Below are 54,464 nucleotides of genomic sequence, written 5' to 3'. Positions count from 1 at the left end.
CACCAACTTCTTAAGAAGACGGTGAACTTGTGGGAGTTCATCCAAGGGTCGCCCCTTTAAGAAAGGGAAAAAGAAAAATAAAATCCAAAAGAAACAAGTGCACCATGCTCAGCCTAGTCAGAAAAAAATAAAAAGGCTGATCAGAGCAAGGCGGAGTGCTTCTTCTGCAAGAAGCAAGGACATTGGAAGAGGAACTGTCCTCTTTACATGCATCTCTCGATCCGAACCGGCTTAAGAAAAGTGGGCAATCAGTTGCCAATCAAGGTACTTATATGATAACACCTTGCAATTTTCTATTTGTGATAATTCGACCTGGGTATTGGATACCGGTAGTCCTTTAATATTTGCAATTCGTTGCAGGGGCTACAAGTCAGTGAGAGATTTGAAGAAGGAGAAAGGTTCCTAATGTTGGAGATGGAAGATCAGTTCCAGTTCTAGCTTTAGGAAATTCTTAAACTTGAATTTAACTCTCATATAAATGTCCTTAGTGATTGTCACTATTGTCCAAGTTTTTTATTGAATGTCATTTCTGTAGGCCTTTTGGCCAAAAATGGTTATGAAATATCAATAAAAAAGAATTATTGCAATATCATTTGGAATGGGCTGCTGTAATGAATGGAACTCTGAGTAATGGCATTTACATTTTGTCACAGCCTGTTCATGTAATGTACAAGTCCAATAAGCGCCCTAAAATAGATAATGTCACGGATGTCTACCTTTGGCATCACAGGCTAGGACATATTAACAAGAACAGGATGAACAGGTTAAGTAAAGAGGGAATCCTCGATGTTAATGATTATGAATCATTGACAACCTGTGAATCATGCCTTCCTGGTAAAATGACCAAATCACCTTTTACCGGAAAAGGTGAACGAGCCAGTGACTTATTGACCCTTGTACATTCTGATGTATGTGGGCCAATGAGCACAAATGCTAGAGGTGGGTATTTATATTTCATTACGTTTACAGACGACCTTTCAAGGTATGGTTATGTCTATTTAATGAGACATAAATCTGAATCATTTGAAATGTTCAAATTATATCGTAATGAAGTAGAAAAACAAACTGGACAGAGTATTAAAACTTTTCGATCAGATCGAGGAGGTGAATACCTCACCAGTGAGTTTTTGACATATCTAGGAGAAAATGGGATTCTCTCTCAATGGATTCCTCCTGGTACACCACAGTATAACGGTGTATCAGAAAGGAGAAATCGAACTCTGTTAGACATGGTTCGATCCATGATGGGGTTTGCTGATCTGCCCATATCCTTTTGGGGATATGCTCTTGAGTCAGCCTGCTACATTCTAAATAAGGTTCCAAGTAAGTCTGTAAATAAAACACCACATGAGATGTGGACTGGACGTAAGCCGATGCTCTCTCACCTTAGGGTTTGGGAGTGTCCAGCGTACGTCAAACGTTTGAAGACAGACAAACTTGAACCCAAGTCTGACAAATGTTTCTTTGTTGGTTATCCTAAAGAAACTAAAGGATATTACTTCTACTTTGCTAAAGAACAAAAGTTATTCGTAAGCAATAAAGCTGTTTTCTTAGAGAAAGAATTCCTTAGTGAAGAAACTAAAAGCTCTAATGTTGAGCTTAGGAAAGTTCAACATGTAGAAGATCCGACACCATCTACTGAACTAGTTGAGTCGGATTTGATTAGATCAGATCCAGAACCCATCTTAGATGCACCATTAAGGCGATCAGGTAGAGTACCACGTCAGCCGGACAGATACTACGGTTTCTTGGTCCAGGACGGGGATCCTGTCAAACTTGATGAAAACGATGAGGATCCGATCACCTATATGGATGCTATGCAGAGGCATGACTCTGATGCATGGCTTGGAGCCATGCAATCCGAAATGGAATCCATGAAGGTCAATGATGTATGGACATTAGTTGACCCACCCGAAGGGATTAAACCCATAGGGTGTAAGTGGATTTTCAAAAGAAAACGGGGCGTAGACGGAAAAGTAGAGACCTATAAAGCCCGTCTGGTTGCCAAGGGATATCGTCAACATTATGGTATTGACTATGACGAGACGTTTTCTCCTGTGGCAATGCTCAAATCCATTCGGATTATGCTTGCGATAGCAGCACACTTAGATTATGAGATCTGGCAGATGGATGTTAAAACCGCTTTTCTAAATAGAGATTTAAAAGAGGAGGTGTATATGATGCAACCTATAGGTTTTATATCTGCAGATGAGTCTAAGGTGTGCAAGCTTCAAAAATCCATTTATGGATTAAAGCAAGCTTCACGGAGTTGGAACATACGATTTGATAAGGTGATCAAATCATATGGCTTCATTAAGAATGAAGAGGAACCTTGTATTTATAAATGGGCTAATAGTTCAGTTATTATATTTCTTGTTTTGTATGTGGATGACATTCTTTTAATCGAGAATGACATTCTTGCATTACAAGGAATAAAGATTTGGCTATCATCTCAATTTGCCATGAAGGATTTGGGAGAAGCATCTTACATCCTAGGGATGAAGATCTATAGAGATAGATCTAGAAGATTGCTTGGATTATCCCAATCCACATACATTGATACTATACTGAAAAGGTTCAGTATGATTAATTCCAAGAAAGGCTATCTTCCAATGGGCCATGGAATTAACCTCTCTAAAAGGGATTGTCCGACAACCTCTCAAGAAAGAGAAAGTATGGATAGAATTCTATATGCTTCGGCAGTGGGATCTATAATGTATGCCATGACATGTACTAGACCAGACGTGGCATACTCACTAGGAGTAGTGAGTAGATACCAGTCTGATCCAGGTAGCAACCACTGTGTTGCCCAGATAGACAACCCAAGAGGGGGGGTGAATTGGGTTTTAAAATAATTTGAATAATTAAAACGATGTGGTTGACTAATTAAAAACTATTGCAAGTTATTTAATTAATGCTAAGTGCTGTGAGTGATATGAGGGGAAGAAGAAGAGAGACAATCCAACACAAACACAAGGTTTTATAGTGGTTCGGAGCTAACCCTTGCTCCTACGTCCACTCCCCAAGTCTCACTTGGGAATTCACTATAACCCCCTTGGATTACAGCCGGTTGTTTTCCAAGCTCACAACCAAACTTGTTGTTTTACGAGCTCACAACGAACTCGGTCGGTTTTCCCAGGCTCACCGACTAGAACCGCCCCGATTGTTTTTCCCGGGATCACAATCAAACCCTTACACACGTTGGTTTTAACTCGGCTCACCAACCAACCTCAATCCCCTTGATTCAATCCCCGATTGAACCAAGTAAATACAAGTTGTAGAAAGAAAACAGAAAATGAGCTTCTCAAAAAGCAGATGAAAACAATATGAACAATAAATGAAGTTAAGAAGCCTCAAACGCTTTTAGATTGGAGATGAGGAATGGCTTCTTAAACTTCTGGTCTCCTCTTGAAAGAGTAGTCGACTTGAATGCAGGAGAAGGAGGCTTTAATTGCTGGGAAGATGTAGTTGGAAGCAGTAAATGCAGATCTTCCTCTTTTTCGTTGAAGAGCACGTTGCAGAGCTTGAATGCTTGATTAGTTGGAGTGGAATGGTTGTTCTCTGCCTTGCTACAGTCCTCTGTGGCTATTTAAGCCAACTCCCACGGAAACTAGCCGTTAGAGTGCTTTTTCTGCCCGTTCTGAACACTCTGCGCAGCCTGACAATATGACCGTTGGTGGGTTGGAGTCGACTCGCGCGATCAGGAGTCGACTCGGCTGTAGCGGGAGTCGACTCAAGCTTTTCCGGAGTCGACTCGGCAACTGTTCCAAATTTGAATTAAAGTTGCCTTCACGACTGGGAGTCGACTCGTCTTGACCTGGAGTCGACTCGTCAACTTCTGGAGCTGACTTGGCAATTTTGGAGTCGGCTCATCCACTGAAGTCCGTGGATCCAATTTTGAATTTTGTCCACTCGAGTCGACTCGACTGTCCTGGGAGTCGACTCGAATCTCAGAGCCCGAACTCCCGATCCTCTGTCTTTTGGCTCGTCCAGTCTTGGAGTCGACTCGAACTTCCTTGGAGTCGACTCGGCTCTCAGTTTCCGAAAGATGGTCTTCTGCCTTTTGACGTGAAGCTGTCTTGGAGTCGACTCGAGCTGTCTGGGAGTCGACTCGAATCTCAGAGGCAGTAACTTGGTTTTCTGTCTGTCTTGGGGTCGCGGTGTCTTGGAGTCGACTCGCGTATTGCGGGAGTCGACTCGAATCTCAGAGTCCATAAAATGCTCTCTGACTTTTTCTTTGTGTACCGCTGAGAGTCGACTCTTGCTTTCTCTGGAGTCGACTTGCCACCTATCGGAGTCGACTCGCGTTCCACTGGAGTCGACTCGAATCTCAGACCCGAAAACTGTTCTCTGACTTTTCTGCCTGTGACTGCTTGGAGTCGACTCTTACTTCCTTGGAGTCGACTCGGTGAACATCGGAGTCGACTCGCGCACTTCAGGAGTCGACTCGCTGACAGGTTCTGAGTTGAAGCTTTCTGTCCTTCTGTCTGTTCTCAGTCGGAGTCGACTCGTACTTATCTGGAGTCGACTCGAGCTCGTGCCAGTGAACTTGATACGCTTGGAGTCGACTCGTGATACTCGGGAGTCGACTCGAGTCTCAGACATTGGTTCAAACAGACTCCTTAACTTATCCAAAAATTATGAACCAAGTCTTGGGACACTTAGACAGGATTTTCACTGAAACACTCAATTGAATTCATTAGTAATCAAAAGATATACTCAAATGCTTTGAGCTCATCAAAATCAAATGAGGTTTTAATCAATCACTCCACAATCTCCCCCTTTTTGATGATGACAAAACTTTGAGTATATGTAAAATGAATTGCTCAATAAATAATGAAATAAAATCCATAAATGAATTCAAATGTCTGGTAATTCAATTTATCCAAGCTTGAAAGGAGTGAAACAATAAATTTCGGAGTTAAAGCTCCCCCTTTCATTTGGAATTATATAAGCCTTCATATTATGCAATCAATTGTTTGGCTTATATGTCATTAATGATTTAGTTTGATTAAAATTCAGATTCTCCTCCTCAACATATGCATTCAACTATGTTTTGATTCTCTGAATTTCCTTTTAATGCTTTGAAGTTTTTGAACTGAATTTTTTGTATTTAGAGGAAAAATCTGTCAATTTGTTCTTGTGTAGGATTCAGCTAATCTCCGAATATCCCTTGAATAGATTCTGAAGATTACTCCATTAGGAGCCCCAAAAGAGAGATAATGAGCCTCGAGGTACCGAATCCACTTAGAACAAATTTGTGTGTTTTTAAGAGTTTTATGTTTTTATTGATTTCCATTGATTTCTTTTACATATTTCGCCCCTTTTACATACTTTATACATATTTCTCCCCTTTTTTTTTTACATATTTTATTTCTCCCTCTTTTTGTCATCATATCAAAAAGAAGGCAATCACACACAATCTATGGCACAACCAATCATCAAATGGCACATAATTGAAGATAAAATGTCTACTCATTGTATTGATATGAATGTGAATACATGTGAGAATACAATAAGTAAAGTAAAACAAGACAAAACACAAAAACATCTATGGCCTCCTCGAGGATGAGGCACCTCCTCTCGAGGATGTGGGTCCTCCTCTCGTGGATGTGGCTCCTCCTCTCAATCGGCTCTGCTCCATGAGGAGGGTGACTGCATCTGTAACATGGCCAAGCTACGTGATAATAGACGTAGTGGCTCTGCTATGTGTAGTGGAGAGCTCAGTCACCGACGTCTGAAGCCCAGTCACCGACGTCTGAAGTGCGTCCAGCTTGTCGATGAGTACATTCGACAAGCGCTCGGCCCCCTCGGTGGTGGTGTGCATGTCACGACCTATGTCCTCTCGCATCTGTCGAGTGGTGCTCGTGACCTCACTCATGCTGTGGAACTGGGCCTGGACCAAACTCCGGATATTGTAGATCTCTTCCCGTACATGAGCCGTCATGTCAGTCACGGCTGTCAAGGAAGGGACCAACTGAGAAGATACGGGTGCAGGAGTGGGAGCAGGCACCGCACCTCGGAGCTCCCGAAGCAGCTCATCCCTCACATCTCTGACTATCTCCTGTCGCAGCTCCCGGAGCTGCTCAGGATCAATCCGGACCTCCATGGATGGTGGAGCCGAGGAGGAAGGTCCGGCGGAGGTGGTAGGAGCAGGAGGAGTGGATGGAAGGTCTGGATGGTCTGGAAGGTCTGGGTAGTCTGAATCGGGCTCAGGACTGGGTGAAGGTCTGGTGGTCTGAGCGGTGAGGGTAGACTTCCTAACCCATACCCCCTCTCTCTTCCGAAACCCCATCCTGTGTAGGGTCCCCGCACGCGTGCGATCAGTCCATCGCAAAGCGCGAAAGGGCTCCCCCTCAGGAATGGGAACCTCGTACTCCCTAAAAAGAAGGGTGAAAATCATGCCGTATGGGAGGGTGAGCCTAGGTCTATCTAGGGGCTCACACATATACCTATAGATGAGCTTAGGGAAGTTGATTGGGGTGTCCTGAAGGATATAGAACATAAGAGCTAGGTCTCTCTCATTTACAAAATCAAATCTCCCTGTCTTAGGGAAGATGGATCTAGACAAAATACTCAAGAGGATCCGCACCTCAATCGGTAGTGAGCTCGCGGATACCTCGTCTAGAGGTGACTGGGGTGGATGTCCTAGAACGGCCGTAAGGGCCTCAACCCTATCCTCAGGGTGTGCGGGAGCCACCCCTGCTAATGGAAGGTGGAGGATGTGGGCAATAAGATCCTCCGTGACACGCAAAGGGACACCGGCTACTGTGCCCTCGATACCTCCATCTCCCCGATGGACGGTACCATAGAACTCTCTAATAAGGCCCGGGTATGTGGGGAGGTCCAGTGTAAGGAAGTACTCTAGGCCCTGGGCCCTAAGTCTATCACCTATGGTGAACCCTTCCCGGGAGAGGAAGTCGAAATCGACATACCTCCCGGTGGAGACGACCTTCTCGGCCAATGGCCTCGCGGGAACCGCCCTAGGCGGGGAACGAGCCAGAGGTGGTTGCCTCGCGGGATCGTGCCGCGCCTTGGAGCGCCGCTCGGGACCGGCCTCGGGTCGGGACCTCTTCCTAACTACGGTCTTACGCGGCATTTTGACCTAAACTGAGAGGAAAAAACTAGAGGACGGTGAAGGACCGACGGAAAAGACTCGGAACCGACCGGGAATGACCTAGGAAGGGAGGAGAACTCAATGTCCGGCGAAGAATCGACGGGAAAATGGCTTGGAGACGATCGGGGACGACCTAGGAGTCGGCTCTAGGGCTTTTTGAACAGTGGCGGCTTGAAAGAAAAGTGTTTTCGAAACGACAAATCTAGGGTTAAAAAGTCGGATCCCGACTGCGAGTCGACTCCACTGAGTCGCGAGTCGACTCGACCTCGAGTCGACTCCAGAATATGCGCGAGTCGACTCTCTTTATGCGCCTGTGGACCTCGAGTCGACTCCCGACAGTATGCGAGTCGACTCCCCCTCTGCTGCCATCTTTGCGAGTCGACTCCCTCCAATGCGCGAGTCGACTCCCTCTTAGGAGCCGGCTCTGAAACTTACTCGAGTCGTCTCTAACTTTGGCACGCACCTAAAACTCATGCTATAATCGTGCCGAATGACGGAAAATCACTTAATTAAGATCTGATTTGAGATCATTGGAAAAAAACTCTATTTTTAACCACATTGTAATCATCAAAATCAATGTATCTAGTGGAACCACTAGGATGGATCAATCACTCCTAATCCCCTCCTAAGCACACTAAACCTCTCTTCACTTAGGGATTTTGTAAAAATATCTGCTAATTGATTATCAGTACAAACAAATTGGAGTGTCACATCACCATTCAATACATGATCTCTTATGAAGTGATGTCTTATCTCAATGTGTTTAGTTCTTGAATGTTGAATTGGATTTTTAGTTAGGTTTATGGCACTTGTATTATCACAATTAATGGGAATTTTATCTTGTTTAATGCCATAATCTTCTAATTGTTGTTTAATCCATAAGATTTGAGCACAACAACTCCCGGCTGCAACATATTCAGCTTCTGCAGTGGATAATGCAACCGAGTTTTGTTTCTTGCTAAACCATGAGATAAGGTTTTCTCCTAGAAATTGACACGACCCGCTGGTACTTTTTCTATCAAGCTTACATCCAGCGAAGTCTGAATCTGTGTACCCTATTAAGTTTAGGCTAGATTCTTTAGAGTACCATAGCCCTATGTTCTTAGTTCCTATTAAGTATTTAAAAATTCTCTTAACTGCAACTAGATGTGATTCTTTAGGATTAGCCTGATATCTAGCACACATGCACACACTAAACATAATATCAGGTCTACTTGCAGTAAGATACAGTAAAGATCCTATCATACCTCTATAAAGTTTTTGATCTACAGATTTACCTGATTCATCTTGGTCTAACTTGCATGATGAGCTCATGGGGGTGCTGATTGACTTGTTTCCCTTCATGTCAAACTTCTTGAGCATCTCCTTGATATATTTGGCTTGATTGATGAAGATGCCTCCTTCAGACTGTTTGATTTGAAGCCCGAGAAAGTAGTTCAGCTCTCCCATCATGCTCATCTCAAACTCACTCTGCATCAAATCAGCAAATTCCTCGCAGAGGCGATTGTTAGTAGCACCGAAAATGATATCATCAACATAAATCTGTACTAATAACATATCCTTATTTTGCTTTTTCAGAAATAGTGTTGTATCTACATTTTCCCTAGAGAATTCATGTTCTAATAGGAATTTGCTAAGCCTCTCATACCATGCTCTAGGTGCTTGTTTTAAACCATAAAGTGCTTTATTTAGCTTATATACATGATTGGGGTATTGATGATTTTCAAAACCAGGAGGTTGTTCTACATATACCTCCTCATTAATATACCCATTTAAAAATGCACTTTTTACATCCATTTGAAATAGTTTGAAGTCCTTAGAGCATGCATATGCTAATAGTAGTCTAATCGCCTCAAGTCTAGCTACGGGAGCAAAGGTTTCATCAAAATCTATACCTTCTTCTTGATTATACCCCTTTGCTACTAGTCTAGCCTTATTCCTTATAACAATTCCATTTTCATCAAGTTTATTTTTATAAATCCATTTAGTACCAATAATTGGATATTCAGAAGGTCTCTCTACTAGATTCCACACTTTGTTTCTAGTAAATTGGTTTAGTTCTTCTAGCATTGCATTTATCCAATTTACATCATTTTCGGCTTCTTCTATATGTTTGGGCTCAAAGTGTGAAACAAAAGCTAGATGGTTATTCAAATTCCTAAGGGATGCTCTAGTCCTAACGGGTTGAGATGGATCATCTAGAATTAGTTCCTTAGGATGCCCATGAGCATACCTCCAAGCTTTAGTTAGCCCATGATCCATAATAGCCTCTTGGCTTGATGATTCTCCTTCAATCAACTTTTGATTATCATCTTGTAATCCCATCTCATCTATCTTTTCTTCAAGTATTTCCATATCATCATCAAAATTAACCTTCTTACTAGACGAGATGTCACTAGAGTCATCAAAAACAACATGTATAGATTCTTCTATAACTAAGGTTCTTTTATTAAAGACTCTATAGGCTTTACTAGTTGTAGAATAACCTAAGAATATTCCTTCATCAGATTTAGGGTCAAATTTCCCTAGATTATCTTTCCCATTATTATGCACAAAACACCTACATCCAAAAACATGAAAATAATTAACCTTTGGTTTTCTGTTTTTCCACAGTTCATAAGGTGTTTTCTTTATAATGGGTCTCAATAGAACTCTATTTAGTATGTGACAAGAGGTATTAATGGCTTCTCCCTAAAAGTACTTAGGGAGGTTACTTTCACATAACATAGTTCTAGCCATTTCCTCTAGTGTTCTATTCTTCCTTTCCACCACTCCATTTTGTTGTGGTGTCCTAGGTGCTGAGAAATTATGGGTTATCCCCTTCTTACTACAAAATTCATTAAATGACTGATTTTCGAATTCGGTATCATGGTCACTTCTAATGGCTATGACTGAAGACTCTCTAGCATTTGTTACTTCCTTATGGAACTTCTTAAACATAGAAAATGCTTGATCCTTATGCACTAGGAACATGACCCATGTGTACCTAGAGTAATCATCTACTATAACTAGACCATATTTATTTCCACCTAGGCTTGTTGTTCTAGTTGGACCAAATAGGTCCATGTGTAATAATTCTAGAGGCCTAGAGGTAGAGACACATTTTATGGATTTAAAAGAGTTCCTAGATTGTTTGCCAAATTGACATGCTTCACATATTTTGTTCTTTTCAAATTTTAATTTTGGCAAACCTATCACGGAGTCTCTTTTAACTAGTTTAGTTATTGTGTCCATGCTTGCATGACCTAACTTACGGTGCCATAACCAACTAGCATTATTATCTTTAGTTTCATTTACAACTAAACATTGGTTATGTTTTGCAAGATCTTCTAGGTCTACAACATATACATTTCCACGTCTAATCCCTTTAAAAACTAAACTATTATCATTAGGGTTTGTTATAATGCATAGTGATGGCTTAAACATAACATCATACCCTTTATCACATAATTGACTAATGCTTAATAAGTTATGCTTAAGACCATCAACATATCTAACATTATCAATAAAAGTAGAAGGGATGATTTGAACTTTACCAATACCAATGATGTGACCTTGGTAGTTGTCTCCAAAAGTCACAGCACCTCCATTCTTAGCTTCAAGGGTAAAAAATTGATCTTTGTCACCCGTCATGTGCCTTGAGCAGCCACTATCCAAGTACCAGCAGTTTTTGTTGACCTTGGCTGCAAGACACTCCTACACAAGCAAATCATGTCATCTTAGGTACCCAAGTTTTCTTGGGTCCTTCATGGTTAGTCAAGTTGGTTCCTTTTGGAACCCATACCCTTTTAATTTTTCCTTTTTGTTTTATTTTTTCTAAAATTACACACATTCGCTTTATGACCTATAGTACCACAGCAAAAGCAAGTTATTTTCTTAGTTTTAGTTTCCCCAGCTTTAACAAAGAAGTTACTAAGAAGTTTTTGTTTATTTCTTGGTTTATACCCTAAACCCGCTTTATTAATATGGCTCGTTGACTATTAAGTATCATGTTTAATTTTTCAGAACTATATGTAAATTTTTCAACTAAGGGTTTGTATTTGTTAAGTTCTTTAGTTAGAGTTTGATTTTCTGCTTTTAGGTCATTAAGTTCTTTTGTGAGATCCTTATTTAAGATTTGTTTATGATTTTTAAGTTCTGAAAGTTCCTTAGTTAGTTTTTCATTATCTTTAGTTAAGGTACTAGTCTTTTGAGTTAAAAGTTGGTTGCTTGTCTTAAGTTCTATATTTTCTTTGATGATTAAATCCTTATCCTTAACTAATTTATCGTATTTATGTAGGTATGATTGATTAGCTATTTTTAGTTCTTTATTCTTAAGATTTATGGCCTTATATTCTACCATTAATTCATTAAATGCATCATAAAGTTCATCAAAAGAAAAATCAGGATGCGTATCGGAAGTTACCTCGTTTTCATTGGCCATGAAGCAGAAATTGGCCTTCTCTTCTTGTTCATCATCTGATGAGGAGGATGATGAGTCGGAGTCGGATAGTGTTGTGACAAGAGCCTTCTTCTTCTTGTACTTACTCCCCTTCTTCAGTAAGGGGCACTCAGCTCTTATGTGACCCGGCTTCTTGCACTCGTAACACCCAATCCCCTCATTTTCCCTTTCCTTACCTTTGTCCTTGCGGTAGGAATTTGAGGGGCCTCTCCTTTGATGATAGGACTTCTTGTGGTTGATGAATTTCTTGAACTTGCGCACAAGAAGAGCCTCACCATCATCTTCCTCATTCTCTTCTTCGTCACTGCTGCTACTGCAAGACAAGTCCTTGTTAGATGAAGTAGACTTAAGAGCTATTACCTTTTTCTTGTGGGAGGACTCCTCTTCGCTGTGTTGCTTCATGGTTAGCTCGTGAGTCATTAGGGATCCAAGGAGCTCTTCAAGTGGAAGCTTGTTCAAGTCTTTAGCTTCTTGGATTGCCGTCACCTTGGCTTCCCATGACCTTGGTAGGCAGCGAAGTATTTTCCTGACAAGATCACTGTTAGTATAGCTCTTGCCAAGGCTTTTTAGGCCATTGACAATGTCAGTAAACCTAGTGAACATGCTAGTGATTGTCTCATTAGAATCCATTTTAAATAGTTCATACTTATGAACCAATATATTAATTTTGGATTCTTTAACTTGATTCGTGCCCTCATGGGTCACTTCAAGTCTATCCCAAATCTCTTTTGCAGAGTTGCAAGTAGAGACCCTATTGAATTCATTTCTATCCAAGGCACAATAAAACACATTCATAGCTTTAGAGTTTAGTTGTGCCTTCCTCATGTCATGTTCATCCCAATCCTTTTCTAGTTTGGGTACCTTGATACCCTCTACATATATGGATGGGATGTATGGGCCATTTACTACAATGGTCCACATCTCATAGTCTTGGGCTTGGATGAATATTCTCATCCTAGCCTTCCAGTATGAGTAGTCGGATCCATTAAAGAAAGGGGGTCTTTGGGTGGACTGACCCTCAATGTGGGAAGATCCAAATGGGGTTGTCATTTTGATCTTTTAACTCTTGGGTGGAAGAGTTTAGGCTCTGATACCACTTGTTGCCCAGATAGACAACCCAAGAGGGGGGGGTGAATTGGGTTTTAAAATAATTTGAATAATTAAAACGATGTGGTTGACTAATTAAAAACTATTGCAAGTTATTTAATTAATGCTAAGTGCTGTGAGTGATGTGAGGGGAAGAAGAAGAGAGACAATCCAACACAAACACAAGGTTTTATAGTGGTTCGGAGCTAACCCTTGCTCCTACGTCCACTCCCCAAGTCTCACTTGGGAATTCACTATAACCCCCTTGGATTACAGCCGGTTGTTTTCCAAGCTCACAACCAAACTTGTTGTTTTACGAGCTCACAACGAACTCGGTCGGTTTTCCCAGGCTCACCGACTAGAACCGCCCCGATTGTTTTTCCGGGATCACAATCAAACCCTTACACACGTTGGTTTTAACTCGGCTCACCAACCAACCTCAATCCCCTTGATTCAATCCCCGATTGAACCAAGTAAATACAAGTTGTAGAAAGAAAACAGAAAATGAGCTTCTCAAAAAGCAGATGAAAACAATATGAACAATAAATGAAGTTAAGAAGCCTCAAACGCTTTTAGATTGGAGATGAGGAATGGCTTCTTAAACTTCTGGTCTCCTCTTGAAAGAGTAGTCGACTTGAATGCAGGAGAAGGAGGCTTTAATTGCTGGGAAGATGTAGTTGGAAGCAGTAAATGCAGATCTTCCTCTTTTTCGTTGAAGAGCACGTTGCAGAGCTTGAATGCTTGATTAGTTGGAGTGGAATGGTTGTTCTCTGCCTTGCTACAGTCCTCTGTGGCTATTTAAGCCAACCCCCACGGAAACTAGCCGTTAGAGTGCTTTTTCTGCCCGTTCTGAACACTCTGCGCAGCCTGACAATATGACCGTTGGTGGGTTGGAGTCGACTCGCGCGATCAGGAGTCGACTCGGCTGTAGCGGGAGTCGACTCAAGCTTTTCCGGAGTCGACTCGGCAACTGTTCCAAATTTGAATTAAAGTTGCCTTCACGACTGGGAGTCGACTCGTCTTGACCTGGAGTCGACTCGTCAACTTCTGGAGCTGACTTGGCAATTTTGGAGTCGGCTCATCCACTGAAGTCCGTGGATCCAATTTTGAATTTTGTCCACTCGAGTCGACTCGACTGTCCTGGGAGTCGACTCGAATCTCAGAGCCCGAACTCCCGATCCTCTGTCTTTTGGCTCGTCCAGTCTTGGAGTCGACTCGAACTTCCTTGGAGTCGACTCAGCTCTCAGTTTCCGAAAGATGGTCTTCTGCCTTTTGACGTGAAGCTGTCTTGGAGTCGACTCGAGCTGTCTGGGAGTCGACTCGAATCTCAGAGGCAGTAACTTGGTTTTCTGTCTGTCTTGGGGTCGCGGTGTCTTGGAGTCGACTCGCGTATTGCGGGAGTCGACTCGAATCTCAGAGTCCATAAAATGCTCTCTGACTTTTTCTTTGTGTACCGCTGAGAGTCGACTCTTGCTTTCTCTGGAGTCGACTTGCCACCTATCGGAGTCGACTCGCGTTCCACTGGAGTCGACTCGAATCTCAGACCCGAAAACTGTTCTCTGACTTTTCTGCCTGTGACTGCTTGGAGTCGACTCTTACTTCCTTGGAGTCGACTCGGTGAACATCGGAGTCGACTCGCGCACTTCGGGAGTCGACTCGCTGACAGGTTCTGAGTTGAAGCTTTCTGTCCTTCTGTCTGTTCTCAGTCGGAGTCGACTCGTACTTATCTGGAGTCGACTCGAGCTCGTGCCAGTGAACTTGATACGCTTGGAGTCGACTCGTGATACTCGGGAGTCGACTCGAGTCTCAGACATTGGTTCAAACAGACTCCTTAACTTATCCAAAAATTATGAACCAAGTCTTGGGACACTTAGACAGAATTTTCACTGAAACACTCAATTGAATTCATTAGTAATCAAAAGATATACTCAAATGCTTTGAGCTCATCAAAATCAAATGGGGTTTTAATCAATCACTCCACACACTGGAAGGTTGTAAAAACCATCCTTAAGTATTTGAGAAATACTAAAGATCAGTGGCTTGTCTACGGTGATTCTGACTTAAAACTTGAGGGATATACCGATTCAAGTTTTCAGTCAGATCAAGATGATAGCAAGAGCGTGTCGGGATATATCTTCACTCTTAAGAGTGGGGCCATCTGCTGGAAGAGTTCCAAGCAGCATACAGTGGCAGATTCCACATGTGAAGCAGAATACACTGCAGCATCTGATGCAGCCAAGGAAGCCGTATGGTTGTGCAAGTTCATCACCAAGCTGGGAGTGGCACCTTCCATTGATGGTCCAGTTCCTATATTTTGTGATAACACTGGAGCCATAGCTCAGGCAAAGGAACCTAAAGCACATCAGCGGACCAAGCATATTCTGCGACGCTATCACCTGGTTCGAGAGATTATAGAACGAGGTGATATTGATCTTCAGAAGATTGACACAAAAGAAAATCTGGCTGACCCATTTACTAAAGTCCTCGGCATCAAAGAGTTCAACGAACACAAGTCGAAGATGGGTATTAGATACTGTGCCGACTGGCTTTAGGCTAAGTGGGAGTTGTTGGGAATTGTATCCTAAATGTCAATCGTCAGCATATTAATGATTGAATTTTGTAAATAAATTAACAAATTAATAAAGTATTATTTGGCATTATTCATCATTTCATCTTCAAATGAACTCTTATATGATGAAGTCCTTAGGACTTATGTTATGATAAAGGAGGATTTATCTTTGAGTCCTTAAACTTGTTCGCGACCAAATAATATGTTGTTACTAGGACGACAACATTATCGAGATTAGGTCGTTGTATGACATATACGTTGGTTGTCCTCTTAACCAAGGAGTGTGGAGACACTGGTATGCCATACAGGTGAAGTGTAGGAGTACATTTTACTGAACGTGACCAATTCTGGAACGCTCTACTGTCGAGAGATGTTCCGAGTGGATATGGATATAAGTTTGGCCCTCTGACCTGAGACCGCAACCTGTGACTAGCAAGCAACTCACTGTACTTTGGTACCGGACTACCTGAATTTCTAATTCAGTGACGGAAGGTCACTGGGTGCAGTCAAGTACTTGCGTAGTCAGTTATGAGTCAAGATGGAATTGACCCCTCCTGGAAACAGGAATAATGTCTTGTGATTAATTTAGCAAAACCTTGGCCAGGGTAATCCCAGTGAGGAGTCACGGAATATCTAAAGTTAATCACAAAATAGATGTACTAATTATAGGGTTGACAGTGAGCTCTAAGTCATCCTGGCATTAAGAGTCAAAGGGATTGAATTATACAGTAACCATAGTTCAGGGTTCCAGAATATTTGCTTCGCATATATTCGGCCTATTCAGACGTCGGGTACCATTGCTAGATGGTCACATCGATTAGTGTAGGAAGTCGTTCCTATACTACCGGCTTAGGTTCGAACCTATGAGGTCACACGCATAGAAGATTCCTGATTGATCAAGAAGGCTGATGAATGATTAAGAATCATTCAGGGGTAATTTGGTCAATTTGATTGGCAAATTATCTTATAAAATAATTAAAGTAATTATCGGAGGATTAATTAGTAATTAGATTGCTAATGAACTCAATTGGATTGAGTAATTAGACTAAGGATGAGCCAAATTGAATTAGATTCAATTTTGGGCTCAATCAGGGTTTTTGACCTAATTGGATTAGGTCTGAATCAAGAGGACATAGGTTGACTAAATTAAATTAGATTAAATTTGTGCTTAATTAGGAATTGACCTAATTGGATTAGGTTCAACCCATGGTAATTGGATCATTCTAATTGTTAGGATTTAATTAAATTAAATGGGTTTGATCTGAAACTGTTCGGATCTTGAAATCCACTTGTCACATATCCATGCATGGCGCCATAAATTGATTTTTAATTTGATTAAAAATTAATTTAATTTATTTAATGGTGCCACGGGACACTTGGCAACATCAGGGACCTCTTTCATCATTAGATGGGTCGAAATGGAGAAATAAATTCATGAAAAGAATTGGATAAGATCAAATTCTCTTCATGACATATGTCATCCTTATCTTTATCTCACTTCTAATTAAGGTTGAATTTCGAATTTAATCATCACAAAATCACCACGTGACCCTCTAATCTGTTTGGGGGCATGGAAATTTCGAAATTGAAAGAGAAAAGTGGCAGCATGATGAATGGTTTAGATTAGATCAAGCTTCATCATGTAATGGCACATGAACTTGAATTTTGAATTCAAAATTCAAAACCCCACAAAATCCTCCACAAATATGGGATGGTTGGCATAAAGTTAGGTAGGAGAGCAACATTAAAAGGACCTCCATCATCTGGTGGTCGAATTCAAGGAAAAAAGAGAGAAAAAGAAGAAAAAAAAAGGGAAAAGAAAAGAGAGGAACCCTAGTTCATGCATGGAAAAATTCTGCATTCAATCTAGCTGACTTCTTCCTCCTCTAAGTCCATCGCGCCATTAGTGTTAGGGGTCCCTGATAAGAGTCTTTAGATCAGATCTAAGTCCTCTTCAATCCCTTTAAACCTTTCCTCCAAGTTCTTCCAAGAAGGCGGATCAAAAGTTGATAGCATTTGGAAGATCAAATTTCAGCCTCAAGAAATTCTGCGCAAGCTAGCACTTCCGCAGGATTGGATCTCTTCAGGAACTTCGCGTGGACGTCTCGTAGAGGCCATTCGTGTGCGTGGCTGCGAAGTCGAGGATCAGATCCACAAGTTTCATCCATCATAAAAGGTATTAATCCTACATTAATCTTTTATTATGGTGTCAAGATCTAGGTCTGATTCTCCGAGGTTTTACCCTCTTTTGGGGCTCCTCACGGAGATATCTCCAGAATCCATTCAATGGATATTCGGAGATTAATCGGAATAGAGTTCTTAAGTTTCAGATCTAATAGTTAATCATGCATTAAAGTTTTAGCATAATTGTTTAAATGATTCCGGCATAATCCTATGTGTTCTTAAGGTGCTGATTTCTAGATTTGATCTTGTAAGCATGTATGAATTAAATTGTTTGATTCGATTTTTCCGCTGCGTTTTAAAACTTAAAAAGAACTACGTATGGCTTGATCCCCCTTATGAAGGAGTATGTAGGCAATCCGATCAGGTTCAGCCATGGTTTTTTTTTAAAAAAAAAATCAGCATGCTTAACACCAAAGAACCTAGGATTCACTTTCAATTAGGACTCTTGTCTTTCTTGTGTGAGCTTTGATATTTTTCAAAAGGATGTTTTCTCTGATGAATAGTGTCACTTTAAATAGTTTTCCTCATCCATTGGACACCCCCCATTGGTTAGATTTCAAAAACTAGCTGTTACTTACTGTTGGGAAGACAAAAAGTACTTCTGCAGAACTAGCTGTTATGCTTCTGCCTGTGCTGGGGTCGACCCAAACTTTCCTGGGGTCGACTCAAACCACTGTTCATCAGACTTGGGGTCGACTCAACTTTCACTAGGGTCGACCCAACTTTCACTGGGGTCGACTCCTGCTTCATTGGGGTCGACCCTCTCAGGAAACACAGAACCTTACATTTCAGCCGTTTTTCACTAGGGTCGACTCAAGGTACAGTGGGGTCGACTCAAGTTCCATTGGGGTCGACCCTCTCAGGGATTCCAGAGAGACAGTATTGAATGACACAGCCTTGGGGTCGACTCATGTTCAGTTGGGGTCGACTCAAGCATTCCTGGGGTCGACTCAATCTAGGGTCGACTCAAGGAAGGTTGGGGTCGGCCCTCTCAAGAAATTTCAGAGACTTGTTTTCTTGAGGCTTGAAGATGGGGTCGACTCAAGCAAGCTTGGGGTCGACTCAACTACTGTTCATCCGTGCCATTTTTGCATAAGTATGCCTGATGGTTCCATGATGTGCCGGGGTCGACTCCACCAATCTTGGGGTCGACTCATTCCGCACTTTGCTGCAACTTAAGGTTAGATTCATCCATACAATCAATGAAATATACTTCAAGCAATTTTGAATGTATGCCATGGTAGTGCTACATACTCTTAACAATGAAAATTACTATTGTCCCCTTAAGAGTACGTTTTACTTGAAACTTTGTCGAATTAGAATTTAGAATTTACTATCCCTTTTCTATCGCAAATTTTATCTCATTATTAATCATTGAAATACATCTTGATCTTATTCTTCTATTGTACCGAGAGTGACGAACTCAGTAATGATGTATTATGTTAACTTGTAGTATTTAATTAGATATTCCCTCAATGGTTGTGTTAATCATCAAAATACCACTATCATCCTCAAAGCTCTAATACCACTTGTTGCCCAGCTATGTAACTCAAGAGAGGGAGTGAATTGAGTTTTTTTAAAAATCTTTGATAAACAATATAGTAGAATTAAATGCTTAACAAATGAATAATGATTTCAGTAAGTAGTAAGTAAATATACAAGATATTAAAATAAAAATAATAAATAAAATAAATATAAGATGTTTATAGTAGTTCCACGCCAATCTTGCACTAACATCCACTCTTCAAAACTTGTTGAGAATATTATTATAATCTATAACTAGATTACAGTTTAATTGTTTTCTGAGTTCATAACCAAATCCAGTTGATTTTCTTAGATCAATCAACCGAAACCGTCACCGATTGTTTTCTGGGTTCACAATCAACCTAGTTAATTTTTTCAGACCAATCAATCAAAACCTATCTCGAGCCTTTTCCAAGCTCAATACAATCCAATTTAAGATTTGGACAGACCTTTTCCCCAAGTTTCACTTTCAAAAACTTGTTATAGCAAAAGACAAAAAGAATTAAATGTTATTCCAATAAATATAGCTCCAGGGTAGGAGTCGACTCGTGATCTTCAAGAGTCAGCTCGAACTTGCTTTTATTTCTATTGTGCTCTATCTTTCGTTTGTGGCGCTTGTGGAGTTGGCTCTCTCAATTTAAGGATCGATTTGAGATTTTTAGGAGTCAACTCGTTGATTTCAGAAATTGACTTTTCAACGGACTATCTTTTAATACTTTCTGTCTTTCTATTGTGGCCATTCTGTGGTCGACTCAACTATTTCTAGGATTGACTCTAATTTTATTGGAGTCGGCTCATAAATTTCATGGGTCGACTCATCCATCTAAATCTCCACATCAAGAAGCAAACTCCAAAAAGCAATAAAAATATTTTTTTGGAATCTTACATACAAGCACAGAAAATTTTATTCTGCTAATTAATTGGCTAATGGTACCTTGGGATGGTAACCAAACCTCTAATCTTAAGATGGTACAGATGTTTTGAAAGTGATAGATATGTATAGAGTTCGTAAGGTTCCAAACCTCCAATCTTGTTTTATCTAATAAAAACCCTTTTAGTACTTCAATAATAATCAACTTCTTATGATATTGACTGAAACAGGGTGCATTAGATACCTTATATGTCGACTCAATTAAATCGGCATTAAGAACAGTATTAATATAGATTTTCTATCAAATTAAAGAAAAGGTCTGGATATTTAATATATTAATCAGATAATGACTGTTTTACTCTTTCATGCAATGGATTGATTGGATAATGACTATTCAACTGATTCATGTAAGGGATTTATCAGTTTCACTAGGATTTCTTATCACTGTTTGTAACTATTTCTTTTGGGTTTATCATTTTGGTTGGAACAACATCTTTTAAATAGTGAATTGTTAACTACGAAAGTTTTATTTGAATTTGAACTATTAAATTTATATTAACTAATTACAGTGATTGATTAGATGCAATGACTCATCATAATTTAGTTGTGCACTATAGGAATCAAGATTATTGAATTAATAATGTAGATGAAGATTATTATTCATACTTGGAAATGATGGTTGATTCATATAAACTCATCGGTAAGATGGATGTGACGTTTACTATCTCATGGGGCAGTAGCAGTGGGCTTTTGATTAAGAATGATAAGGATGTGATGTATATATTTAGAACACATGAAGGTATTGGTGACATACACTTGTTTGTTAAACATAATGTTGATAATCCAGTTCCTACTATAGTTAATCTTTCTGGATGGCATGTAAGTATGCTGACGTTGGAGGTTAAGTTGGAGAGAAAGTTGGAGGAAAAGTTGAAAGTCAAGTTAGATGTGAGAGTGGGGGTAGACATAAGGTGATTGTAGGAAGAGTGCACCAGTAGATATGGGTAGGAAAAATGATGTGCCTAAATTATCAGGTGAAGTATGTCCTTTTTCTAACTCAGATAATGGTGATTAGATGATGGAGGAAGAGTCAAATGATTTGAATGTAAATGATTCAATTAATAGGGGTCATGTGAGAGATCTGAGGATGATGGTAGTGATGATCAATTGGATGCTGTGAACTATGTTGAGTCAATTGATTCAGTAAACGATGATGAGTAGTCCCGTGGTAAGGTGAGAAGGAACTTCTCCTCACTGAATATAAAGGGCAAACCTCTTAAGGTTGTAGAGAGGAGGTAAATTGTGTTTGAGAAATAGCAGCTATTTATGCATGTCAATGAGTTCAGAAATGTATTGAGAGATTATGTTGTCTAGGATGGCTATGAACTTAAGAGGGATAAGAATAAACCTAAGAGAATGACCGCCCCATGCTTAGATTAGAGTTGTAATTGGAGAAGTTATGCCTCCAGTACATCTGACAATAGTACATCATGTTAAAAACTTTATAGCCACAGTATACATTAGTAAGGCCTATAAAAAACAAAAATGCAAACTACAAATTATCTAAAGTATTAGAGCCTCACTTAAAGGATGATACACACGGTATGAGCTAATGTACTAGATTTTGGCTGAAAAGTATAATGTTGAGCCTCACATGATGCAGCCATATAGAGCAAAAACAAATGCTCTGCAAGAGTTTAAGGAAAAACATAGTGAGTCCTATTTTAATTTACCTAGGTATATGAACTACTTAGGGTAAAAAATCTTAGTATACTGGCCAAAATTGAGTTGCATAAGAGACATGTGCAATCCAAAGAACTCTCAGTGTTTAAAAGAATCTTTGTATCCTTTGAGGCAATAAAGGGGTATTAGAAGGGTGCATGCCCTATTTAAGGTTGGATGGATGCCATTGGGCACTTTGGTGGTGTACTAGTTAATGCAATTTCTATTGATAAAAACAAGAGACTATTTTCTGTGGCTTATGATGCGGTGGAGTTGAGTGCAAGGATAGCTAAAAGTTTTTTTTAGAGCACCTATATATTTGCATTGGTGATGGCACAATAGGAAGCCCATTAATTATAATATCTGAAAAGCAAAAAGCATGTAGTTCTTTGACATTCTATACTTTGATTTGCTTAGAAGTTTGATTTTGAATGGTTTACTCAAGCTGCCTAATCTGCGTAAAATATGGTCGAGGTTGATATTACTAGATGCTAGTCATAGATTTTATTCTAGGCATCTGCATAGCAATTTTAGATCAAAGTTTCCTAGCTTATTGCTGACTTTTGCCTTTTGGAATACTATCAAAGCATATGATCAGCCGCTGAGACAAGATACCATGAAAAGAATAAAGGAGCATGATGCCAAAGCTTATCAACATGATGAAAATACCTCCATCAATAAAGGCAAGGCATGCTTTTTGTCTAGAAACTTAGAGGGGCTACATCACAAATAAAATGTACGGAGTCTTTTATTCAATAGGTGAGAAAGTTTAGTAACAAACCCATTCTTGACTTGCTTAAGAATATGACGAAGTTGAGTACAAAAGAAGTATACGAAAAGATGTGCTTGGTAGTGCAAACTTATTCCTTTTGCTAGATCTAGATTGGATACAAGCCCCGTAAGCAAGCAAGAATACCCACTTGTTGATTTGTAGCTGTGGTGAATAGAAAATCATTGAATTACCTTATAAACATGCTGTGATATGTATTGGTTATACAAAAAAAAAATTTAAACAAATTTTGTAATGTGTATCATACAGTTGAAGAATACTTAAAAGCATATAGTTGTGTGATCCATTCATTATCTCTTACTAATCTTGGCCCAAAAAATGATGATGAGAATTTACAACCTCGGCCTTTCAAAAAATTGACTGGAAGGCCCAAAAAAATAAATAAAAAAAAAAAGAAAAATACCTGTGTAGATGCTCCTCCCATAAATAAAAGGTACATATTGTTGAAATGTTTAATTTAATTGGATCATATTACTTGCATCATTTTATTGTTTTTGATGTCATATGCGCTGTTTTTTATGCCTGTGACCCGCACAAGGTCATAAGTACTGCTCTCATGCTCAGCCCACTTCTTCATGGGTAGCAACAAGTACTCATTGTTCCCTAAAAACATTCATGGTTCACTAAAACCAGACAAACCAACCCATTAGACTAGCTGTACAGACATAGTTTTACGACCAACTTGAAAAGCGACAAACCTACCATACCTGAAGGGAAGAGAATTACATTTACGAAAGCTAAAGAAGTAAACCATAGTCGCAAAAACTGCAGGAAATTCAATATGCCACAAGAATTGTCAAGAAATGCAACCAGTGTGTAAACTGATCCCGGGGGCCAAGTGCACCCACAGCCACACCATCAGACCACCACAAATGCATTGAAATGAGAGTGGCAGGAATGAAAACAGCCTAACAAATTGAACAAAACCAGCCAGTTTGAAAACCTGGATGATGATCTGGCTAACGATACGCAATGACAGAATGTGCATGCACGTTACCACATTCAAAGAGGCTCTTCGAATTTTGCAAATAGCCCAATTTTAAATCCACTTATTCTAAGCACAAATTACATGAAAATAAAAACAAGCTGAATGGAAAACTTAAAATAGGATCTTACAAAATACCTTGAAGTCCCTTCGCTAAAAGTTAATTCATTTCCATTCTTCTTCACTTATCTGAGCAACAAATTATAAGATAAGATTTACTGTAGAACCCGGACAAAGATGCATTCCCCCTCAAGTTCATCTGAATAAACGATGGTGTGAAACAAATGTTGCTGGAATTTGATCTAAAAATTGTCTAACTACATTAAACAGCTTGCAGGATCAGAAACTACATAATTCAACCTTGAAACATAATTGGAAACTTTGATAAAAAAACTAACTGAACAGCCATTTAGGGGAAATTGGCCAGACAATGTTTCAAAGTTCCACAAAAATGATTATGGAACTTCAGATTCCTTATGATTATACCATATAGAGATTGAAAAACAAAAATGAAACAAATCAAAATACTTGATAAATTAACATCTCAAAACTTATCTAATAACATAAAGTTTCCTTGTATATGACAATTGCGGTTTATAAGATCACCAAGCTACTACTACTTTTCACTCTGTAGGCGGCTTGGCAAGAAATATTGCCATTAAAAAATCACATATTCATCCCGATATCGTACGGATAAAGAGAGGAGCCATAAGGAGAAGGGGGGCGACCACCATAGGTAACTGGCCTATCATAAAGGCTGGAGCCACCAAGGGGCTCCGATGGGTAAAGATATGATCTTGACAAATGGCCTCCACCCAGCCCCCAGAGAGTTCCAGATATGCTTGGGCCTGAATGCAACCCCAAGTGAGTCCCAGATATACTTGGTCTTGAATATTCATAAAAACCTCCAGTGGTAGGAAGGTCATACGACCCAACTGAACCCATGTATGGAGCTTTGTTTGTCAATCCCAACTGGGACTGGTTTTGAACAAGTGGGACAAAAGATTTAGATTCGGCAGCAGGTGATTTAAATGTTGACCGAGGCCGCTTGTTCGACTTCTGCGGCTGCTTCTCAGCTTTCGAACTTGAGTCAGCAGCAGCTGCTACCGTCCTCTTTGTGCCTGCCTTTTGTTGCTCCAACTGAGCAATACGCTTCTTAAGAGTCTCACATGAATATTCTGATTCCAGCTTGTACTCCTTAATAGCTCCGATTACTGCCTTAAGAGCAGCAAGCTCTTTCACAATAGCCTCATTCTGTAGAAGATAACATGCAAAGTGGGACTTTGAGTTCATGGTTGCACATCCTAACTTGAGGTGTGCAAAGGGCAAACCGCCATACCTGTGACTTAATAGAATTATTTCCTTTCTTTCGCACTTCTTGAGCAGCCTTCTTGGATTCTTTTAAGTAGGCTTTCAAGATAGGCACTGGAGGGTATTTATCCATAACATTCAAAGCATGGATAAATTTGACAGCATCAAGTTGTCTGCCCTTGCTGTTCAAGCCCCCAATGAGATCTGCCACAAGCAAAAATGCTTGCAGGTGTCATAATTCCACACTAAACTTCATGGGGGGAGCTAAACCCATCTACAATGACTATCATGAAATGTGCAATAGATAAATTCAGATAAATTATAGCCAGTATCTTACCAAAGCAAGCACCAGTTATGATTACCGTTGAACAACAAACCTTTTAACCTCTTAATCAGAAGGTCAAGGGGTAAAGAAGAAGTGACCAAGAAGAAGAATGAGAAGAAAAAGAGGAGGTGCAAGCAAGTGAACAAGGAAAAAAATCCAGGCCTCTGAATTACAGAATGACAGCATGGTTACAAATACCAATCAGTCCCGAAAGATGGTATTTTTCCAGTTGGTTATCTTCATTGGCCACAGAACTAAAACAAAAGTACGTGGGTTCACCAATGAAAGCACCATAACACAAGATACATCACAGTTTTCTATTGTATAATGTGCTGCTTATCTATTGGAATCCAAGTGTTGAGCTAATTAGATACAACATTCAATATGATATCAGCATTCTGACTAATACAGATTAAGAAAAAAAATTCAAATAAAGCACTGTAAAAAAAGATGAAAAAATAAAAAAGAAAAAGAAAGAAGATATAATCACAACTAAATGATGTTGTAAGTTGCAAAAGAGGAGGATCATATAAAATTATGAGATATAATTCCCTTAATCAGGATAAATCTAGTAAACTTATCTTGGTAAAATACTTCTTAAATGACAAGTAACCTTATGGGATAGAATCAAGGGCCTATGAGGACAGAAAACATATGCCTCAAAATTGCAGAATGGCATCATGGCTACAAATGCCAATCAGTGCCAAAACATGGTGTTTTCGAATGAGGTATCTTCATAGGCAAAAGGACTTTATAAAAATGACTACAAGAAAATACAAAGCATATGCTTTCAATAGACAAATTATTCAATCAAATGACTTCATAAACAGAAGATATGACATCAAACATGTATTCCTCTGAATTGCAGAATTCCAGCAAGAATAAAACACCAATCAGTCCAGAAAGATGACATATTGGTATTAGGTATCTTCCTAGCTAACAAAATATTAATAATAATAAGCAATAATAGACAGACAAGAATAAACATCAAAAGAAGAAAAGATTTTGACCAGAAAAAGTACTTCTAAATGTAACAGCAATGAAAATAAAATAGTGAAATGATGGAAATAAAATGTGCCTCAGATTGCAAAATATCATCCTGGCAAAATACACCAATCAGTCCCGAAAGATGGTATAGTGATATAAGGTATCATCATGGGCAATGGATTGCAAAAAAGAAAGAAATAGATTCCCAAAAATTAGCAGAAAATAGTGCAAATAAAAGCACAAAAAGACACCAAAATGATAATAATCAAAAATTATTTCTTATTCACCTTATTTTTATTCAGAGACTATAGCAGGTAGTGATCTGCTAGCAGCTGTAGTGACATTCTTATTCAAAAGTCCATTACCCAAAAAAATAGAAAATGTTGCAAAATAAAATACATTATTAAAATTCTCGAGTGAACCTATAGGTCCAAGGCAATCCATAAGTGCTAAAGATTTTTGAGAAGAAAAAAATCGTTAAATGAGCCACCTACTTGTTAGTGCATAAAATTTAACTGTTACTACTTGCATAGAAATTCATGAAATCAACTATCAGCAATAAAAAAATTTGGTAGTCAGAGCATAAACCAAACCAGACACTCAAATAGTTAAAATACAAGAGGTTAGTCATGCAAACAAAAATTGCATGCTGTAAAAAATACATGTGATATGCAATAACCAAGAGTTAGGCCCAAAACGGGGAAAAGTAATGTAAAACATGCAAAAGTTCATGCACATAGTGAAAAATTAGTATGCAAGAATTTTATCAGAAAAGGACAATATAAAAGAAAATGTTAAAAAAAAAATAAACATAAATAAATGATGTAAAAAACGTGATGGCACATGTCAACAAGAAACATGTAAATATCATTCTTCCATATTTGATACTTAGAAACAAAGATTACAATCAGGGGCAGAAGCACGATAACCAAAGTGGCAATTGGAAAAGGACTGAAGATCAAGTTTGGTTCATGGACAGGCTAATGACATGATTTTGCAGAAGAAGCTCACTCCTTTACTTTATTCCGTTCTCCCGCTTCTCCTTGACACATTTTATTGTGACCGAATTGGTGCAATAGAAGGATAGAAACAACTTTGCTGGAAAATACTAAACTAAATGCAAATTTAAAATAACATGACAGTAAAAAGGAAATCAAACATGATATCAGAAAAACGAATAAGGAGATGAAATGCACCAGCTATTGAATTGAACAGAATATGCAGAAAAATATCACTTCAACTCCAAATAAACTGGCTACCACCAATGTTCCAATAATCCTAAAAAGCGGAAAACAAGCCCCACCAGAAAATATATAAGCCACAACAATGCCCGAAATGCTGCCGATAAACAAAACGCAATCATTCAAAAGGGGCATTTGAGGTTCTCTAAGATAATTCTCCAAGTCATATACCTCAACATTGCACCCGAGCAGATTGCGTACAGGAGCAACAGCAAAAACAAATACCACAAAGGCATAAGCCTTTCAATTAAAACACGGGAATTTTTTTCAACTAGATGATGGAACAATCTCTTCAGCTATTTGCAAGCAATTCTAACTACTCGAAAACAAAATACATATAATAACCAAAACAAAGCAACAAGGAAACTTTATCGAAATTATAATAATATGAATCATACGGACATAGGTATTTCCAATTCTTACCGGCCATGTTCTCCATGACTCCGAGAATCTTACAGAGATCAAGAGCTTGCTTCCTTCTCGATACGGAAATTAAGAGATCCAAGATCTCATCCCTATCGAATTCTGAAGCCAACCCGTAAGAAGCTACGAGCTGCAAGAAAGCTAGAACATTATCTGCACCATCCGAGATCTTCCCCTTCCATTCCACCGCCAGTTCCCTCGCCCTCTCCCTAACAAATGGCTTGATTTCCGGCGCCACCGCCCGGAGGCGCTCCAAAAGATTGAGGCACGTCCTCCTGATCACCTGGAGATTACCGTCCTTCTCCCCCTCGGATTTCGGACGGTGGAACCCATCCATGGCGTCCAAGACCAGCTTGGCCGGGTCCGGGGCCGACCGTATGGCGGTGTCAAGCTCGTTCTTAATCGCTGGGAGATCCTTCCGGTTCTGGACTACGTACGACCTCAACCCTACTCCGTCCATCTTGACGCAGAAGGATCTGAGCTCTGGCCGGGGGACGCACTCGGCCTCGGCCTCGACCTTCACCACGGCGGCCACCGGAGGGGGCGTGGTGCCGGAGATGGACTTAGATTCGAGCTCCTTGAGGCGGAGTTCGATGGATCTCTCGATGGAGCAGAGGTGGTCCTCGAGGTCCCTCCATTGGAGGGTGAACGAGGCCAGGGCTGGGGAGAAGGATTGGAGGGCTTCGAAAGCCTTCCGGAGTTCCTCCTTCTTCGAGGGAATGACTTTGATGGCCTCTGCAAGCTCCGCCGCGGCCATCTCCGCGGCCATAGAGAAACCCTAACCCTAACCCTAAAGGATCAAGGAAACCCTAACCCTAACCTTAGGCGGACGGGAACGAAACCCTAACACTAGCGCAGCGTGGGGTCGCGACGCGGGCCTGAGGACGGGAGAAAGCGGGGGTGATGGAAGCGGTTACATATAAGATGGAGAGATTTGTTTCCGACGTTAGATCTTCATCGTACGGTTTGAGTTTGTTAAACGATTGCGTTCGATTAGGGTTGCAAGTAGAAGAGGCGGCGGAATGGGTTGTACAAATCTTCTTTGCGATCAAATCCGCCGTCAGCACAAGTGATTACACCATTGAATGACGGACCATATGCGGCTCCTGATACTCAGATTGGATCCTGCTAATAGTAGCCATGGATCTAGACCTGTACGGTTGCAGATCTAAATTTTGTTCCATGCCTAGCAGAATCAAGCTGGGTCAATTTGAATAAGAAAAAAAATGATAAAGATCTTTAATTAGGGATGTGTTACAAGCCATGCCATATTCAAAGTCCATCTAGTTTGGACCCAGACCCATCTCTCAATTTTAATTAGTCTAATTGGCACCGGGTCTGATCCAAATCAGGTACCAAGTTTGCAGGTTGAAGTGACAGTTCCAAAAGATTAACCATAGTCTGCATAAAAAATTCATAGTAAATTCTTGATAATTAACAATATAAACTATACAAAAATTATTATTGTTTTTTGTTTAATAAAATAAGATAATCTAGATTCTACACACATATGCACATACATACGTACGTACATGTATATAATATATTTAAAGTAGATCTATTAAATTTCTGAATAAAAATTATCTTAAAAAAAGGTCTTTTCTCCTACACCTAAAGCATAAGTAGAGCTATTGTAAAGATAAATGGTCTTTCTTATGAAGTAACTAATTATTTTGATACTATCAGTTCATGATCTTAGGACTAACATTGCTTACCTAGTTCAATATGCACTTGACCTAACCTACTTGTTTGAGAGAATATTAAGCCTATTTGAAAAGAGTCCTATTAATGATCGAAGAAGGCTTATAAAAATGTCACACCAAAAGTTCAGGTATTTTGATGTCAACATACTTTACTAAATAACTCTCACGATTATAACATTTGAAAAAGTGAAAAGGTCCTAAAAACTTCAAATAAAGTGACTTGTAATCAAGGAAACAACACGGCATCAATTTCAAGCTTTTCTTTTATTTCAAAATTTCATATGGTGGTAGGGAATGATGTTCTAAATGGGAATTTTTTTAGCTTTTCTATAATTTTTGGTGAATTTTGTAGAGCAATCGGCTTTCTCTCTCCTATCTTCCTAATATGCATAAAAACTAGAGGACATCATACTTTTCTTATATACATGAAATTTTCCTAATAAAAATAAAAATTTTATGAAATACATGACTCTATTTGATTATATTTTGAGAGCCGAAGAAAGAAATTTCAATGATTGACATAAAAATAAAGTTATTTTCGTCAAGCCAAAAATGTCAGATTTGAATTTTCCTCCTACATTTTGTTTATAAACATTCGAGATGAATGTGATATTTTTATCATTATTCATTCAACAAAATTTAGCAAAAAAGGAACCTAGCCTATCAAAAAATACCTTCCTTTTTTTGTAAAAAATAAACAGGATTGCATATTAACCCCTTATCTCTATTTTTCCGATTTTAGTTGCTTAAATCAAACATCCATCCAATTACAAACTAATTAAACTATTGTAAACATCCATCCATCAATTGAATTGTAGTCCTAAGCCACCAATCTAGCTTTGTCATATGCCTAGTGAGCCATCTGCATTCTATTATTTTTTATATATCCATTTCGATCCCACTAGATTTTTAGTTAGATCATATGGCACTAATTTCCAAGTGTTGTTTTCTATTAAGACCTAGAATGCCTCGGACATTACTTCACACCAACATTGGTCTTTATCAGTGAAATGCCTTAAGACGGGTGTAGAGTATCTCTTGTTTTGCTCTACTCCCCCCCAACCCACCCACCCTCTCTTTGTTTTCTTTATCCATTTTTGCTGGATCAGTTGAGGAAGGAAGCCAAGATCTTGCCCACCTCCCATTTCTTCTTTGCTCGGGCTAGCAATGAGGAGGTCGTGGAAACGATACTCTTTTTGCCCCATTCTACTTGTCGCGACCGATACACTTGTGGTAGAGTCTAGGGACTATCAATTGCCATCGATTTGACAAAAGATTCATTCTGGACTCATTCACACTTTGCATGTTCGTTCCCAATATCAGTTGGCAGACATTCTCACCAAGTCACTCAGCTCTGCTTAGTTTCATTCCTCCTGTCCAAGATGAGTATTCTCAACATTCATTGCTCCTCTTGAGGGGGAGTATTGAAATTCAATGGTTATGAAGTGTACATTGAACCAAAACAGCTTATATATATCATTGAAACTTTCACTATTTTCAGTGCTCTGTTCATTGCTTTGTTCCTGATATGGCTGATACGCCACCGTATATGCTAATGCGGATTGCTACAAGAAGTTGGAGCCGAGCTGGAGCTGATGTGGATAAGGAGGAAGCTAACTAACAACTAAATTCAGCTAATTAGTTGGGATAACTGAATTTAGTTGGTAGAGTTGTATCAACTGTGTACAGTAACTAAGTCCTGTTTATAAATAGAGATCCGATGCATGTAAGGTGTAACTTTTGGAGGAATAAAAGTAGTGTTCTTCCTCTCATCATCTTTGTTCTCCTATTCAGAAGTTCTCCTTCTTGATATATCACCTGCCTCCTCCTATCTTCCCTGTTCAGGAGTTCTCTTTTGATAGATACCATGTAGAAGTTTGAGAATGATACTCATTGCCTTTGTGGCTCCAATCTTTTCTTTGGTTAATACACCCTATTACAAGAGTCCAGCTAATTTGGGAGAAGACTCAAATATAGGATGTTTATATAGAATGTTTGCTCGCTAACACTAGCTATTTGTCGAGTCATTCAAATATCTTGAAATTATGCCATACTTTATCAAAAATAGATTTGGACATAATCAGATATTTTTAAAAGTATTTCTCAATATACACTGTATATTATTATTCTTTGACAAAATCACAGAAATACCCCTCTTTGTTGTCAATTAGCGACCAAAATTTCAAATTCATTGCAATATGACCCAATCATCCATCGTCGTTATAAAATAATATCATGTGAGGATCACATAATACCTAAACTTTTGTAAAATTTTAAAATTGCCTTTCCTTTTAATTTAGCAAAGGACTATTATTTTAGCATAAAGTGAAAGAAGGGAAGAAGAATCACTTGGACAGGGCACTTTGAGATCCATACAAACAAATAACTGACAAAGGACTGCATGCTTTGAGATCTATGCAAATAGATAGTTGACAAAGAATGAGTGCTTTGAGATCTGTGTAAGTGGATGAATGATAAAGAATTGAGCGCTCTAAGATCTATGTAGGTGAATGGATGATAGATGATGGAGTGCTTTTAAATATATGCAAGTGGATGCAACACAGAGCATGGAGCACTTTGAGATCTATGTTAATAGATGGATGAGAGAGGATGAAGTACTTTGAGATCGATATAAATGGATAGATGATAGAGGATGGAGCACTTTGAGATTTGTATAGATGAACGGATAATAAAGGATAGAGTGCTTTGAGATCTATGCATGTGGATGGATAATAAAGAATAGAGCGCTTTGAAAACTATGCATGCAGATGAATGATAAAGGATGAAGTGCCTTGAGATCTGTGTAGATGCTTGGATTGCAGAGAATGGAGCATTTTGAGATTTATGCAAGTGGGTGGATGATAGAGAATGGAGCGTTTTGAGATCTATCTAGACAGATAGATAACAGAAGATGGAGTGTTTTTAGATCTATACAGATAGATAGATAAGAGAGGATGGAGCACTTTGAGACTTGTGCAAGTGGATGGATGATAGACAATGAACTGTTTTAAGATATGTGCAAGGGATGAATAATAGATGATGAAGTGCTTTGAGATTTGTGCAGATGATAGATGATAAACGAAGTACTCTAAGATCTATGCAGGTTGATGAATAGTAGAGAATTGAGCGCTTTAAAATCTACGTAAGTGAATGGTGATAGAGGATGAAGCACTTTGAGATCTGTGTGCAGGCGGATGGATGATAGAGGATCGAGTGCTTTGAGATCTATGCAATAGATGAATAATAGAGGATACAATGCTTTAATATATGTGCAAGTGGATTAATCACAAAGGACATAACGCTTTGAGATCATATAAAAACTAAGATCTGATCTCTCTGAATCAAGGATATTTAGGTCATTTTCTCACTCCATCAACGATGTCAAGATCTAGATAGACGGCTAGGCCATATTGCAATGGAAATGATGTTTTGGTGACGAATTGAAACTTTTTAAACTTTTAGAATTTTAAGTGTAACTGGCCCAATCTTGGAGGAAAATCTGTGTAATTTTTTCTCATCCTTTTCTTATTCTCTACACCGTCCATTGGATGAGCTAATAATCGGTATATTCAGTGACACTTAAACGGGTGTGTGCTCAAGGTGCAGCATTGAAGACCGAGTAGGAATTGTGTGGCGGAGGTATCCATAGGGATCCATCCAAGAGACCAAGAATAGAATATATTAGGATAATGATATAACCTAACCATAGCACCTGCATCCATTCAAATTGCAACCAAGGAAACATGCTCCCCAAGTTGGACTTCCCTCTAGAGAACTCGAAGGGATTGGATTAATTAGTCATCTCCGACCTGGAAGCATCCTCTTCCTACCAAGAAAACAGATTTTGATCTCATATAAAATATGAATGAATGTACTCGTTCTGAGGCTTCTTTCACCACCTTGTTGCAGGTACCACCTTCCCCCATGACTAGGCAAAGAACCTAGCTCAAGTAGGAATGTTTAGGCCTAGACAGGTTACCAGTTTAATACTATAAGCTTGGGAATTGTAGCTTGTGACATATTTTGTGGCTTTAATAGCATTTTTGCAGTTGGCTTCTCTACTATCTTTGCAGCTGGGATCTAACTATTTATTTATTATAACGTTTGGATGTAAGGTTGCTCCTCCCTTGAAAGTTACAAGGCATGCATATCAAAAAATAATGGGCTGGCACGTATATGGCCAGGCAAAGTCACGGGATGTTGCTACCCGAGTTAGGGCTTGCAACAGTTCAAGTCAAATCCGCGCACTGGTCATGAATCGTTGGACTCATTTATATAGGCCACTTTATTCTGCATGGTATAACCCTAAGCTAACAAGTTGACCCATTTCATGTGACTCCTCTTTATTACTCTATTCAAGATAAACAGCTAGCAACTGAAAGGGATTAACCACACTTTTCCAAATAATTGGACTCAATCCAACCTGACCTGACCCAATAAAGCTATATTCTCACACCGTCCTATTCCCAACATGTTTAAAATTTAAGCAAAAAAAAATATTTATATTAAGTCAACCTTCATAACTCTTGATCCACAACCTGGCTAGCCCAAAAAGGATTAGGTTGAATCTTTCGTGCAAAAGAAGGGTTCATCTTCGCCATTGGTTCATGCCCTGCAAAGATCTCAAACTACTGAGACATGCATGATCCAACAGTGGATTCATCGCCCCCTAAAAAAAAGGTATACGATCGTCATTCTCTTGGACTGGTCAAATTTTACTGCCGCAAATTATAGAAGCAAGTAGTAGGAAGCTGCGAGTGAAGTAAACTAAAGCAAGATCCTTCATATTTAAGAGGGAGGAAATAAAGGAAAACAAACCAACGGCTTCTAGCTAGACGAGTCACGTAAAGCATCACCCCGTCCATATATGCATTTATGCATGTTCCAAAAGGCATGCATGAAAGTGAAGAGATTCTCAATCAGATCTCCTCAAACTCATTTTTTTTGTGAAAAATTAGTAGTTGGGCCAGATCCATCGGCTCATCAAAAAGGTTAGTTCAACTAAAAAGCAACATGCACAAACATAGATAAAAAGAAAAGAGTCGAAGACATTTGTTTGCCCGTGTTACTTTTTGATTGGATTGGTCCTCCACTTTAGGAACTGACTTCTCTTCCCTTGGCCTCGGGATCGGTTTCCTACTTCTTCTTTGGATTCCTTTCATCTTGGATCACCTTTTTTTTAAAAAACAAATAAATAAAAGATAAGTTGTTGGCACATTTAAAGAATCCAAACCAAATACTAACTTGTGACCACTCCCCAGTGCCTGATACGAAATTGCAAATCACCAAAAGCTTGCATCTAAAGTTTTACCTTTTGCCCTTTGAGAAAGAAATTGGGGCTTCAATTTCGTGTGGTATTAATCCTTGCTTTGATTCTCAATTAGTATAGTCCCAATTCCATGAGCTTTGGCTCGATCTAATGAAGAGTCTAAGCTCTAGCTTAGCGAGATTAGGGGTATAGAGTAGTAGGTGGGATTAGAGCCCCTCCAGCTCTTTAAAAAGGAAAAAAAAATTACTATAGCTTTAGGGTGGATCCTTCCCTCTAGTAAGCTACTGAAGTATGTAAAAATTTGTTTGGTTCTACTCAAACCTTCTCCTTCTACAAGCCCATGCTGTTATGGTTCATACCATCCGTAACTCTGCTTGGTGACCTTGGTTGATATATGTTGCATATGTATTATTATTATTTTTTTTTTGGTACATTGGCTGCTCATATTAATTTTGCATGAGCATAGTCTGAATTGTCAAATATATATGGTTTGATATCCAAATCAGAATATGAAACAACATCTACTACCATTCCTTACATGGCACGAATCTAAAAGACCAATATACCTGCAAATGCCCCACACAAACCCAGGCTCAGATAATATCTCATATCTACTGATTTCTCCACCCACCCAATTGTATCTGACCCCAATTTCTGTTCAAAAATCCTAGTCTCCTTTTCCAACTCTATCACCTCCTACCGATGGACTTCCTGTGACCCCACCTGGTTGCACGTCTGGGATAAAAGACACCCACCTTCCGCGACTTCTATATTCCCGAACTCTCGATCCCGCCAAACACGAAGGGCTCGTTTGATTCGCGGGAAGTATTTTCCCTCCTAAGAATATGATTCCTGAAAAATAAATTCTTAGAAATATGATGCCTAGGAAAGTACTTTTGGCATATTTGGCTGATAATGGAAAAGTGACAAATTTCCAAAGTGCTTATGTTTAGTTGGTGATTCACTTTTCTGAGAAAGTTATGTATAATTCGTATTATGCCCTTAATAAAAATTAGGTCTTTAATGCCTCTTTAATGTTTCTTTAATGCTGAAGGGTCTTTTTGGAAAAAAATAAAAATGGAGTAATTTCCGCCTCATGGAAAAGTAACTTTTCAATGTTTCTCATGGGAATGTAAGAATCATATTCTCATGAGAATACAACTTTTTCATCTCTCTTCTTTGAAAATTCCAATCAAACAAGAGGCATCTTATTACTTTTCCGTTGACCATACTTTTCTCCTTTCTTTTCCCGCGAACCAAACGTGCCGGAAGAGGAATTGGATTCCCGATCTTGCTCCAACAGCTCCAAAAAAACAAAAAAAACACGTAAAAACGTGACATTATCTCCACCATCCATGGATTATCTCCTTCCTGAAGCGGATTACGATGATCTAACGTAGTTGGATCGGAATGCTACACATGTGGGCTTTGAGATTCGATTTTCAAGCTAATCCCTCGCATCTTTTGCCTGGTAGTACTCTGATTGGTTGACTCAACCGGGTTCCGGACCTCCGCGTCAAGGATTCCACATCCCTGGATAGCCGCCACGTCATCCTATCGGAGACGGACGGCTCTCCATCATCTCAGCCATGCGAAGCGACCCCCACTCGCTTAGTATAAATATCGCCTACTCCCTTCTTTTCCCCTTTCGCCGTGCGACCTCTCTCCGTCTCTCTCGTGCTCTCCAGGTTCGCTGGGTTTTGAAGCTTTTCTTCGATCTAGTCTTTTCTGGTAATCTCGTGATCCGGTTTTTTTAACTTTTTTTGATTTTTTCGCAAATCTCGATCAAGATTCGAGAGTTTATTTGCCGCTTCGGATCGTTGGGTCGTGGCTGATGGATTTTCTCTTCTTGGCAGCGGCGATCGTTTTTTTTGTTTTTGCAATTCTTCGCTATTTTTCAGCTTCAATGGCGCCAACGACGCAGCACCTGAAAGAAGAGCGAACTCGGTATTTTCTCGTGATCTGTTCCTCCTCCGTATTTATTTGATCGAGATAAGTTTTCTGCAAGATCTCCGGCCGCCGGATTACGAGGTATTCTTCGCTCGATCTCGCTTCCTCGATCTGAATATCGGCGTTCCAAGCGAGGCTTTCTAATCTGACATTTTTTTTGGGAGCAAGGGTTTTGATTTGATTTGATTTGATTGCATCAACCGAAGCATCGGAGGGATGCCGTGCATGGGGGCGGCGGACGAGGACGCGGCCGCGGCTGCGGCGGACAAGGACGAGGAGCTGTTCGTGGAGGTGGACCCGACGGGGAGGTACGGGCGGTACGCGGACCTGCTGGGGGCCGGCGCGGTGAAGAAGGTGTACCGGGCGTTCGACCAGGAGGAGGGGATCGAGGTGGCGTGGAACCAAGTGCGTCTGCGGAGCTTCAGGGAGGACCGTCCGATGATGGACCGGCTCTTCGCGGAGGTGCGGCTCCTCCGTGAGCTCCGCCACGACAACATCATCGCTCTGTACCGGGTGTGGACGGACGCCGAGCGGAGCACCCTCAACTTCATCACCGAGGTCTGCACCTCCGGCGACCTCCGCGAGTACCGGAAGCGCCACCGCCACGTCTCCCTCAAGGCCCTCAAGAAGTGGTCCCGCCAGATCCTCATCGGCCTCGACTACCTCCACAACCACGACCCCTGCATCATCCACCGCGACCTCAACTGCAGCAACGTCTTCATCAACGGCAACACCGGCCAGGTGCTACCGCGAAACAAACCCTCTTTTTCTTTTTTCTCTTTTTTGGTGAAAAAGGCAGTTCATATAGCAAACAAACGCTCTTCAAACACCGATGTCGGCGCTAATGTTTTGATGGTGGGTTGTTGCAGGTGAAGATAGGGGACTTGGGGCTGGCGGCGATCGTAGGGAAGAGCCACGCGGCGCACTCGATACTGGGGACGCCGGAGTTTATGGCGCCGGAGCTCTACGAGGAGGAGTACACAGAGCTGGTGGACATCTACTCGTTCGGGATGTGCGTGCTGGAGATGGTGACGCTGGAGATCCCCTACAGCGAGTGTGACAGCATCGCCAAGATCTACCGCAAGGTCACGGCCGGGGTGCGCCCGGCGGCCTTGGGCAAGGTCCGCGACCCCGAGGTCTGGGCCTTCATCGAGCGCTGCCTCGCCAAGCCCCGCGCCCGGCCCTCCGCCTCCGAGCTCCTCAAGGACCCTTTCTTCAGTGGCCTGGATGATGACGAAACCCCACCTCCTCCCAGCGTGGTCGCCGTCGAGCACTGCAACCCGCCGTCGGCGGACATCTCCGGCATCCGGCTGGTTTGAAGGGAATGCATGCGTTGGGGTCTGGCTTTGGCTTCTCTTCGTCTCTATACAAGCGTGTTCGTGGCGCTTCACGTCGCAGCAACTCGCAATAGTTGTATTTTTTATATTTTCAATTAATTTGGTCTTCGTATCCATATACATACCAAACTCGTTGGGTTGGAAGGGTCGTATTTTCAGGCTGTTATTTTTATTCTATTTGATTATACTTCAATTTTTTTCTCATCTTCATTTGCGAACGTGTCTCAATGATCAGTAGAAATTGTAATGATGGGTTCGTGCGATGGCAGACAGCTGAAATTATATGGATAACCGGGATATTTTTTTTTAATTTGATTAAAGAGTATCAAGAAAAAAGAGAAACGTTTATGCATGTTTTAATTTGGTAGCTGCAAACCGGTGTCAATTATGAAATGGATGCAACTGCACCAAGGTAAGGATCATACGCCAAAGTTTTTATATGTACGATATTTTCTATTTTGCACTACCCTTGTATAAGGATTATAATGCCTATCTAAAATAATATGGATAACCAGGATGATTTTTTTTTTTTTTTTGATTAAAGAGTATCAAGAAAAAATAGAAAGGTTTATGCATGTCTTCTAATTTGGCAGCTGGATATTGGTGTCAATTATGAAACAGATGCAACTTCCCATGGATGAGGATTATATGCCAAAGTTTTTGTATATATGATATTTTTTATTTTGCACTACCATTGTACAGAGTTTCAAGAACTTTGGCGTATAATCCCTATCCAAAATAATCAATGTCAAAATTTGTAGACTATAATCTATCACCAATCATATTAATTTTATAAATTGCACCAATCCTCTCATGGCGCGTCAATAGCATGGGCTTTTCTTTTTTAAGCTGATTAATTAGTTGGGTATAGATTATCCAAAGTTTATAAAAAGCTCTTCTAATCACTTCTTTGTGATTGCAGTAATAATTGGTGACTAATTTAAATTCTAAACCATTCTCATCAACCTATGTGCTATATATATATATATATATATATATATATATATATATATATATATATATATATATATATATATATATATATATATATATATAATGGGAGAAAGTGATGGTGCAACATGTTTCATACGCTCTTTGTTAGATTTCCACATATCATTGTTATTACTGTGGAAGCTACTAGTAGTATTATTTATCCAGTTAACAAAGTAGCTTCCGGTTATGGTACTCCAGATCTAAAAAACAGAGTGGGTGGGACTTGCCAAGACTTCTAGTTCATGGAGTTAACATATCGTCATTAATGTAAAGGTTCCTAGGAGCATGGAAGATGTTAGTCAAAAGAGTTGCTAGAGTTTTTGGGGCTGTCAAGGGTGCAAGAGAGACATTCATGGAATGAGAGGAGAAAGTAGGAAAAGAGGAGGGAAGGGAGATGAGGCTAGGAAAGGAGAGGGAGGAGAAAAGAGGAGTTGTAGGTAGAAAGGGGAGGGTGAGTCTTGAGGAGTTTGAGAAGAGGGTCTTTTAAATTCCTCTTGTGGTGTTTGTATCACCTATATTAATCTTTTGGGACATTAGGCTAAGATGTTTTGTAAATTTTGTGAGAATTTATTTTATACACATGCACATTATTTGTCTTTAAGTTGTGCTCATCATAGGCCAAGAGAAATAGCTTTTCGTGTCTTTCTTTCTAAAGAAAGTTATAAGTTATTTGATCCAGCACTAACATGAAGACAATTCGCACTGATGGACCTTGAGCTAGCCTAGGTCCATTTCTAACATCTCACTCACCAGGAAATGGATGATAGATAATTAAGTTGGAGGGCTATTGAGAGGCCTTTTGGACTCTTTTGTGAGTTTTAAATACAGTGCTTGATTTTATTCATTTAGCTCCAGCATTCATGTATGTAAGAGGCCATTCTCTAGGTAGTCGCATAGAGTTGTGCAGAGTGAGATGAAGAGGCATGCAATAATAAAAAAGTGACAGTCACTCTTAAGGAGGGAGATGCGACCACTCAATGCTAGCCCCTACCAGTAATGCACATTTATTTTAGGGTTTTATTACAATGCTTTTTCATTATTTTTTTTTTTGAAAAGTTCAAATCCATCCTCACTGTTGATTATGAGTAAACATATTCATGGGTCGGATGGCCTGTCTGCTTGATCAAGTCTAAAATCTTTTGGATAAGAGTAGACATGGATTTTAAGCCTAGCAAGCCAGGCACGACCCCTAAAAAAATAAGCCTGTCAATTAAATAGGTTGGACTCAAATTTAGGCAATGAAGCTCAGTTCGAGCCCAATCCAACCTTAATCATAAATATCCTATTTTTAAATAATCCTGATTCACTTAAGTAGAGGCTAGGGCTATCTGGTTTGCTGCTTATTTTTAAATTGTAAGAAGGAATCCTCTCCTCCCTAGTCTCCTTCTCTTCTTCTTCTTTAGATGCTAATGATGATCCAAGGTTTACTATTTCTTGAGGGTTGTTGCCCTCCATCCCTCCGCTCTGTTGATGCCACCTTCCATAGCTTTCACCACAATGGCTACACGGTTTTTCCAGGCTCCCCCATCCCTCACTCCCCATCCACCACAAGGGAGAACCCTCCTATCTCTTTTTGCCTACCTTTGTTACCTAGCTATGCAATCCAAGAGGAGGGTTGAATTGGATTTTTAAAAATTTTAGCTAATAATGCAGCAAACTTAATTTAGTACTTAATGGACAAAGATAAACTTCAGCAGTAAACTAATAGATAGAAATGCTAAGGATGAAAGTCAGCGCTCATGGGAAGAGCAAGCCTATAGTTAACTGAATGTGGATCAGTATACATTTGACCTGGCCTTGGAGAAGATGGGGTCTCTTCGTTGTGGCAGTGCTGAAGCCAAAAATAGCATGGCATGGTTCAAGAAGGGATTCTATGAGGAGTTGGTGCGCTTGGGAGAAGCTTAGACTTGGTTTACTTGGAGATCTTCATGAGATCTAGCCTTTGGGTATTTGTTTGTTTGTCATTATCATATTATCGCCAATTAGAACTAAAATTTTTCTAATGTTTGTTTGCATCATTCATTTACTTATGCTGCTTTCCTAAGTTGATTTAAAGATTCAACAATTCAACTATTCCACTTTTCCCTGTATCTAGGATGCATATTAGTTGAAAAATTCAATTATTCAGCCTCAGCCAAAATTTACTTGCTTTGCCCTGGTTGTCAGCTGATCCCATTGAAAATTTAGGAAAACTTTGTTCTAGGTTAGGCCAAAAGGCCAATATATCTCTATTAATAAATAAAAATTATATATGATAAAACAATAAAAAATTTATTAGGAAAAAGTCATAAAAATCATATCTAATTTGCGCCTGGTCAAGAAAGTCCAATTCATTCACCCAAACAAAATCAAGCTAGAGAATCAATTTCGCCGTTCAGCACCCGGACTCGACAAAGCTGGTCTGCATCGAGCCGGATTTTGTTCTGGACCCATTTGCACCCATACCTAGGTTTTAAGAGATTTGGTTGGTGTTGGCTCACTTAACCAAGTCCTCGGAATTTATTCCCCGACAACCTGCCGTGGAGGTCAGGGCAACTGGATGCCCGGCCCACAACATCGAGCCAGACCGGCCATTGGACCTGACCGGCCCCACCTCGACCGGAGGGCTCTTGCATGAAATGAATTAAAGAACGTTCGAACCCCACACCCTAGATTGGCAAGTCTTTGATTTTCAATCTCAATCGTGGCCATTAAATGATGAGATAAGGCGACCCTTGCCATTGAATGGGATTTGTTTGTCTTGTTTTGTCAAATGGAAAAGGACCAGGACCAAGTTTAATATCCTAGGTGACATACTGACATTGCGACATAGATTTCTTTGATATGTAATGTTGAGGATACTATATCTATGGATAATATAACTTTACAGGCTTGGTCTTTTTTATAATTATATTAAGAAGGAAAACAAAATACAATGGGAGTATTATTATATTAAGTTGTATAAAAAAATAAATTGAATGTAGATCAACCGATAGTTAGTCTCTATAAACTCATGTTGCAGGTCCTCTAGTCTACATAGGCTATGAGTCGAGTTAGTTTTGAAAGATATTTTTTAAGTTTTTTAGTTCTATATAAGCACTCAAGATTTTCTCGGTAAATAACCGATGTGGGACTAAACATATGTATGTACGGATTCTGACACATATGTAACTAGTTTGATTATAAATTTGATGTAAATTTAGATCATTGAGGTACAAATAATATTTTTTTGCAAGCCAGTATATACCAAGCAATAAGCATATAGGTTATCGCAACACAAACATGGAGAGAGAGTGAGAGATGGGAGGCTAAAATAGCACGTTGTTTAAAGCTGACGTAACAAAATTTTCAGATTTAGTTGATTGAGGCCAAAACCTAGCCTTTTGGCTTATAAGGTGACTTTCCTTTTTTTTAATGAATAACATATTAGAATATTTAATATGATGGTAATTTGAATGGTCCCAATTGCAAGGGAGATAGGGTAATAGCCCATCCAACTCATGCCGGTCGTGCTGCCATCCTAGCTACAAGTTTAACTAATCTTAAAAAAGAAAAAAAAATCAGTCATCCTGGCAAAAGGACGAGCGATACCCGCAATCAATGGCGCGAGACTGCACCTCTCTTAACACGTAAACGAACAGAGGACGATGGCTTGACTTGCTCACTCACCGACCGTCATGTTTTCCTACCACAACGCAAATCAGTATGCTTTGAATGCTAAGTATTAATGATCCGACCAGCCAATCGTTCTCATCTGCAGATCTAAATTTTGGTTTGACTTAAGTTATAAATAAGCCAAGTCGTTTAAATTTATTTATTCAATAAATGAGCTTCAGGTTTAAATATTTGACTGTTTAATTTGTTTTGATTCCTCGGATTATTACTCAACCCGTTTATTCTGTTCAAAATCTGTTTAGCCTATATGATCTATTTAACTTAATCCACCTGACCTGTTTAATATATTTCAATTCATTTAATTCGTTAGAAATTCATCTAAATCGGATTATCAATTTAATAAACAGAAATAATTCAAATTTAAAATTTTGACCATTCTAATAAATAAATTGAAGTTGGGTAGTTGAATTTTGATCCGGTTCAACTTAATTGCCATCGACTATATGTATACATTTTTTTTATTTTATTATTTTTATGCCAGTCAACAATCTATGCGTCATCATCCAGAAGCCTGCAGCAGCATGAAGTTACGAGCCGTCACCACTGAAAATGTTGTTATAAAGTTTCTATAAATTTCTTGTTTAACTTGAACTGACCTGTTATATAGCTCTTAAAAATGAAAGCATATATAAATCAGCTAATGATTTATTAAAAGTTGATTGTGAATGCGCAAACTTTTATGAAAATATTGATTAATTTGTTGCGCATATGTATGTATAGAATCAGGATGTATAATGAACTGCACTATTGAAACCATATTAGTTTTGCCTAACTTTTCTAAGCAAAAGCCAAGCAATGGTATTAATCATTCAACAATCATTTTCTTTCGCATTCATAATCATTATATTTAGCAATCAAATTTTTTTGGCTTCAAATATTAAGTGGTGCATTCTCAAGATTAGAACCTCATAACTATAGTATAAATGAACTTTCCCCTCTTTCATACATGCATACATATATAGATGTGCACGGTCTCTCTCTCTCTCTCTCACACACACACACACACACACACACATATATATATATATATATATATATATATATAACATGTATGATGCATGCATGCGGTACAATATATTTCTCAATTGTTTTTGAAATAAGAAATAGCAATGTAACAAATTCATCAATTTCATTATACCAATGTTAATGAGGCCAACAATTATCGAGATTCATTGCTTAATGCACAACAAAAAATTTGGCTAAGGAAGTCTTCTATTTTTTGTTAGAATTTATTAGAATTTGGCTATGGTTATCAGCTGATCCCATTGAAAATTTAGGAAAACCTTGTTCTAGGTTAGACCAAAAGGCCAATATATCTCAATTAATAAATAAAGATTATATATGATTAAAAAATAAAAAATTATGGAAATACCCTCTCGACATTGGACCGATCTCATAGACGCACGCTCAACTTTAAAAAGTTTTAAACGGACCACTCATGTTTGTAAACTGTTCCAAACTAATCCTTCGACTTTCCGACCAATGGACAATGTTAGTTTGTTGTTTCAGTTAACAATAATGCCTCTCCTTCTTTTAGCTTATTCCAACATCTTTTTAAAATCTATGCATGTGGACAAATAATCCAGATCATCCATACTATCACTTTGAGATCTATGAAGAAGGATGAATATTTGGATCATCCACAAGCTTGCTTTGAGATCCGTGCAAGTAGATGAATATTTGGATTATTTCGAGATCTATGTAGCTGGATGAATAATCTGATCATCCAGTGACTGTTTTGAGATCTCTACAAGCGGATGAATATTTGGAATATCTACATGGTTGTTGGAGATCTATGCATGTATATGAATATTTGGTTTGCTTCGAGATCTGTGCAGGTGGATGAATTGTCCTGATCATCCATTAATCACTTTGAGATCTATGTAGATAAATGAACTTCTGGATCATCTATGGTTGCTTTGAGATTTATGGAAGTGGATGAATATCTGGATCATCCATGGTTGCTTTGAGATCTATACAGGTGAATGAATATTTAGATCATTTGTGGTTACTTTGAGATCTGCGTAAGCATCATCCTCCCATCTCCTTGTTTGCATAAATTTGGTTCCTCCACCCAGCTTTGAGATTTATGTAGATGGATAAATAAACTAACCTTTGAGATCTGTGCAGATAGATGAACAATCCTGATTACCCACCGGTCACTGTGAGATCTGTGCAGAAGGATGAATAATCTAGATCATCTATGCGGTCGTTTTGATATTTGTGCAAGTAGATGAATAATAATATCATTCATAATGTGTTTTAAGTGAGGTGCAATAGAGTTCAGCCACAAATATGCAAAAGCAAGATTGAAATAGATAGATATATAAGCTCATAGAGACAAGAAGATAAATAAATAAGAGAGCAAGCACACACATCGTGCAAACACAAGAATTTTATTGAGCTTTAGAGCCAAACCCAGCTCCTACGTTCTTTCCCCATGGAATCCCTCTTGAGAATTATAATCCACGAATCATATGCAATGATTACCAGATCTATTGGTTTTCCACTGACCTATTATACCCCGAGCTTATCCCTAAGTTTGTACAACAACCCATTTTAGGGCATAGTCAAACCTTTCCCCAAGTTTCAATACAACCATTGAAACTTGTCATGATAACAAACAATTTGGAAAGAAAAATAGGTTACAATAAGAGTGCTCCCTATTCAAAGCAAGATGTATATTTTGCAGCTTGATTTGAATATGGAGGGAAGTAAGAAATATATAGGTGAAGCTTTTTTCTACTTGGAATCTCAATTGAATACGTAAGGAAGAGGTTGTTCTCTTGTAATGAATGTTTCTCAATGAAAAATTCCCAAAATAACCTATTCTTATATAATGTTTGAAGCTTTTATATCAAATAGAGAGGCTTGAGATGCTTTCTTGATTGTTGGAGAGCTTTTTTGGATCATTAATAGCCATCCAATGCATTTTACAAGTGTTGGAAAACTCGTCATTATAGTTCGTCGGACATAATGGAGTCGACTCCTGGTTTTTAATAGTCGGCTCCTGAACATCTGGGTTCAATTCTTTCCTAATTGAAATTGACTCCTGAAGTGTCGTAGAAACTAGATCTTCTCTTGTCATCCTGTAGCTACTTTAGGGTTGACTCTTGTGAGTCTGGGATCGACTCCTCTCGGACAAGAATTGGCTCCTGAAATGATGCAAATATTAGGTTTTCCATTTTCATCCTGTGGTAGTTTTGGGGTTGATTTCTGTTAGTCTGGGGTAGATCTTCTCTAGTCTTGGGTTCATTGAGTATCCTATTAAAATAACCTTTCTGCCTAGCTTGCGGTCAATCTGGGTCGACTCCTCTAAGGTTGTAGTTGGCTCCTCCTACTCTAAAAATTCCAAAATGGTTTATATATATCTCCAACCTTTGAAATTGATTTCTCAAGACCTTTTCATGCACTTAAATACAATAAGCTTCCTGAAAATAGAATTTAATATTTTCAAAATACAAGATTATTAGTATCATACTCAAATATTTTGTGATCATCAAAATCAATCTTTTAGGTCAACAACCAATCAGATTATGCTCATGAAAATGGTAATATCGACAATTTTAGACTCACGATGACTTGGTTGAATTGGGAGAAGCTCTAGGCATTATTGCAGGTCAATAAGAAACTAGGGACTCGACTAATATTAAGAACATTTTATACTGGTGGGGTATTCATAGGTGATACTACCGAACATGTACTGGCTCCTTCAAATTTTTATTTATTTATTTTGTCTTATTCTGTAAACCTTGCAATTAGTCAACCTAGTAAAGAAGCATTAAAAAATGGATAAGCATAATAAACCCATTGTTAAATTTCTATATTAAAGTGAAGTATGGTTCTTGATCTTTTCTTTGATTTAATGCCCAATGTACTCCAATAGTATATTTTTTTGGAGACGAAGATGCAGTTCCGATTGAAGTGTAGTGCGACTTGTCAAATGCAATGGCATATATGGGATTTACTCATTCTCTCTCTTGTTTTTTTTTTTTTTTTTGGTTGAAAACGACAATTCATATAGCTCTAACTTGAGTACATCCTGCCAAATTAGAAGAAAGCAAAAAATACAAATGTGGCGGTAGCTCTACTGTGGATGTCCAGTGGAACTCCCCGGAGTGTCATGCAACATAAGAGGCGACCCAGTCTGCAGCTCTATTCGTCTCCCAGAAAATGTGTACGGCCTGAAACTCATCCATCTCCATAGCCAATCTGCAAGTCTCCCGAATGAGCGGGTGCCCATCTCCATACCTATCAGCACCCTGGATCCAATCTATGACTATGGAGGAATCCCCCTCAAGGTGCACCCGCCCGGCCCCGAGCACCCCGGATTCTCTCTCTTGTTTGAGATCCTCTATTTTGCTTAAGAAATATTCTCTTTGAGATTGAGTGAACATTATACAATTAATATAAAGTTGGTAAGTTCATAAACAAAGAAATTTAAGCGTGGGGCATTTTAGAAATTCTATTAGGATAGCCAAAAATAGAAGTTATTTGCATTTTGGTGTACAATATGGTTTACTTCATCCAAGGAATTTATTGCAAATAGCATATATTAATTGATTTTGTTCTTGTCACTTATTTTCCAAAATACAATTTCATGGATATGAATAGCCATCAAAATATAGCCTAATAAATTTATAGTTTTGTAAAGTAGACTAGTAATGACAAACTTATGGATCCAACATCTATTCAACCATGATACTTACGATTTGGCATGAATTTAACACACTTCTGCATCTATGCTACTACATTAATGGGGACTGCAGAGGCCTCCCCAACATGCCATGTGTCGCGCTATACTTTTTCTTTTCTTTTTATTGGAAGTTTTCTTTAGTCCCATGAAGAGGGGGACTCCAACACTCTCCCCACATGGATTCTCCTCTGACACGTGCTCCCGGTCGAGGCACGTGCTGATACAAAGAAAAGTATTCTTGCCAATCAGGTTGCTACACTTCGATTCGGATGCAATTGGAATTTTTTTTCTTTTTTCCTCCTTAGCAGTGCGGAGAGGGGAGGCCGGCACTCCCACACAAATGTTCGCCTTCGGCTTGTGTTGTTCCTACTCGGGGCTGCTTCTTGATGAAAAGAGAAAAAAAAAAAAAAAGTTAAACTTGGCCGCTCAAAAGAGAAAAAAGAAAACAATTGCAATCATAGCTGTTGAAAAAAAATATCCTCCATGTTGTCGATCATGATGCCAGGATCTGAATGCATAAGAATATAACACGTGGCAAGATCTGAGTGTGTTGGGGGAGGAGCGGATTTTTTTCTATGGAAAGGGGCGCGTTCGTAGCAATGCACCATGCACCATGCACCATGTACCTCTTCTTTCTTTCTTTTTTTGCCACCATGCAGCAGCCCGGACAGGGCCCAACACTACCCATGCATCATGATGCGTTGTGCGGGTTCACGTGATAAGATCACACCTCCTGTGACTAGACCTAGAGTGTGCAGGTGGATTTTCAACCTTAAAGAGAGGCCTATGTGTGGCTTAAAAAAGAGAGAGACAGCCTTGGGGCAAACAGAGGCTAGATGGGCTGATAACAAGGATGTTGTGATGCCATAAAATCCATTTCATGCTAATAGTAGAATAGCTTTAGATATAGGATGTGTGTTGTCTTGCTATTGAGGGGAAAGAGATAAAGGCCAGCACCCCATCCCTATCTCGTTATAGTTCGACGCTCAGCTTCGGATCAACAATGAGGGGGCCAATGATTAAGGCTCTGTTTGGAGGAGCTTTTGGAGGGCCAGAAAAGTTCTATATGGGGGAGCTTTTGGAGGGCCAGAAAAGTTTTATTTTCTGGCCCTTCAAAAGTACTTTTGGATGAAAAAAATGTTTGGTAAAAATTTCGAAAAACTGTTTTAGCTTTTCCAGAAAGCTGAAAACAGCTTTTTGAAAGAAGCTCCATTTTGGAGCTTTTCGAAAAAGCTGCTTTCAGCTTTGTCGAAAAACTATTTTTTTTGAACAAAATACCCTCAGTTAAAAAAAATTTTCCTTCCAAAATACTCCATCCTCATCCCCTCCCACCCATCCCCCTTCCTCCCCCTCTTCAATGCCAAAGTAATCCCTCCTCTCCCTCTTCCCCGTCGCCGCCTCCGACGCCCTCCTCCTCTTCTCCCTCCTCCTCTGCCGTCCCTCTCCCCCGCCGCCGCCCCCGATGCCCTCCGTCTCTTCTCCCTCTTCCTTTGCCACTCCCTCAGCAGCTCGAAGTCGAAAAGGCCATGGGAGTTGAGGAAAAGGACCGGCTCGCCCGATCCCTTCCAGCAGACTCGGATCTCGAAGGGGTCGTGAATGAGGATGGCCTCGAAGCCGTCGGCCAGGTAGAAGGAGGAGGTGGATTCGGGCTGCGGGAGAGGAGAGGTGAGGGAGCCAGAGGCGGTGGTTGTCGAGGTCGGGGAGGAGAATGTTGGGGACCTCGAATCGACGATCTGTAGGCGGAGGACGCCGCTTGGGTAGACAAATAGACAGAGGAGGAGGAGGCGGGAGGGATCACGGTCAGACTCAGGGTCGTCTCCAGCGGTGGCCCGACGAAGGGGCTAGGATGGGAGGAGGCGGGCGGAGGGGTTGGGATGGGAGGAGGGGAGCGGCCGCAGGCTCGGCTGCGGGCGTCCCGTGATGCCACCGGCCTCGGCCAGCTTCTCTCGGCGCGTGTCTCCTCCGTGGGAAGAAGAGGGCTGACCGCCGAAGGTGCTGCTGGCTTCGGGCCGGCCCCCTTCCGAGCTTCGATTGCCTCCTTGCCTCGCAGGAGAAGAGGGGAAAGGGAGAAGAAGTCGGCAAAAGAGAAGAAGAGGAGAAGACATTAAAGTGCCACATCACTTTAGAAATGTAGTTATCAAACAACAACAAGCTTTTTATAAAAGCTCTTCTTTGGAAACCTCTACTTCCAACAGCTCTACTTCCAACAACTCTACTGTCAACAACTCCTCCAAATAGGGCCTAATACCTTCACCATAGCCCTATACTCTTCATTTTTGATTAAGGCTGCAAATGGGTCGGGTCGACCCGAGACCCGACCCGACCCGCATAGATCCGATCCGACCCGAATTTTAGGACCCACGGATTCGGGTCAGGTCCTAAAATTGGATCCGAATTATTTTCTGGATCGGTTTTGGGTTTACCGAACGGATCCGATCCGACCTAAATGGACCCGAAGAGAGAGAGAGAAAGGAAAAGCAAAAGAGTGTTTTTTTTTTTTGTGTGGGTTGTGGCACCATTGATCCGTCAGAATACTCTCTCGATCTATTACATTGTTGATACCTCTGGTGTCTCGGTAGCTGGTCTTTTTTTTTTTTCCTTCTGTTTTTTGGTTTTTGTTTATTTTAACTTTTGCAGGGAGGAAGTGAGGGAACACTAAACTGAATATGGGTCGTGTGCCAGTTTTCTGCAATGGAATTGGATTTTGGAAGAAGGTATGGGATTTTTTTTGTCCTCGTGAGAGGGGAGCTGAGAGACACCAAGTTCCGTCCAATCAGTCATATAGACAAAAAATAGTGTGATATGAAATTTGGCTTGTAGGCCGACTTAGTAAGTCATGGGTCATCCGTTCTGACTGGGGGTCAATTGCAAGTCTTTCAAGTCATAGGTCACCCAGCACCTCATAATTATCATATGACCAAATTAGATTTGTCCAAACTTTTTTTCCAAAAGCAAAAAAAATTAGATTCGGACCGAATTCGATCCGACTTGGATCCGAATTCGATCCGGATTCGATTCGAACCCGATCCAACCTGATCTTCCACTGGATCGGATCTAGATCCAAAATTAGGATCCAAACAAAACTCGAATCGAATCAGGATCATCCAGAATTTGATCCGATCCCTTTGCACCGCTAAAAAAAAATAAAAGTTGAATGCGATCCAGACTGTTTTTAGAGACTTATGGTTTGCTCTTAGTCAATTTATGCTTTTTGTAGCACGTGCAAGTCTCGTACCACCTACTGGCTTTTGATCAAGCATCTGCCGCTTCATTAGCATGTGCACTCTGCTTCCCACTTCCCACTGCCTTCTGTCTGACTGGCGATAACTAGTAGGCCTTCTTTCCCGTCTTTTCTCAATCTTCCCCTTATCTTCTATCATGTGTAGGGTTTGTTGCCAAAAATGTTAGCATTCCTCTTCCCACATTTTTTCCAAAGTAAGTGGAGGTAGAAAAAAAGAGAAATAATAGGGTTGATAGGGCAAGACCATTGGAGAATGCAGTTCCAAAAGATCCATATCTTTGCTTCCCACTTTTCCTTTGCTGAATGCTCAAGGGAAAAGAAAATGATATCTTTTTTGAAAAAATAAACGATAATTTGTTAGGTAAGAAAAATAGTTTGAAGTTAGAAAAAATAAAAGTTTCTTTTTTTAATAAAAATGAAATAGTACTATCCTCTTTTGAATAGCAGTATATCTAATTTCGCTAGCTGTATATCTATTTTTTGAGATTGCTTTTTTTTTTTTGAAAATTACACTTTTCATAAAAGAAAAAAAACTTGAGGTGGACGTGAGGTGGAGGTGGAGGACAAACAATTGATGACAGAATTCGATGAGCTGCAAAAGGTCATAAGATACAAGAAAATGTTCCTATGAGTGGATGAGTCATCCAATGGAGAGAATTTGGAGTAACTATTCTCTTTCCTTTTCCCATCTGCTTTCCTCCAGGGCCAGCTCGAGCCTTAGGCGGCTGCCTAAGGCCCCCGGCTCAAGAAAAGCCCCGTTTTGCCGCTTGCACGACTACAGCTTTCACATCCGAAAGCTAAGAGTAGGAGGATGTCTGTCCCGCCTGGCAACGCCGCTACAGTGGGTTCCCGTTAACGGACAGCGAGACAGGCTTTGGCTATAGGTGAGTCAGTGGCTGAGGTGAGCTACGAGCCTACGACAAGGACAACCAACGGACATCTTCTCCATCCTGTCATCCTGCCGTCTTCTCCATCCTGCCGTCCATAGCCTATAGGACCATACCGTGTCTTCTCCATCCGCCGTAGTCATCTAGAGGACGGAGGACCAGAGCGGCAATCTATCTAAAGTTCTAACTTCTAAACTCTTCTTCTTCGGTTTTTCCTTCCTCCGGACCTCTTTAGTTCTTCCATCCTTCCGAAGAAGATCAAACATAAACCACCAAAGCCCTCTCCACATTATTCCTAGAGATTGTTTACAACATTGCAGTTAAGGTCAAGAGACAAAAAGACTAACAAAAGAAACTTCTACTCACCAGCCATCGCTTGGCTCTACCATCCCATTCCCATACTTCCCCACTATTTGGGAAACAGCTACTGCTTTCTTTGTTCTTCCATCCTTCGCCCGTTTGCCGTCCATGGGTTCTCAGTTCTCACTTTTCGCTTCTCACTCCTCCCCATCGGCCGCCGTCGCCACTCGGCCGAAGAGAGTGACGAGGGATCAGGATTCAGGGAGGCGGCGTGATGGCGTCTCTTCTCGGCCCTCCGTGGCTCCGCCCTCTCCAACCTCCAGGTGAGCAGCGTGAGCTTCCGCCTTCTGTTGTTGTCTATTTCTCTCTGAATTCTCTAAGTATTTGGTGTGATTGGATGATAGCCTGACTGGATTTTTGAGAATTGGGGCTGGAGTATAGAAAGGCTGGTCTCTTGCCTCTTGAAATTAAATTACTGATCCTTCCAGACTGTTCGAGCATTTTCTTTCAAGATTTTGCTTTTTATTTCGTGCAGTGGTATGTATGGATGATGAACTTACTGGATTCATCATGTGACTAGAGTCTAGAAACATGGTTCTCAAATTAATTTAAAACTTGTTTTAGATTCTTTTTTGTATTTCATCTATTTGGGGATGAGGTCCTTTTAGCTATTACTAGCTTCTGGTTTTTATCTTCTGGAATGGTGTGCTTGTTTGGATCATAGTTTGAGTGGGTTTATGAAGTGGGTCAGGCTCGGTTTGAAGAAAGAAAGAGCAGAAAGTTGGAATCTTTGTAATTAAATGAACAGAATTTTGAATTTAATATAGGCATGATTTTTCGCATATTTTATTGCCTATTGCTTTGGGTATAACTTTATGCTTATTCTTAAAAATTGACAGTAGCTTTTCATGTCTAGGGTTCCCATTAAAATTGACAGTAGCTCCAGCACCAATTCTCGCTATCGAGTTCGGCACCGCTTGTCGGGACTTGAGTTCGTCATCGAGTCCGGCATCGCTTCTCTTGATATTTCGAATTTTATCATTTTCAACTCTTTTATATTTTAATTTGTTTATAGTGATTGTCTTAATTATTTTGTTTCATAATATTATTTTTAAAGTATTTTGTACTTATTAAAATTATTTTATTATTTTTTTTTTAAGAAAGGCCTCTCTTAGTGATTTCGCCTTAGGCCCCTGAATACATTGGGCCGCCCCTGCTTCCCCCACGAGTTCATCAAAAGAAATCGCAGAATCTAGTGAATGACATCGATAAATTACCTCATTTTTTTTCTTCAGCTTACCTAGAATACGATAACTAATGCTATATTTATTTAATAAATATTGCTTGATATTTTTTTGCATAACTAATATAAAAACTATTACAGAGTGCGGCTTAGTTGCTAGTGCTATCATAAATCTCTTATCTCATATCTATATATAATGAAAAATGTTGAGTGACTATCCATCGATCATTCAACCATCTTAAGGGACTAAGCATGAGATAATCCTAGTCTTTTCTCTCTTCTTTTTTTTTTTTCTGCGAAGGATGACTCATATACTTCAAGTATGGATACATTCAAAAACATCAAAAAATAATACATCGCGGAGTGCTCTAGGCAGCTCTCTTTTTTCCAACTTATTGTGTCCCTCCAGAGTGATCCGCTATGTATGAAGTGTTGGGAATTGTCTCCTAAAAGCCAATCGCCAGTTTGCTGATGATTGAATTTGTATATGAATTAATTAATTAATAAAATATTATTTGGCATTATTCATCATTTTATTTATACATCTTCAAATAAACTCTTGTTATAAGATGAAGTTCTTAGGACTCCTTTATGATAAAGAAAGATTTATCTACGAGTCCTTAAAATAGTTCGCGACCAAATGATGTGTTGTTACTAGGACAATAGCATTATCAAGATTAGGTCGTTGTGTGCCATATACGTTGGTTATCCTCTTAACCAGAAAGTGTGGAGACACTGATATGTCACACAGGTGAAATATAGGAGTACACTTCACTGAATGTGACCATTTCGGAACGCTCTGCTGTCAAGAGATGTTCCGACTGGATATGGGTATATATGTCCCTCAGACCTGAGATCACCTTGGTGATTAGCAAGCAACTCATTGTACTTTGGTACCGGATGTTAGATGTATGCCCTAGAAGCCAATTTTTTGGCTGGACACATTATTAATTCTGGGACATAATTTGTATTTGATTTTATTATTGAATAAATAAAAGACATTTTTTTCAATTCATATTGATTATGTGTCTATGAATCGTCCAAGAATTAATAAGATGATGATGCATATTCTTAAGAGTTAAGAATTTGAGCCATGCATCATTAGTAATTAATTTTTGAATGCTTCTGATCGATGGATCATCACGAGGGCGGTGATCGATCCGATGAGATCAGTGCACACATTACTTTCCTTATGGATGGACGAGACTCGAGTCCACGGTGTGGGGACACTGAAGTAATAGTGCAGGTGCTTGTTAGAGAATAAGGGTACTGAGCGTGACAATACAAGAAGTCACTTGATGTCTATCCACTTCGTCAGTGACTTGCTTGATGTTGCAGTAGTGTGACTGGTCCTTTGACCTGCGGTGCTTCGGCCACTCACAGTGAGGTTATTGTAGTTTGACTGCACACATACATGGTCTCTAGTCATATGGGTCCATGCAGTGTAGATTGGCTGCAGTAGGTTCACTGTAGGAGTAGGGTATGCACCTATAAGGAATCTATCGACCTTGATAGATAAGGAGAGATCCTATGTGATTTATAAGACTGAGTTCGTAAGACCTCGGCCGGGGCAGTATGCACAGTGGAGAAAGAGTTTTCCACTCTCGAACTTAAG

At 39.7% G+C, this 54,464-nt stretch overlaps 2 protein-coding genes and 3 non-coding genes across 6 annotated transcripts; 1 reads left to right on the top strand and 4 right to left on the bottom strand.

Moving 5' to 3' along the window:
* Positions 1–23,585: 23,585 nt before the first annotated feature.
* Positions 23,586–28,474, bottom strand: LOC103724266 (truncated FRIGIDA-like protein 1). The gene is made up of 3 exons (XM_008815475.3): positions 27,577–28,474; positions 24,629–24,804; positions 23,586–24,543 (listed from the first exon to the last, which is right to left on the bottom strand). Exons 1-3 carry the CDS (start codon positions 28,343–28,345, stop codon positions 23,956–23,958), a joined length of 1,533 nt encoding a protein of 510 aa, XP_008813697.1. The 5' UTR covers positions 28,346–28,474; the 3' UTR covers positions 23,586–23,955.
* Positions 25,084–25,174, bottom strand: LOC113461090. Its single transcript, XR_003383120.1, has one exon. It is a non-coding gene; the product is annotated as a small nucleolar RNA SNORD96 family (small nucleolar RNA).
* Positions 25,580–25,669, bottom strand: LOC113461092. Its single transcript, XR_003383122.2, has one exon. It is a non-coding gene; the product is annotated as a small nucleolar RNA SNORD96 family (small nucleolar RNA).
* On the bottom strand, positions 26,000–26,088 carry LOC113461091. Its single transcript, XR_003383121.1, has one exon. It is a non-coding gene; the product is annotated as a small nucleolar RNA SNORD96 family (small nucleolar RNA).
* A 7,726-nt stretch (positions 28,475–36,200) lies between the features above and the next one.
* LOC103724268 (probable serine/threonine-protein kinase WNK11) lies at positions 36,201–38,045 on the top strand. Of its 2 annotated transcripts, none has more exons than XM_026800432.2 (4): positions 36,201–36,279; positions 36,405–36,579; positions 36,705–37,239; positions 37,368–38,045. In XM_026800432.2, exons 3-4 carry the CDS (start codon positions 36,715–36,717, stop codon positions 37,815–37,817), a joined length of 975 nt encoding a protein of 324 aa, XP_026656233.1. In that variant the 5' UTR covers positions 36,201–36,279; positions 36,405–36,579; positions 36,705–36,714; the 3' UTR covers positions 37,818–38,045. The 2 variants fall into 2 exon arrangements, with proteins under 2 accessions (XP_026656233.1, XP_026656232.1); XM_026800431.2 differs by having other exon boundaries at positions 36,667–37,239.
* Positions 38,046–54,464: the final 16,419 nt, after the last annotated feature.

This window comes from Phoenix dactylifera, unplaced genomic scaffold, assembly GCF_009389715.1.
Source record: "Phoenix dactylifera cultivar Barhee BC4 unplaced genomic scaffold, palm_55x_up_171113_PBpolish2nd_filt_p 002013F, whole genome shotgun sequence".
NCBI lineage: Eukaryota > Viridiplantae > Streptophyta > Magnoliopsida > Arecales > Arecaceae > Phoenix > Phoenix dactylifera.
Note: the sequence above shows the minus strand (reverse complement) of the source record. Positions and strands in the feature narration are given on the sequence as shown.

Excerpts from the sequence above, each read along its gene's own strand:
- LOC103724266 (XM_008815475.3), bottom strand. The coding sequence starts at position 28,345 with ATGGCCGCGGAGATGGCCGCGGCGGAGCTTGCAGAGGCCATCAAAGTC. Across the intron at positions 24,805-27,576 it reads AGTCATGGAGAACATGGCCG|ATCTCATTGGGGGCTTGAAC; the intron begins GTAAGAATTGGA and ends TGCTTGTGGCAG. Across the intron at positions 24,544-24,628 it reads ATAATTCTATTAAGTCACAG|AATGAGGCTATTGTGAAAGA; the intron begins GTATGGCGGTTT and ends TATCTTCTACAG.
- LOC103724268 (XM_026800432.2), top strand. The coding sequence starts at position 36,715 with ATGCCGTGCATGGGGGCGGCGGACGAGGACGCGGCCGCGGCTGCGGCG. Across the intron at positions 37,240-37,367 it reads TCAACGGCAACACCGGCCAG|GTGAAGATAGGGGACTTGGG; the intron begins GTGCTACCGCGA and ends GGGTTGTTGCAG.